We start from the raw sequence: 72,089 nt of genomic DNA on the forward strand, positions 1-72,089 counted from the left end.
AAGAGACCAAACAACAGGCCTGAAAAGCAGGATACACTGTAAGACTGAGGGCCGTTGCCCTCCAAATACTCTGATAAGAAGATGTGTTTGTGGCTTTAAGTAATATTTCTGTTTCAGAGGCAGAGAAAGATGTCTGGAGGAATTTTGGCTTTGGGACAACATTTGGGTTAGTGTTGATGGCAAACTTTATCCAAACACCATTATGTTAGATTGATGCACGAGATGATTCATGCATCAAAAGGGGGGATGGTAACAATTTTGATAACAATTGACAAAATTTGGTTTATTAAGGGACGGTATATGTTGGGAGGACAAGGGGCTTAATAGGGTAAAAGCCTGGCAAGAAGCCATTCTTCTCCCTAACAAAATGGCTGTCTGTAAGTGTGCCGCACACGCTGATAACAAAATTGCAGGACTGTTTCAACAGGAGACGCCAGGGCAGATGCAGCAGCGAAGGCCGTGGCATCACAGCAGACAAAAGAAACTATGTGTACTTTACTATCTGAAAATAACCTCGACATTTGTTTTTCTTTACAGAGCATGCAGACTTTGATGCAGGGCAGAATGTGCCTAATAAAATAATGGTTATGGATGAATTTGACTAACTATCCTGGCCTGGGTTATTAGTGTGGAAGAAAGAAACAAGGCCACACCTGCGCAGCGCATAACTTAAGATTTTCCTTTTGCAGAATGTCAGGAAGGATTGCAGAAAACAGAACTAATTCTGTTCCAAATGTATAAATATTGTGTTGTGGACATGAGCAAAGTGGGTTGAGTGTTTTTCAGGGTAAAAGGACCCCGAGTGCTATTAAGTGAGCAAGAAATTATCCGGAGATAATGTTTCAGGTTGTTGATTCCACAGATCACACCAAAGGGGACGAGCGGCAAGACAAGTGGTCACTAACAAAATACTTAAGGTCTTCATTCACAGGTCAAAGCAGGAGATGGTTCACTCCAGTAGGGGTGCATCGTGATCTAAGGGGCAAATCTGGTAATGATCAGAAAATGGTTGGAGAGTGGGACACCTGGGTCGAAGCCTCTCACCTTAGACTACACCGACAGGCCACAACAATCAAATATGAGGACAACGTGAGGGGTCAAAGGCTCGTGCTAGTAACAGCCTCCCTCACCGGCGATGGAAGACCATGGCTACGGCACGCAAAGTGTCACCCTGGTGAAGACGGAATGTCCATGGGGCAAACGAGGTGACCAACACACCTGGAGGAAGATGCACCAACTAATGGTTTGAGTTTAGCAAAAGAATCTGGTTTTGTGATGATTTTGATGATTTTATTTGATTGAATCAAAATATGGCTAGATCAAATGATTTGATTGGTTAAAGATTCATTAGAAAATATTTCAGGTAAATTATAGGGATTATTATTGAAGAAACTTGATGATTAGGCTGTCCATTAAAGGTAAGAAAGGCCGATCATGGGAGAATATGTATGGTAATAAGCTAAAAGATGGTCCGTATTTGAAATATTAGAGTTAATTTTGAACAACTACATTGGTTAAAATAATAGATAAAAAAATATAACATATATCAAGATGTTAAATTGATGTGTTTCCTACTTAAACTATACACTATTTCTTGTTTATACTGAGGTGACTGAGGGTCCGACCTAGGTCGGGAGTGCAATAATAGTGCTTATTCATTCAGCCCGGCCGCAGATAAAGTCTTTACTTGCTTGCTAATACTTAAGGGACTATCCCCACAAAAACAGCCTAAGCTTTTTACTTTTCCAAATGTTATTTCACAAATGTTTAAGAGAGTGGTCAGTTATGTGAAAACCAGAGATGAAGAGTATAAGTGTGATGAAATGACTTAAAATTTGTTCTATTATTTTTATTATTATGATTGGGTAATCTGTATGATAAAAAGGGGGGAATTGTTGTGGAAATTTTAATATTCATTGATCCCAAACAGGTATCATAAGAGAAAGAACCTATTCAATGTATAAAAGTATATGTGTGTACGTGCTTGTGCGTGACGTTTCAGGAACATATGGGACAGGACCTCTGACCTTAGGGACGGTCAGTTTTGGCCAGTTTATTTCAGTACCAGTTTGTGTCTTTAAGTAGAAACTGAACCGCAGTAAGGACCTTATCTGAGTGGGTGAAAGGTACAGCGGGTGAGGAGGAACCTTGAAAACAGTATAAAGGCTGTCTCATATCTTCCTGTTGTGTGTCACTCTCGTGCACAGCGTAACTTCTGTGTACTAGACTGAACCTATTCTTGCAAGAATAAATACTTTTCTTTTTATTAATTTGACTCTGAGTGTCTCTTACGCAGTGATGATGTTTAACAGAATTTTTGCCACAACAGTACTTTTTGAACCCATGGAACCATTGAAGGCTTGGCCCCGTAAGGCTGCCTGCAGCTTTAATTATATATGTTATTGTTGTCTTGTGGCTTTATTCTTGAAATAAACTCTGTTTCTGTAGTGATGACGAGTGTCAGGAGCAGGTAAATACACTTGCGTGATTGTCATGTGGACCGGCTCTCTCGGTTGCCTAGGTAACTTAATATCACTCCGCCGCTGCTGTAGACTATGCTGATAAATACAGGGAACAAAGTATAACTATTGCAATGCGATGAAAGGGTAGTTTGATTTCTAACATTATTCTCTCAACAGACATTTACATCGACAGTCTGGCGTTATAACTGATGTGCTTTTGGTGAACTGTGGAGTGGATAAAACTTTTTTAATGGTAGGCTAACCAATACCATTGACTCGCGCTAGCCTAGCACTGGCGAACTATGCAACTGGAAGGACTGGGTGAACATTTTCGAAAACTGACTCCACTAGTAAATAACACACAGGCTAACTTGTAAATGAGGCCCGATGTCCAAAAATCCGAAACCACCCCTTTAATGTATCAAATAATGATACTAAGTTTGATACTTGCATGTCTTGGCCATTTGAATAAAAGTGTCCTCTGTCCTGATGCGATTTGTTGAGGCTCCAGTTGATCTTTGCTGAAGATGTCTTGATGAGAGAGAACCAGTGCGAGTCAGAGGATCTTTGATAAATGGAAAGACAAGGCCGCAGCCTGGCACAAGCTTAGGGGTCCCTACAAGACTTCTAGCTCAGCATTAAATCCACATCAGAATTTCTCAGAGTCCGCAGGGTGATCTTGTGATCATTTGTGGCACATGATGTTTGAAAATGTCCCACATGACAAGCTGAATATGTAGAGGCGTTGTAGCCCTCCAAATAATTTTGCAGCTTCAGCAACAATTTAGTCTAGAGTGTGGCTAGTGCATGGCATTAATAATGCTGTTGCTGTTGATATCCAGTACTCTCAGCTGGACACTGCAATTCTTGCCGCTAATATTGCTCCATTATGTCGTATGCTTGTCCTCTGCATTTTGAGATGTCCAAACCCATGAGCACCTCTGTTTTAAGAGCACCTCTGTGAGTTCTGCAATCAAAGAGTAATGCACTGGTAGGAAACCGACAAAGTGTTCTTTTGTCTCTCAAACATTCATTTAGCCATTAATTGTTATAATCCAGTGAGATTTTAACAAAAATTTGTATGCACAAGGAGTCTGACAACAGCCGGTATTCACACAGAGATCTGATCTCACCATCATCGGAGTCTGTCAGTGATTACATGAAGAAACAGAAAAAAACTAGACAGACTAAATCTAAAAGAACTGTGGCACCATCTCCAAGGTACTTGTACAAAAATCTAACTGGATTATTACAATTAATGGCAAACAAGAATGTTTGGGAATGTAAACTGATATGGCCAGTCCTGTAAACAGATATCACCCTGTAGCCCAAGACTGGTTGCCCACTGAAGCTAAGCAGGGCTAGTCAGTACCTGGATGGGAGACCTGGGAAAAACAGGTTGCTGCTGGAAGAGGTGTTAGTGAGGTCAGCAGGGGGTGCTCACCCTGGGGTCTCTGTGGGTCCTAACTCCCCAGTATAGTGATGGGGAAACTATACTGTCAAAGAGCACCCTCCTTCGGATGAGACTTTAAACTGAGGTCCTGACTGTCTGTGGTCATTAAAAATCTCAGGATGTCCTTCGAAAAAGAGTAGGGGTGTAACTCCGGCATCCTGGCCAAATTTGTCTATTGGCCTCTGTCCATCATGGCCTCCTAATCATCCCCATATACTGATTGGCTTCATCACTGTCTCCTTTCCACCAGTAAGCTGGTGTGTGGTGGGCGTTCTGGTGCAATATGGCTGCCGTCACATCATCCAAGTTGTGCTGCACATTGGTGGTGGTTGAGGAGATTCCCCTCTCCATGTAAAACGCTTTGAGTACCCTGAAAAGCGCTATATAACAATATTATTTTATATATTTATATATATAAATATATTTATATATATAACAATATAAATATATTTATATATATAACAATATAAATATATTTTATATATAACAATATATAATATTATGTAACAAATTATTATTATTATTATTAAACTGATATTTCCTACGGACACACTACAGCAAAAGATAGAAAGTGGCTTAAAAACATTTTTTGGGGGTGAAAATACTAACGTGCCTAAGACTTTTGCACAGTACTGTATACACATAAATAATCATGTCATATACAGTTTATGACATCAAAAAAATTGAAATAAAAATGCGACAAATAATTGCATAATAATGTAGCCCTAATTTATGTAAATTAATAAAAAAATGTAAATTCATCCCATCCAGTTAACAGCTGCAGAATTGCCAAAAAAGTGATTACTGGTTCAGGATGACTTCTTAAAGCACCAACATATCCTAGAGAGTTCTTCAGAAATAAATAAAATAATCAAATAAATGTAAAATAATATAAAATGTGTTTTGTTGAAAGTTCTCATGTTTTCTTGGTTTATTGTTGAGCTGTCAAGTTGTCATATTTTGAAATAATCAGTTCCTGACTTATTCTTTATTTGTGTCTTTGAAGTCCTTGATGCAAATTTTTTTTGTATACAATTTGTCCCGTTTTTGTCTCCTTTATCTCTTTCAACAAAAGACGCACAAAGGGGATTCAGTGGATCCTGGAGACTCCCTGCACGAATGCTGTACTCTCACCTTCAGTCTCAGATCCTTGGATTTTTCAAGACTTTCATTGCTCCTTATTTTTAATAAACATTAAACTTCGCAGTTTTGGTCTTTGTGAAAAAGTGCAGATACACCCAATACACTTCAGTCATAAAACATGAATTATAGAACCATTTTAATAAAAAAAGGTTCTTTGCTCTCCAAGGGTTCTAAATAGAACCATTTTGTCGGTAAAGGGTTCTATTGGTCAAGTACGGAACCCCAGGGTGCTATATAGAACCCCGATGTGCCCTTTTTTTAAGAGTGTATGATTAGAGCACAATTTAGCTCAAAATCTTTAGTTCTATTTAGATCTCTCCTGCTCACCAGTTTATTAGACGTTTATAAATCCATTGTGCTAAATCAGTCCAAAAGTATATATATTTCATTGACAAATAAAGCTTCAAAAAAGTTTTAAAAAATATATATATATTTCCGAAACTGATGTATTTTTTTGAGTCATGAACAATGTATTTAAACAAGCTTCAGTTGTTAACATTTCTAAGTGTTTAAATTCACCTGAAATGGAAAGTGTACGAACCTACCCATACTTGAAATCAGCAGTTTTTACCAGTATTTGAGAGATCTACAAACCGTTTCACTCTGCCACAAGGACCATTTTAGGCTCCTCTGGAAGATGCATTATCATGTATTATATTCCTTGTCAATTCATAATAAGAGCCATGTTTGCAATTGTGCCACCCTGACAACTTGCTGGTCAAAAGTTTTTCAATTATCTCAACAGCTTTAAAGGGACTATGTGTAGTTGTCTAGGTATTTTATTGTCTAAAATCAATATTTTTATTCATAAATATGTCCTCAATGGTGTACAAATACCTCTGCTAATTAACTGACTTATCCTTGTAAACGAAGAATTTATTATCTTTACATACATGTGACAGGTAGGTCCACGGAGTCTTCCATGTCGCTCCGCCATTTTGAAAAACTATAATAGCGGAAAGGGTAAAAAAGTACTAGGCAAAAGCGTTTCCACAAAATGTTTTCGTTCAGAGCCAGCGTCACGTAACTACTCGGTTACTCACATAACCTCAGTTCCCTGAGTTAGGGAACGAGTATTGCGTAGCTATACGCAGTGGGGAAACTCCTTTTCCTCGATTTACTGAAGCCTTTATGTAAAGCGCATTTGCAGCTGCACAGCTAGAACATGAGCGTCTGGCTCGCTCATAGGCTGCGCTGCGGCAACTGCACATCCAATGGCGCGGGCGCCTCTGACATGCGACCAATGAGATCACTCTGCGTCATACACCTCAGAGCCCGCCAAGGGGGCGTGACCTCAGTCTATAATAGTCCCCGAATTCGCCATTATAGCAGGTTTAACGACTGAAGCGACAACTTGCCATGTTACTATAGTGCGGCTGGCTACGCAATACTCGTTCCCTAACTCAGGGAACTGAGGTTACGTGAGTAACCGAGTAGTTCCCTTTCGAACGGTCACTTCGTATTGCCTAGCTATACGCAGTGGGGACGCCATGCAAAACGCCGCACAACTGGCTGCAACTGCAACTCAGGCCCCTGAGCATACAGAACAAGCCATAACCGCATAATTATGTATAAATAGACCAGACACCGTCAGGTCTAAAATAGTACACATCAGTAAGAAATAACCCAACATACTACACCAATGAACCCAGACACTGTCGGGGTTATTAGTATATGAACATATAACCAGTCAAGTGGATTTATATATGAAATTATAACCGGCCAAAGCGGGTTTTATATATGTATCGGATTTAACCGGCAAAAGCGGGTTCTATATATGTCATATAACCGGCCAAAAGTGGGTTATATATATATGTTAATATAACCGGCAACAGCGGGTTTATGCATTAAATACAACCGGCCAGCAGCGGGTTTTATATAAATATGTGAATGTGATAGTGCACAGTAATATATGACAAGACCGGCCACCGACAGGTCTTAATCATACCGAAAGCACCTTCGCCTGCAGGGAAGGCACTTCCCTATAATAGAAACTCATAAATGTGGAAGGCGAGGACCAGCCGGCCGCATCACAAATATCACTAATGGGAATTCCAGATGACCAAGCCCATGACGAGGCCATACCTCTGGTCGTATGGGCCTTGATACTCATAGGGCAAACTTGACCCGCTGCGATATAAGCCATAGAAATAGCATCCACTATCCATCTAGACAGAAGTAGGGAGGGCTGTTATTGTCACCACCTGTGCTCTGTACAGTGTTGAGAGCACTTTAGGAACGTAACCATGTCTGGGCTTGAGGATGACTCTGGAGTCATCTGGACCCAACTCCAAACATGCAGGGCTCCCACTCGCTTGATAGATGCCAACGCCATAAGGAGAGCTGTCTTCACGAGAGGGTTTTTAGATAAACCGATTGGAGCGGTTCGAAAGGCGGACCTTTCAGCGCCCCCAGGACCGTGGAGAGGTCCCAAGGCGGCACAGACGGAGGTCTGGAGGGGTTCATTCTCCTCGCACCTTTCAGGAATCTTACGACCAGGTGTTTTCTTCCCAGTGACTGGCCATCCGTCAGAACATGATGTGCCGCTATGGCTGCCACATACACTTTGAGCGTGGACGGGGAGCAATCCGCGTCCAGCAGCTCCTGTAAGAATGAGCGAACCACAGATATCTCACATGACTCTGGGTCAGCCTGATTTTTCGAGCACCAGCTGGAAAAACCTGACCATTTTGAAGCATAAAGGCGCCGAGTCGACGGGGCCCTGGCTTCAGATATAGTGCTTAAAACCCTCTCAGGAAGGTCCTTGGGTAGGAAGGGGCCAAACATGGAGGGCCCATAAATTGGGTCTCGGATGCCACAATGTCCCGTTCGCCTGTGTGAGGAGGTCTTTCCTCAGTGGGACAGGCCATGGGGTTGAGTCCGATAACTGAACCAGTTCCGGGAACCACGGTCTGGTTTTCCAGAGAGGGGCCACCAGAAGGAATGGGCACCCGCTCTCTCTGACCCGTTTAATGACTTGTGGAATCATCGAGACGGGGGGGAAAGGCATAAAAGGGACGGTTTGGGCAGACATGGGCCAGCGCGTCTCTGTTGTTAGAGAAGAACAATTTGCAGTGGGTGTTGATTCTCGAGGCGAAAAGGTTGATTTCGGCCTCGCCAAACACCTTCTATATCAGACTGACCGTCTGTGGGTTCAAGGGACCACTCACCGAGGGAAGTGTTGCCCCGTGAAGCATATCCGCGCCCACATACTGGACGCCCGGGATATGAGCTGCTCTCAGAGAGCTCAGGTTGGTTTGTGCCCATATAAAGGAGGTCTCTTGCCATCGCATGCAGGTTCCCTGACCTGATGCCCCCCTGGCGATTCATGTAGGCCACCACTGACGTATTGTCTGTGTGGACTAAGACGTGGTGACCTCTGAGGTTCAACAGAAAGGCCTTCAGGGCCAACCCAACTGCTTTCATCTCCAGACAGTTGATATGTAAGCTCTGCTCCGTGCTCGACCAGAGGCCGGATGCAGGCTTGCCCTCGTGCAGCGCTCCCAAACCCAGGTTGGACGCATCTGTAAGAACCACTTTCCTCATGGAAATTGTTCCCATTGTCACCCCCTCGTGGTGCCAGTTCTGAGCCCGCCCGGGAATCAGGGTTCTTAAACAACCGTGATACACCATAACGCGCAAGCTGCCTGACTGCCATGCATGAGTTGGTACACGGCGTTTCAGCCAATGCTGCATTGGGGCGCATGCGCAGTAATCCCATGCGGAGTACTGGCGATGCTGCTGCCATGAGACAAAGCCGTTTCTGAAATTTCTTCAGTGCTCACGCAATCTGAAAGTGCCTGCAAGCGCTCGCACCGGAGCTCTGGTGTGAGTCGCGCTGTCATAGCCATCGAGTCTAAAACTGTGCCTAGAAGGTCACGCTCTGGCTGGGGGTTAGTTTGCTTTTTGAAACATTGATTGTGAAACCCAGGCATTTTAGATGGCCGAGAATCAAATCCCTGTGAGCTAATAGCTCGATTCTCGACTGTGCCAGCACCAGCCAGTCTTCGAGATAATTTAACGCGCGCACTCCCTGATGTCTCAGAGGAGAAAGCGCTGCATCCACACACTTCGTGAATGTACGGGGTGCCAACGATAGACCGAACGGCAGAACGGTGTATTGATAAGCCCAGCCCTCGAAGGCGAATCTCAAGAATGGCCTGTGACGAGGATTTATTTGAATGTGAAAGTAAGCATCTTTCAGATCCACTGTGACAAACCAATCCCCCGGGCGCACTTGCGCGAGGATATGTTTGATAGTTAACATTTTGGACGACCGTCTTTTTTTGGAATCAGAAAATAGCGGCTGTAAAAACCCATATTTTTTAGCGCGGGGGGGGGGGAGGATGGACTAATTCTATCGCCCCTTTTGCTAAAAGATTCAGTAGACACTGAAGCACGTGACCTAGGTTGGTTCTCACCGAAGTCTCGAGAACCGCCTTCAAAATGTGAAATGAAGGTCCGCGAGCGAATTGGAGCGAGTAACCTCGCTTTATAGTGTTTATGACCCAACTCGACCCATCGGGGATAGCTTGCCAGGCTAGAACCCGTGTGGCTAGGGCTTGACAAACTGATTGGGGCTGGTCGCCTAACGTAGGGGGACCTGATACCCTTATATTGTGATTTGTATACACATTGAGTATTGGACTGACTGTACAAGCATTTGCGTGTGGGGAAGTCAGTGTTACAACAGGGGAGGGGCCGCCTAGTGAAGGGGGACCGTGAACCCATATATTGTGATTTGTGCACACATTGAATGTTGGACTGACTGCACAAGCATTTGCGTGTGGGGAAGTCAGTGTTACAACAGGGGAGGGGCCGCCTAGTGAAGGGGGACCGTCGACCCATATATTGTGATTTGTGCACACATTGAATGTTGGACTGACTGCACAAGCATTTGCGTCTGGTGAAGTCAGTGTTACAACAGGGGAGGGGTCGCCTAGTGAAGGGGGACCGTGAACCCATATATTGTGATTCGTGCACACATTGAGTATTGGACTGACTGTACAAGCATTTGCGTGTGGGGAAGTCAGTGTTACAACGGGGGAGGGGACGCCTGATGAAGGGGGACCGTGAACCCATGTGTTGTGCTTGTGAAACTGATAGCTAACATTTTGAACGGCCGTCTCATGAGAGCTTTGTTCAAATGTCTCAGATCTAGAGTGGGTCTGAGGCCGCCGTCATTTTTCGGAATTAGAAAATGGCGGCTGTAAAAAACGGTATGTTTTAGCACAGGGGGGACTAAGTCTATCGCCCATTTTGCTAATGAATTCTGTACATCGGTGCGAAGCATGTGACCCACGTTGCTTCTCACCGAAGTCTCGAGAACCGCCTGAAACTTTGGGGGTCTGCGAGCGAATTGAAGCGAGTAGCCTCGCTTTATAGTGTTTATAACCCAACTCGACACATCTGGGATAGCTTGCCAGGCTGTAACCCGTGTGGTTAGGGCTTCACACACTGATTGGGACGGGCCGCCTAACATAGGGGGACCTGATACCCTTATATGTTGATTTTTGCACACATTGAGTGTTGGACTGACTGTACAAGCATTTGCGTGTGGGGAAGTCAGTGTTACAACAGGGGAGGGGCCGCCTAGTGAAGGGGGACCGTGAACCCATATATTGTGATTTGTGCACACATTGAATGTTGTACTGACTGCACAAGCATTTGCGCGTGGGGAAGTCAGTGTTACAACAGGGGAGGGGCCGCCTAGTGAAGCGGGACCGTGAACCCATGTGTTGTGCTCATGTGCTTTATTTGGGTTGCCGTGAAAACGGCGTTTGTTGCAAAGACGCGCTCACTGCTGCGGGCTTGTTCACAATAATAAAATCCCCAGCCGCCTGAACTGAACAGGGGGCTGTGGGAAGTTTTGCTGGCTTCTTTGAGGGTGGTCCGGCAAGCGCGGGACACACGCCCTCTCTAGAGCTAGCCGAGTTCGCAGCACGGAGAAAGGCATGCACTTGCACATCCGCCGACAGAGAGTGCAATAGCCGCTACGCAATACGAAGTGACCGATCGAAAGGGAACTGAAAGGAGCAGAAACAGAGGAGCAGAGCAGTGAGAGGCGCTTGTCACTGCCCCGGCAAGTTTAAAATCATTTGAAAATGCGAGGCGCTGGAGAGCACAATTCGTTTGAATGCAAAATACAATTTCACCACTAGATGGGAGAAATTCCTACACAATGTCCCTTTAAAACTACTGATATTTATAACATTTGTTTATGGAAGGTTCAAAAGCTAAAATGATGCCATAGAATTTTGTTTTTATTTTTTTATTCTCAAGACACCATTGTAAATAGTTTCTTAGTCTGTTCATTTGTGCGGACAGTTGCACAACCTGACATTTCAGGGGTTTGAGAAAACATGTTATTTTCATAAAATAGGTTATTAAAAACATAAAATATCTATTTAAATGTACTAAAAATGATTTCAAACTAAATAGTTTTTATAGATTAAAGTGACGTATGTCATGAATTTATCAAATTATGTTAAAAGGAAATAATGCACTTGGACACTAGGAAATAATTTGTGTATAATCATGTTTTGTTTTAGAATTAAATATATTATGTGTTAGCAATAAGTGCATGGGGTGCATAAGCATTGTAAATGTTAAGATTAATGAAATTTCACTTAATTCAATTTTACTTGTTTGCAATGGATTTTTTTAGGACAATCACCTGTCACCACAAGGACATTGTGAAACCATAGTGAACATTACGTGATACCCTTAACTAGCATACAAGTTTAAGAACACAAAAATACTTAAAAACAACTGTAACCCGGTCTTAAACTGTTAACAAAGGCAGGCAACGCTGGTTGACCACACTAATCATTATTATAGAAAATGTATATACTTTAAAAACAACATTGCTGTAACTACTACATTCACATGTCAGTGTATTATATACACATTGTAAATCAATGCATTTATTGAGTACAAATTACCAAAAAAGTGGTTCTCAACTCCAGTCCTCGGGACCCACTGGTCTGCACATTTTTTATGTCTCCTTATACACCTGATTCAGATCACCAGCTCGTTAGGAAAGACTCCTTGATCTGAACTGAGTGTGTCAGATAAGAGAGACATACAAAATGTGCAGAATAGTGGGTCCCTAGGACTGGAGTTGAGAACCACTAACTCCATTGATCTGAATTGGCTCCGAAGCACTTCCTGGAACTATCTGAGGTCTATGCGAATCACGTGACGAACAAGTTTTTTGAACTTCCGCTATATCTTTATATGGCTCTACCCGTTTATAATTTTTATATAGATTATTTGTTACTTATGTGATATTTGTCTCAATTCTCTATCTATTGGCGAGGTATGTTTATTAATTCATTTTTTTAAATTCTTTATGAAAGCGTGAACTGTAACTAAATTATTTTTGTACTACAAGTTCAATTTCTTTTTCGGCAAATTGTAACAAATGTGATCTGTAATAAATAAATAAATAAAAAGCTAAAAAAACACACACATATATATATATATATATATATATATATATATATATATATATATATATATATATATATATATATATATATATATATGGCTCTACCCGCCCGGCCCAGAACCAATGAGGATTGAGTTAGGGAAAATGCCTTTTGCATGTTTTTTTCACAACACTACACATTATTTTTCTGTGATACTTTATTTGCATGTGTTCGTTTGTATTAAAATAACATGACTAATGCTTGGGCTCCAGTCCAAACCGATCAAAAGAACCCGCCCAATCTGGCAACACTGGAGTATCCGAAACGTCCTTCTTTAGCCAACCAACTAGAGACGACTTTGATTGATCATCGTGACTAGCGCTGAGAAAAGTAACAAAGGACCTACATGGCTAAGCTTCTGAAGCGAAGTCCACTCATTTTCCATCGCTTTTTGTTTAATGCTCCTTGATTCAAACTTTCATTATATTTCTTTGGAAGGTAACAAAACATATATTTTTTTAGCACTTTATTACTGGTACATTGTTGTACACACCATAGTAAAACCGAATTGTCGCATAAAAAATCCCTAGAAAATACGTTTAGAGGAGTTATCCAATCAAATATCTCCTTACGACGTCATCCGCGAATTGCCTCTCTCATTGGCCAAGGAGCTATTCAGCACTGTTTGAATTTGTACGTGTTAGAAGATTTCCAAACTACGATATTAAGTGCTGGTAAATATTATCTTCTTTTTTGTGTATTTTGATTGCCTGGACTTTGTTGAATTTGCCCAGAATAGAGAGAAAGTGTTATGTCGAGCAGTCGCCGTTCATTTATTAAATTTAATAGTTTGTAGTTTTGAAGTGTTGCATGTGAATTGAAGAATACTTTTTCTGAAGGTTAATGTGAGATTGGCACTTTACATTTACGTGTCGGTGATTTATGGAGACGCACTAATCTCATAGATTAAACAGTTGATGTGTGTTTAGAGAATACTATGATCTGCATCATTTGTCACGCTATCAACAGATGCATTTGTTGTGTTGCAGTCTAGCGCTGTTGATCTGATATTGTTGCCATGCGGCACGATAAATCGGTACACAAGCGAAAGCCATCGACCCCCAGACGCAGATCTCCCCCTGCACCACCGTTAACAGCTAGAACCCGCCGCACCAGCGGACCCTCCGGTGAGCTCTTATAGTATTGGCTTCCCTCTCTTATCAATGTGCAATGCACGCACAGTGGTTAAAGACAACATCAGCAGCAGTATTAATGCAACTGTTATATGTAGATCTCATGTTATTATTCATGTTTTATTCCAACAATGTAATAATTCAAGAGATTAGCAATTTTATAGTTAAGTTAAAATATAACTATTATAATATTCTTCAGTGGCAAGCAAATTTGGTCTCAAATGTCACTGGTGGGGTTAAACAAGTTAACCAAGGCCTGGTTTCACAGACAGAGCTTTTATTAATTGAGTTCAATTAGGACTTTTAAATGGCTTTGAAAAAAACATTACTGATGAGCATCTTGAGACAAAACAATGACAGTGACACATTTTAAGATATGTCAGTGCAAGATGCTTTCAATTACAGCTCAAACATGTATTTTAGTCTGGTACTTGATTTAAAGACACAATATGTAAGACTTTTGGATTAAAATACCCCCAAAATTATGTTTAAAAATACAATCTATAATATTCGACAGGCAATTTTCGGTCCATTTTATTTTGCATTACAAATTTGCTTCCACAAATTGAGTGGTTCAAATTCTACAGAAAATTGAACCTAGCACATCTGGGAACTGCAGGAGTAGCAGTAGATTGCTATCCATAATCTCCATCTGCTGTTAGTCGGTTTAACAGCAGTTAGTGCAAGCGGCTGTTGACGAAGACCAGAGCAACGGGTAGAGAGACGGTAATTATAATCAGTAAGTATATGCGATGATTGTCAGTGTATATATGTTAAAAAGACACAGAAGTTGTTTTTATGTTTAATTCAATGTCTTCACTGTTTCTTTTACCATGTGTAGGCAACATGTAAGCAGCTTTCTCTACTATGAACGAGATTGTTATTCATCCAATGCTGATGTACAGATCAAGCGTTAAATCTGAGGTAGTTGACATATTTCTCTCGGTTGTTTAGTTTCCTTAACTTTTATATCGTGGCTCTGTGCTGCAGTACTATTGTTTCCCTCATATGTCATACTTCAGGATTCCACTGCCGTCGGGACATTTTAAGCGCTTAACGTAGCTTAATGGACTAATACAGTTAAATAAAAGACCAAAACTCGCACCTTATTGGGAATGTGGGCTATAATATAGCCTACAAATACTGGCATAAAGGAATACTTCCCACTGGAAGTTCGTTAGAGACTGTCTCTTAAGTTACGTATGACATTGGCTGTCACTTTATGTTCGAAAATCGATTGCACAATCGATCGAAGCAACCAACACAAGTTTCGAAAACGAAAATACGGTATCTATTTTAACCAAATATGTATACTATTAATTTTAAATAAATTAAACAAATAAAAAAGATAGATGTAACAAAACTCACAAATAAGCAGAAAAAGAAAATAAAGAAAGTGCAGTAGGCATTTGCGAAAGTTAAAAAGAAAATTCCCACCAATTTTACACGCCTATAGTTTCAATCGGCTGCTGCTGGTGGTGTTTTGCCAACAGTGGCGATCAACCTGTGCGACATGAGAGACGAGTGATAACCCCTAATAACTTGAGGTGTTAGATATGAAAGCACTTTGGGTTTTTATTAAAAAAACCGAGGCCTGTTCTCAAGTCCATTTAAATGTTCATTTTTGAACAGTTGTCTATAATGTATTGAATCATTACGTACAATAATTTTGGAGATTTTTGAATAGCTTGCTCCTGCGGTTTCATTTTTAATTTTCTTGTTAAACCTTCATATTTTTATTTATAGTGTCAACAAAAGTTTATTAAACTGGTTGTAAGTGCCTGGTCCACTTTATCATGTCTAAGGCTAAAGGAAAACATGCAGAAAAAGATAAGGAGTGTTCTTCAACGGCTAGCATTTCCATGGCCGACATTAGCTCACTCCTGGACGAACAGAGAGGCCCTTTCGGCTGATTTTAAATCCTCATTCGAGTCTCTTGCATCTACACTGGACAGCATTCATTCCACCATTACTGATCACGGGCAACGCATTGATTCTCTGGAAGTTAACGCCACCTCAGTTGACCAACGACTTCAGCATCTGGAGGGCGCTTACTCCGCTTTGCAGAAAGACAATGAGGGTTGCAGCAGACGCCAAAACATTCGTATTATAGACTTTCCTGAATCGACCTAATGTTCTCGTCCATCCACGTTTTTTTCTCAACCTCTTGTGGATGATCTTGGCACGGATGCCCTCACTTCGCCCCCCTGAGATAGATCGTGCGCACCGGAGCCTCGTTCCTAAGCCGGCTCAGGGAGGAAGGCCGCGGCCTGTTATCTTGCATTTCCACCGATTCCAAGTTAAAAACGTGGTAATCCGTGAGGCTCAAAAAAGTGGGGTGTCCTGCTTTTTAAAGTAACACCAGGTACCTTTTGCTCTCGGGGTCCCCCTACAGTTGGGAAACAGTATTGTCTTCTACTACTGTCGTAAACTCTGTCATCGTGCATTTGTTGACAACCATGATAGCCCTGAACACTGAAGGAGGAGGTCACATGCAGGTGTTCTGCTTGCGTCGCGTGTGAAATGTCTTCATCCCAGGTACAGTGGCATGTATTTCAGCATGTCATATGAATATAATTTCATGGGTTTTATTTTTTTCTAACAACAAATGATCGCGATGATCACGTTTACAAGCCAGTGTCATTATAGTAGCCTAGTCTATTGGTTACCGTTTTACTGAATCTATATGATACTTCAATGCAATGTTTGAGTGGTAGATAATAACCATATATCGTCAATATTATAATATCAAGCTACCATAAATAAATTGCAAATTTTACAAATCGATTTGCATTATAGCTTGAGGCAAGACAAATAATCATTACCTGATTCATGAAGATAAACGGAGGATAAGATAGCTTCCGTAACATAGTCAGGCAGACAAAAAAACACCCCAGACTACGGGGTGTCATTGGTTGTTGCGTTAAATGTTACCCAGATACAATAGTGCTATTTTCTGATTGGCTAACAACACCAGACGAACAACACCAGAGTACACGCGCTTGAATTCATGCCTGTTCCACAGTGAGAGTGGCGCGGCCAGAGTTTTGGGCGCTGCGGCATATTAAATATATTACAAATAGTTTTTCAGCGTGAGAAATACAATGTGTGGAGGGAGAGCATGACAAAAGACCGAAATGAGTGACTGTCACGCTCAATGCGTGACACTTGACAGCCCTGCGAATCTAAGGAAGTGGGGTGGTGGTGGAAGTGACGTATATGCCGTAAAGCAGTGGAGTTTTGTAGTTCTCTTTGTTCGTCGGTTACTACCCGAAACCCGAAGTTTAAAAGTACGATTAAAAACGCTACAGACCCCGTCAGGCTATGGCAGACGTGTCATTCAACCTATTGTAAGTCAATGTACCATCACAAGAGACTGGGAAATATATTATGAAGGTTGAAAAGTTACCTAGTGTTACTTTAAAGGCCATACGATTAGTCCGTATTGAAGCAGCGCGTCGAGTACAGAGGTCCTATGGCCGAGCTATACAAGTGCGGATACAAGCTAGCGCTCCTTGCCAGACTGCGCATCACTCTACCCAACGGGGATAAAACATGGCTTCAGTCCGCTTCAGATAATTCGAATATTAAAAAAAATCAATACTATTCGAAAATTGCTTTATGTATATATATATATATATATATATATATATATATTAGGGCTGTCAAATTATTAAAATTTTTAATCAAATTAATCAGAATTTTCAGTGGGTTAATCAGGATTAATCACTATTTGCAATTACACCTGAATCCTAACCATTTTTTTTCTGAAATGCATACCAAAAGATAAATAAAAAGACACAGATACATAATTTTCATATTATGTCTGTTTATTAACACAGCCAAATAATGGTGGTTAAATCAAGCTGAAACATACGTACGCACCATAATATTTGTCTTTGTAATGTCCCATCGCTTCTTCTTTGGCATTCCTCTTAACCAGGATGTACAATTTACAGCATTCAATTGAACAGAAAGCAATAAATGTAGTCAAATCATAACAGTGACCTACCATATTTTTGCACAATTTGAGTCATCTGTTGCGTTTTTATGTGAAAAAAAAAACATTTTCAATAAAACTTTTAAATCAAACCAAAGAACAATCTTTTACCTTTTCCTCCATTCTTTAATCCAGTTGCTCAAAAATCCAGTTCCTAACTACTATAACATGTTGCACTGAAACTGGTCTTTTTGTTTGAACATCACCTTTCAAATCTACTGAGCTTCATCATCTTTCAGCCAGTTGCTGAGGCAAACTAACTTGTTCACATTTTCTGAGAGTAAAGCTGATCTTTTCTTGTTCACAATGTGACCTGCAACTGAGAAAAGTCGTTCACAGGGAACAGTGGTTGCAGAAGTGGCTAGATATTTGTGAGCTAGTGAGGCCAGCTTCTCATGGGCGGTGGGAATGAGATGCCCACCACCTCAAGGGGCAGTCCTCCAATTTAATGGTGGGCTCTGCTCTGTACCTCTGTATGGCAGGTTGGACCTCTTCATCTTCTGATTCTGAATCTGAGCCCATTTGAAGAAGGCTGATTTGCTGCCTGGGTGGCCCATCATCATGTGTCTGTGAAGACTTTCTGGGTGATTCTTGTTGCAGCATCCGTTCAAGTGTGGTCCACACCGCTTCCCTGTCCGTCTTGGGACGGCATTTCAAGTCTTTGAAACGAGGATCCAAAACTGCAGCAATATGGAGCCATGCATTGTTTAGCTGTTCTTGACGGGATGCTAGGTCCTCCTTGAACTTGGTCTTGAATCTCACCACATATGCAGGGTCCTCATCACAGGCTTCCATCTTGAGACGCAAGTGGCAGAGAGAAGGTAGTACCACAGAACAGGAGACATAGGCCTCTCCACCCAGGAGCTCAGTTACATACCTATGCACACAAACACACACACATGCACACAGAAACAGTGTATTATTAGAACAGTGGTTATCAACAAATTATTATTATTATTATGATAATAATAATTATTATTATTATCATTATTATTATTTACATACATGTTATTGATATTTGACTTGTTTTAATTCATTCCAGAAAAAAATCAAAGCAACGTTATTTGATAAGTTACAGACTGATTTACCTGCATGGCTCTAGAAGTGTCTCCAGCCTCTGCAGTTTATCCCACTCTGCTGCGGTCGGCGAAACGAGTTTGTGATCCTGATTGTCCAGGGCTGCGATGACAGCCTCTTTATTTCTGCTCACGCGCTTTATCATTTCCAGCGTCGAATTCCAACGTGTTGGAACATCCTGGATCAATGGCTCTAGCTTCTTTCCCAGGCTGATTTGTTGTGCTTGAAGCTCCGCAGCATTTGCTGGGCTGTGCTTAAAATGACCGACAACTTTGCGAGCCTTGGCCAAAGCATTTACAAAGCCGCTGTCAGCAAGACTCACTGTGACGCTTCTCTGCACCATGTCAGCGACACAGTTCATGTGTTCATAGTGTAAGTCGAATTGCGGCAACCATGTTACGTGCACTGTCAATACCAATTGTTGTCGTCTTGCCCTCGTCTTGCCTTGCCCACTTACGTGCAACAGATAGGAACTGTTCTTTACAAGCCGCCGGAAAATGACGCTCCTCAGTTTTTGATATAGTCAGCGCAAAAGACTTCAGTTCCCACGTGTCACTGATGAAATGTGCAGTTACTCCGAGGTAATTGTCGTTACTCACTGATGTCCAATGGTCTCCTGTCAGGGCGATATGATTTACTTGAGCCAAGACCTCTTTCCTTTTTTCTTTTTCGTTTTGATAGAGCTTGTGGATTCTCGTCATAACTGTGGCTCTTGACGGTGGCCTATAGGATGAGTCTTGAGACGCCACTTGCAAAACATCAATGAAACCTGAGTCTTCTACAATGCTAACGGGTCTACAATCCTTTGCAATCCATTTTGCTATTTTGTTAGTCAAATTATCTGATGTTGATTTTGTTAATGGCCCGCGAAAATTCAGCGTGGTCTGGCGCGAAACACTTGCTGAACCTGACGGCCCTGCAAACGCATGTTTGGCGTTGACATGGTACCTCAAGCTTGAACAGCTCCGGTGAAATTGAAACTCCTTGTTACAAAACTCGCAAATAACCTTGTACTTGTTAACTGTACCATCATCTTTATTTTTATATTTGAATCCGTCAATAGGCCCACTTTGCTCGCCTTGCTCCATCTCGCCTCTAGCTCCCGTCCCAACCACTTTCCTGACCTGAATAATTTGTCGCACTGCGCATGCGCGAAATGTGTTAAAAAAATGGACGTAATTAACGTCGTTAACGGGCTATTTTTGACAGCCCTAATATATATATAATTTATTTATTTATTTATTTTATATCATATAGCCAATCTTGGCTTTCTCACCGCCTTGGCTTACACGCATGTGAAAATGAAATGCTTTTGTTTCGTCTGATGAACAATATAATTTTTGAATCGTAACACAATTGTGCACGTTATCCACGCTGTATCATCATAGCAATACTGTCAAAAATGGCGGAGATGGAAACGGAGATCACCACTCCTGACAATTTGAGAAGCGATGTGTGGAAGGTGTTTGGATTTCAAACCATAAATGGAAAAATTACAATCTGCAGAATATGCAAAATCCGAATGAAATATCACTCCTCAGCTAGCAACCTGAGGGCACACCTGACAGCGTTATACCCTGACAAGCCAGGCGATCTGTCCGAGGAACCACCGCTAAAACAGCCAATAATTACTTCTTTTCTGCCTCTCTCCTCATCACGGGGCTTACCAGCTGTCCGCGATAACAGACAAACTGACACGGTTTATCTGTAAAGATATGAGACCGATCAACATGACGCAGGGGTCTGGATTTAAAGATTTTATTCACAAGCTTGAGCCAGGGTACACGGTTCCTAGCCGCGCAAAAATGCTGTGCAGTTATTGATGCAGTCTCAGCACCCCTTGTTTTTTTTTATATAAAAAATGTCCATTAAAGTTGACAAATTAAACTCATTCATTTTGTTCCGCTGTTTTATTGTTAATAAGAAAGCAATCACCTAAATGTTTCTAAATGTTTATTGTAATGTTAGATGTCCCTCTAGTGGACACAACGTGTAACAACAACCACATGCTATAGTGGCCTAAAACTGTGTAAAGTCGTAAATATATAATAATAAATATTATTCGAATATTAAATAAAACAAGGAATGGAATTCGAATAGTATTATAGAGGAAGATTGACAGCCCTACTTCAGATGCTGTCAAATTCGACCAGGACTGAAACACGAACTCGTAAGCAAGCCAATTGACACTTTCTGATGTCACTATATTCAGGGGCGGATTAAGGTTGTCAGGGGCCCCTAGGCTGCTCTTTGTGTGAGTGCAGTGAGTGAGTTTTATGTTGCTAGGCAACCACCGAAACAGCTGTCCTGTCAGTCAAGTAAACATCAAATCAGCCTTTTAAATTTCGTGTAGTAGTCAGCACCCAAATATATTTTTAGGTCGCACCGATTATATTTCAGGAGCATATGCGACCAAAATGGCTTTGATTTCGAGCATTGATGTTAATTTCGAGCCCTGATGTTTCTTGTAATGTTAGCCATAGTTATTTATTTCTTGATTTTGGTGTCTGCGTTTTTTAAAGCCATCTCCCGCGGACCCAGTGACGTTTTTAAGCGCGAACCCGAATCGCCGTTGCTAGGAGGGCGCCAGCGCCTTTGCCTCTCAGCGCCTCTGCCTCTCAGCGCCTCTGCCTCGCAAGTGGATGATAGCCCTGAAGACGCCTAGCACCAGAATCGTCCCGCGAGCTGTTCGTTTAATAGTCGACTCGGAAGAAAGCGAACATTTTAACAAAAATAAAAAGCGAGGCGGAAGAAATTTTGCCATTGCGCACCACCACAATAAAATAAACAGAGGAAACACTGCATTGTGGAATAACTCCCCAAATTCCTTGAAATATTACCGATAACATGATGAGCTAGCTGCAGGCGTTTCATCTAGCTCCGTTCCGGCAGTCTGCGGTAGATCTTGTCTTCGACTGGATGAAGATTCAGCAGCTTTGAAATATGCAGTCAATTTAGGATTTTTTTTCAATATATCTTGGTCCCGTTGTTCTCTTAACTTTAGTAATTTACGTTTTTGTGCTCCACTTTCATGCTTTCTTTCAGCCATTCTGCCACTATGCCGTCCAGCAATAGTAGTGACGTAAATGAAAATGATTGACATGATTTGACCAGCAGCAGCTGATTGGATAACCAATTCACGTCCACGGAGAGCAATCGCGGAAATACGGAGCCCGGGAAGTCACCTGTGGGGGAAAAAAAAAACAATCCGTGGCGACGGTTTTGCAATCCGTTCGCTCAGTTTATAAACCGTACTTACGAATTCTCCAACTGTTCCCTCGGTTTCACAAATCGTGCCCACGGATTAATAAACCGTACCCACGAGTTTCTAATCCGCGGTCTCAGATTTGTAAACAGTGCCTTCAGTTTTTGAGATCTGTACCCACGAATTCATAAACCGTGCCCATGGTTTCACAATCCGTTCCCACGGGTTTGTAAAGTGTAGCCTACTCACGGATTTGTGGCCTCTCCCCCAGTCTGTGCCGGGTGATTCAACCTTAATTTTTTAAAATGGATAATTTCTTGAATTTTCCAAAAAACGACATATCTTTAAAGTAATTTTTTGGGAGAGGAAAAAGCTCAGTATAATAGAATAAGCAAAAAAATATGACTTCACATATAAAAAATAAATATAACAAACACATTTCCAAAACTGTAAAAGGTTAGGTTATATAAAAATAAAACATTCATAAATCATTTTATGATAAACATATTACTGTCTTCAGTGAACTCATTTATAGTTATAAACGCAAATAATAATAATGCTCATTATTATTATTACATGTAGGCTACATATTTAGAAGACGCTTTTATCCAAAAAAAAAAAAAAAAAGAACAAAGCAATTCGTCAAATGTCAGTCATACAGGTTAGACAAGAGAAATACAGTGCTAAGATTATCACAAATAAACACGATTTTGACGCATATCCAAGTGTTTGTGCGGAGTTTATTCCTTTTTCTTTTTTTAACCCGTAGGCTAATTGAAAAACGAAAAATGAACGGTTGTTGTATTTTTAAAACGCAAAGTTGAACACAAAAAATGTAATTTGAACTGTAGGCCACACACCAAATACAGCGCTAAAAAATAAAATAATAATAAATAAATACTGACGTATTTTCAGGTTTTTGTTTGACTTTTTGCCCCTTTAAACCTTTAAAATATTCATAAATTAATATTGAAAAAATGTTGATTTTACTGGTTTTCTAAGGCCAAATTAGAACCTGGAAATGATATTTTCTGCGCAGTGCTGATTCTGAATGAGAAGAGCCATATCTCTGGAACCATACAGAGAGCTTATAGGCTAATGATAATAAATGTGTCTGAAAAAATAACAATACATTTTAATTGTTTCTTTAAAAGTGTACATTTCAAGCTTTATATAGGCAGGCTATATTTTGTTTCAGTTCATTTATGAGATGCGCTCCAGTTCACAGAGATCATGAAAGCGCGCCTGATTGTTTTATTTTACAAAAGCACAACGTTTTCTTGTTATTGTGAATTTGGAAAAATAAAAGTAGTTGCGAATGATGTAATATTCTTTCCTGTATGACTAGAAATTATTATTTTAATTTTTTTGAGTATTTTAAGTTGTTTCCACTGTTGATAGGAAAATGCAAGTGTTTGCGCCCGCGCCTCCACACTCCGCACAAACTTGGATAGCTATGCGTCAAAATCTTGTGTTTATTTGTTATCATCTTAGCCCTTTATTATTATGGTATAACCTGTATTATGACTGAAATTTGAAGAATTGCGTTGTTCCTTTTTTGTATAAAAACGCCTTCTAAATATCTGGCCTAAATGTAATAATAATGATAATTATTATTATCATTTGCGTTTATAAATGAGTTCACTGAAGACAATCATTAAATAATGTATGAATGTTTCATTTTTATATAACATAACCTTGTGTTTGTTATATTTATTTTTTATATGTGAAGTCTTTTTTTGCTTATTCTATTATACTGAGCTTTTTCCTCTCCCAAAAAATTACTTTAAAGATACGTCGTTTTTTTTTAGAAAATTCAAGAAATTATCCATTTAAAAAAATTAAGTTTAAACATAATGAAAAGCATCCCTAAACAGGAGGCCTGGTTGAATCATCCAGCACAGACTGGGGGAGAGGCCACAAATCGCGAATACAGTTTACAAACCCGTGGGAACGGATTGTGAAAGCGTGGGCTCGGTTTATGAATTCGTGGGTACAGATTGCAAAAACTGAAGGCACGATTTACAAATCTTAGAGCACGGATTAGAAACTCGTGGGTACGGTTTATTAATCCGTGGGCACGATTTGTTAAACCGAGGGAACAGTTTGAGAATTTGTGAGTAGCCTACTGTTTATAAACTGAGCAAACGGATTGCAAAACCGTCGCCACGGATTGTTTTTTTCCCCCACAGGTGACTTCCCGGGAAAGGGAAGTCCCCGTACTGATAGGTTCGCGCTTAAGTAAAAAAAAAAAATGTCTGGCCAATCCGAGGCCCCCTGAACACGTGGGGCCCCTAGGCTGGAGCCTATGTAAGCCTGTGCATTAATCCGCGCCAGACTATATTGGAGTGTCTGCGGCCGGTGCTGCTATGGCGGTGCAGGCCTTTTTCCTGTCTTTCATCACAATCTTCGCCTTTTTACGGACGGTAAATGCATGTTACGGTATCCCCCTTTTTTTTAAAGTCTTGTATATTCCGATTTTTATAACATGCATCCTTGCACCATACACCTGCTATAAGGTGAATGCTGTTTTGTTATCTTTTCTGCTGACTATTATATGGGCCTCCCGGGTCTTATAAGTCCAAGCCTTGATTCTTTCAATGTGTTTTACTCGAGATGTTTGATAAGGTTTAACTTGTACTCTTTAGGTTCAATTGCACTTGTATGTAGGGGCAATGCGATTGCTATAGAGAAGTAGTAATACTCACTGATCGTTGTATCAGAGTTGCTGTTTTTGTTCTCTACGGCAACCGGGTTGGGGTTAGCAGTTTTTTTTGTGTGTGTGTTTGGTTTCTTGTGCTGTGTGTGGGTTTTTTTTCTTTTTTCTTTCTTTCCTTTTTTCAATTTGGTGTGCTACCTCTTTCTCCCTCTCTTGTGCTGCCGGGAATCTGTCATGGGTGCAGATTTGTTGGATTATATTACCTCTAACATATCCTTTCTATGTTAAATTATAACGCCAAGTTGGCATCTGGTGGCTTGAGGTTAACCAGCTGGAATGTGAAGGGGCTAAATTCACCTGTGAAATGCAATAAAGCATCACTTAAATACTTACATTTAAACACTAAAATTGCTTTTTTGCAGGAAACCCACCTTAAACCATCTGATCATCTTAAACTTCGTAGAGGATGGTTAGGCCAACTCTACTATTCTTCATTTTCATGTAAGGCCCATGGGACTGCAATCTTAGTGCATAAGTCAGTACCTTTGTCTGTCTTTAAAGTCATATCGGATGCCAATGGTCGCTTTATTATTGTTACAGGGCCAATTTTTGGCACTAGTCTGACGTTAGCTAATGTGTATGGCCCAAACTGGGATAATGAGGATTTCTATAAAAACATACTTTTTTTGAATTTCTTATATAGTGTCTAGTCACCTTATTCTCTGTGGTGACTTTAATTGCTGTCTTGATCCCTGACTCCATCGCTCATCCAATAAGCCCCCCTCTCCATCTAAATCATCTAAAGTTATTCAGCTGTTTATGGAGCAGTATGCAGTCCGGATGTATGGCGCTTCTACAATCCCAGTGATAAGCAGTTTTCTTTTTTCTCTCCCGTACATGGTACTTTTACTCGAATCAACCTCTTTCTCATTGACAACAAGCTGCTCTCTTCTGTTAACACTTCTACAATCCTATAGTTATTTCAGATCACACTACTATCATAGTGGATATCTCATTTCCTGGTGTGTCCTTTACGCCCATGTTTCTCAACCCTGCTCCTGAAGGATCCCCAACACTGCAAGTTTTCTTTGTCTCCCTAATCAAACACACCGGAGTCAACTCATCAGCTCATTATCACATGCGGATATATGTGATAATGAGCTGATGAGTTGAATAAGGTGTGTTTGATTAGGGAGACAAAGAAAACGTGCAGTGTTGGGGGTCCTTCACGAGCAGGGTTGAGAAACACTGCTTTACGCTATCCCCTTGGCCAGGGCTCCAGACTAACTTTTCCACTGGTTGCACTGGTGCTACCAACTTTCTCAGTTGGTCGCACCAGCATATGATTTGGTCGCACTTTTTTTTTTTGCTACATGCCATGGGATTAATCAATGCATGCTGATGAATAGTGGTCTTAATCTGCATAACCTAGTTTTGCACTGAAGTAAAAAGACTGACAGTGACACAAGACCTCATGTTAGCAAAATGTTTTAATCTTTTAACTATCAAATCAGAAAAACTCTCAAAAAAACTATTAAAAAACATGTAACACACATGTAACTTTTCATTTTATATGCCTCAATTCCTGTATTCCTAATTGGCAGAGGTGGGTAGAGTATCCAAAAACTGCACTCAAGTAAAAGTAAAAGTACTTATAGAAATATTTACTCAAAGTAAAATAATAATCTTAATAGTTACTTCAGTAATAAGTATCCAATGAAAAAACTACTCAAGTAGTTAGTTACTAGTTACTTCTGATCTTATAGGCCTAAATTAAAAATATCTAAATAATATCATGTCATATATATATATATATATATATATATATATATATATATATATATATATATATGACATGATATTATTTAGATATTTTTAATTTAAATTACTATTTTTATCATAATTAGAAAGGCTATATCTTTGCAAAAAAAAAAAATTCTGCCATCTGTAGCCCGAAAACCATTGCCTGTCCTTTGGTTTGTATAATAGTAACTTATACAACTACATTTGTATTATTAGACAATGTCGAAATAAAGTCACTCTGCAGAGTTTTGCATTCAAAGGCATGTAAAGGGAACCATTGACACAGAAGAAACTCTTCACATGTGCTCGCGCTCTTGACCGCTACTGAACATCTGAACACAACCAACGATCAAATGCACATCAACGGATCTTCCTCTGTCTGTTCTCCAAAATGTAATCAAATGTATATTTCTGCAAGCATGTTTAAAACTTTTTAACTGTGCCTAAGACAGGCAAAGGCATTTTTCAAGTTGAGTTCGCACGTCACTGCGCAATACACACACACACTACCACGGGATGGCGGGTGTTCATTTCATAAACTGTGGACAATGGTAGCTTATTTAATATAGCCTATAAATTAATGTAGGCTATGTTTAAAAAAAACGGATAATGTCATATTTTGTAGTAGTGATATAGTGGCGTAATAATCTTTTTGGTTTTAAAATGTATTACCTTAATAAAATGAAATCGAATGTATCGTCCTGTGGAATCATTCATTCACAGACAGCATACGAAGATGTTCAACTAATAAAGATCTGTATCGCTGTCAAAAATATGATGCATTTGCAGATTTGCTATAACTAGACTGTAGGTTCACGGCCACTTCATCTAACGCTCTTGATGTCCTTAAATCTTCCTGTTACGACTCTGAGTCGAGTGTGAATTGAAAGCGCTTCAAGAGGATTCAGTGCATGCAGGAAACTGAACAGATAATTCAAACTGATTCGCGAACCGATTTAGACAGATCTGCCAACTTGTTTGATGAAGTCTTTGAACAGAATCGACTCAAAAGAGTAATTCATTTGTGAATTGAGCATCGCTCATGCCCATGAAAAGATACAGCGCATTTAACAATATGTATTGCATTAAAAAATAAAGTAAGGAGAGGAACGTTGCCCAGCGTAACAAAGTAAAAGTACAGTTTTTTTCATTAGAAATGTACTCGAGTTAAAGTAAAAGAACCCCCATTTTAAATCTACTCTTAAAAGTACAATTTCTCAACAAAAAAAATACTCGAGTAAATGTAACCATTTACCATCAGTGTGCAATGCGTGTGATGTGTACGTTCGTTAATAAATAAACTGCAAGTGTCTTGCGGAAGAACAATTTAGCCGGAGCTACTTCTCTCCATTAATGTCTGTGGCGAGTCACGCAGGCACTGGGCAACTCCGCAGCCGAGTCGACCCCGGGATAAAATAATCAGAATCCAAACACCTATTATAGGCGTACCGTAGTGATTTAGGATAAGTCAATAACACGGTTTGGAAATGGATTCATGATGTACTCGTTCATTTTGAACATAATTTACGGACTGCAGCAGCTGCTGATACAACGGCGTTCTGTTGCACATTAGTGAATTTAACTGAGTAGTGAGTACATGACCATGCACTCGCACAAATGCGACCACATCGAATTTTAACTCGCACATTCTCAAAAAATGGTCGCAGTCTGGAACCCTGCCCATCGCGCTTTAACTCGTTTCTACTTACTGACCCGGATTTCATAAAAACCATTGATAGTCGCGTTGATCTTTTCATTTCCAATAATGTTAGTTCAGACGTGTCAGGGTCAACAATTTGGGAGGCATGCAAAGCTTATTTACGTGGAGAGATGATTTCTTACTCTGCCTTTCGGAAAAAGTTCACTGTTGAAAGGAGTATCTCTATCTCTAGGGAATTGGCTGACCTGCAGTCCAGATGTGAAGACGCACCTGAACCTGAATGATCAAAGAATTGCTTACTAAAAAGTCTGAACATGATATTTTGGCCGCCGACGGGGCAATAGAAACATTAGTCCCTGTAAAGGCAATTCTAAAAAAAAATTCTAAACACATTATAAATGTTAGAAATGTATTGCTAAAACATATTACAAAGACTGTGTACTGTGAAGTACTGAATTAGACCGTTGAATAGTTTTTCACCATTGCTGTGTTCCGGGTTTTTTGGGAGGGGCTAAAACCGGGGCTCGATGATGCACTGGAGCCCCTGAGCCCCTGGACACGCCCCTACTTGATGACCACTGGAGCCACTGAGGCTTACTACAGCCTACAGTTTGCTAGCTAGCTATGCCTTCGTCATGGAAATGCATACTACCTGGATGCGATGACGACAAAACAGATCAGTGTCCTTATTTGAATTTACGAAAAATGATCACATCAAGAAGAGGTGGATTAATTTTGTGAAGAGCCACCTTGATGGAGAGCTGAGGATCACTGCCAAAACCCGCCTCTGTAGTGATCATTTTACATGGGATAGTTTATAAACTTTCTTTCAGAGACAGCTGGGATTCACTGATAATCCGCTGTAACTGGTGAATGGGGCCGAACCGACTATCTCCCGGCTCGGACTTCATCCTCCCTTCGCGCCGACAGCTGGTGCCATCATCAGCAGTGCGTGCCCACCGTGCGAGCATCCATTCCGGCTGTAGCAGTGACAGTTGAGTGTGGTGACGGCAGCTTTCCCGCGAGTGGGCGTCGTTTCAGCGTAGCCAGCGGACACGCCTCCAGTGTTTGAGAGCAGAGACTACTGCTCATTTTTTCAAGATTTTCAAGGCTAATAACACATTTTTCTGTGGTGTGACAAACGTCCTGGTTGCGTATGCAACCCACCGATCCCTGAAGGAGGGAACAGAGGACGTAGTCGACGGTCGACTGAATTGGGATCTCGCTAGAGAGCCTGTCTTCTTCGAGTACTATTGAACGAGCCAATGTAATTGGCGTGCGTGATTCGCATCACACACTCCGCCCCCGCGGCGCGGGTATAAATACGGAAGTGGATGCACGCACTAGTTGCTTTTCGCTGAGGAGCCGAGAGTAACCCGGGGTCAGCGGTGGTCCAGCGGTAGTGGCAAGGGGACTACGTCCTCCGTTCCCTCCTTCAGGGAACGGTGGGTTGCATACGCAACCAGGACGTTCCCTTTCAGTCGAGAACGTCAGACGTAGTCGACGGTCGACTGAATTGGGATCACCTTTGAACACGCCACTAACGCTGCCACCTTCCAGTGCCTAAACCAAAGCCTCCTGATGCCCCCGCAAAGTTCAGGCGGGGAAGGACAGAGCTTAGGCCAGGGAAGTCACTGCTGTTCCTACAGGACCACTGGGAAAGCGTTCCCCGTACATTGGAAGGAAGGGACCCTGCGGAAGCCACGTCCAACCCAAAGGGAGGTAACGTGGAAAATACACATATGAACTGGGCGGAAACCGCAGTCTAACATATGGAATGTCACTGGGGTAGCTCCAGCCTAAGACGGGGGGAGACACACCGGACACTGTACTGATACTCCACCCTTAGACGCAACACACAGGACGGCCTGCGGTGCGGGAGGTAGAGATCTGAAGCACATGTCTTTCAGGTCAAAGCTGCAGAACAATCTTGGGCCAAGATGGTCACGACTCACCCCCCAGTAGCACGAAGAACGAGTTTACAACTGGCCTTCGTACCGGCTGGAGTAGCGGCTATATCAAATCCTTCACCAGCAGGATAAGATAAGCACGCACAAGTCAGGAGCACTGCTCAACACTCGGTGTGATGAATATCACTGAATTTTCAGGAGCACTTCTGCTCAACACCTAACGTGATGACTCTCACTGACTTGAGTGGGGTAGCCGAGCCTGAGGTGGGGCAGCAAAGTAGAGAGAGTGGTGTAAGTGTGCTGTGCAACACTTACCTGTCTCCACAAGCGGCAGGGGACGCGTGAGAAGGCGGATGACCGGGTCCTCGAACGCACCAAGCTGCCTGCTGGCAACCAAGGGGGAGGTGAGGGGTGTAAGGCTATACAGGGTCACACCCGCCAGACTGGCCCTCTTGGGACCCAGGAACAGATGAAATTGCTCTCTCTTTGAAGTGTGGGTACCGCTTGCTCCGCTTTTTTTTTTTTTTTTTTTAGGGAGCCAGCAGCGGAACAGACACACACACAAACAAAGGCTCCACCCGGCCCTCACCCGGGGGGAGGGAGTGATCGTGCCACTCCAAGAGTATCTCCTCCATTCCTGGGCGGCCCGCTCCGGAATGCTTTCGCTGTCGCTTGCCACCTGGCTTGGCAGCGCCTGGAGCGGACTGGGTGTCTCTACTGCGGCCGGCTCCATGCTAAGGCCTGGGTCGAGGCTGCTGCGGAGGGCCAGCAGGAGCGGCGGCCGGGGAACGCCCACGGCGACGAGCAGGCGGAGGAGCTGCCACCGGCGGCGGGTGGAGGCAGCAGCTGGCCACAGGGGCAGGATGTGCCGGATGACCTCCGTCTGCGCTTGAGCAGCAGAGAACTGTTGGATGCAGTTCTCCACCGCGTCGCCGACCAGCCCAACCTGGGAAATTGGGGAGACCAGGAACCGAACCTTGTCCACATCCGCCATACCAACCAGGCTGAGTCAACGAAGGCGCTACTGGACCACGAAGGTGGACATCGCCAGACCGATCACGCACGCTACAACACCCGTACCCCGGAGGGTGAGGTCGGATGCAGTGCGGTGTTCACCTATGAGCGCACGGTCTGGATTACCCTCGTGCATGCCATGGGTGCCCTAGCCTGCAGCAACGCCATGGCATGCAAGAGGAAGCGGCTTGCCCACAGGCTTTGTAAGCTCTGCCCGTCGGAACGGACAAAACCTCACAGGCCTTAGGGGGGAGACGAGGATCCCCCCAAAAGGCAGCGGCTGCCGGACACAGGTGCACCTGTGTCGACAGACCGCTCCAATGGAGGGACACCTCGCAACCCTTCACCGTTCCTCCATCAAGGGTAATGAGGGGGAAAAGCTATTCAGGCAGTTTCTGGCAGAGAAAGATGCTGTTCACCACCTGATAAGCTCTCCATGCATTTCGGGAAAGAAAGGCACTGGGGCGGCGAGCTGAGAACCAGCGCGGCCCGCCCCAAGATACCAAACTCCAGACTCCAACCGAGACTGAACGGGACACGGTGGAGGTTCCACTCGAGCCAGGCAGCCTCGGCGGCCCGTTTCAGCATAGCTGATAATTCTGGATCCGGCTCGGGCAACATTGAACTCCCGGAGGGAGACAATGCAGCCGAGTCATCATCTCTAGAAGTCAGCTCACCCTCCGATGCTGCAATCGGCGTCCTGTCCTCCAGGGGAGCCCCGAGTGAAACCGCTGGCCCACCCATTACAGATGGACCAGCAGACAACACAGGAGGCTCCAGTGGTTGCAGTGGAAGGGAGGAGTGAGGAGCCCACAGGGAATGGTTACCAGGCGGGACATCCAACACTATCCTCCGGTCACCCATCCCACACAGCACCCGAGGGTGGGGCATGGTAATGGGGACTCGCTCTCCGCGAACGAAGGCGAGTCTCGCCCTCAACACTGCGACAGTCATGTTCCCACAGTGAAAACACGAGCTGTCCACAAAAGCTGTCTCAGCGTGCTGTAAGCCCAAACACGTGACACAACAGTTGTGACCATCAGAGAGAGACAGGGAACGACCGCACCCAGAAACGCACGGGCGGAATGACATCTTGAAAAAGACGCAAACGCACCCGTGTTGCTCTTTCAGAAAATAGGACCGTCACCAGTGCCGGAGCACACAGGGGAATGACCGCGGCAACACTGAACAGAGAACTGAAACAGTGAAGCACTCACTTTTCCGCCCTATAACCAGCCATCAACACACACAAACATTTAGAAATTTGTTGCTGTTAAAACAGCAGTTGAGAGCTCAAAGCTCGCGATCACCGCTGCACTCGTGCTGTAGAACACCAGCACTGGGAGAGTCTTCCTGAAGAACACCGACACACTCGCTCGTTGTAGACAACAGCACTCTCAGAGACATCAAACGATCGGCTCCGAAGCGAAAGGCAACTAGTGCGTGCATCCACTTCCGTATTTATACCCGCGCCGCGGGGGCGGAGTGTGTGATGCGAATCACGCACGCCAATTACATTGGCTCGTTCAATAGTACTCGAAGAAGACAGGCTCTCTAGCGAGATCCCAATTCAGTCGTCCCGTCGTCTACGTCTGACGTTCTCGACTGAAAGGGAACTCAGAACACATACTTAATTTGGCTTTACAGGGATTTTAAGTCTCGTCATAGTTATTATGAGTCTGGAGTTAAGCCAGGCAAAATATTGGCTCACCAAATCTGACAATCTACATATCTAACAAATTAGTACTGTCAATGGCACAGCTATTGACCCTCAAACTATTAATGACCAATTCAGGAATTTTTATGCTTTGTTATACACTTCTGAGTGTTCGTCTGAAGAGGTTCAGTTGGACAGTTTCCTTAGGCCCCTAAACATTCCTTCCATTGACCCCGAGACATCTTCTAGGATGGATGAGCTTTTTACAGTAGATGAAATTAAAGATGCGTTACACTCAATGCAGAAAGGGAAATGTCCAGGCCCTGATGGTCTTTGTACTGAATTTTTTAAGGTGTTTGCAGATAAACTTTCACCACTACTGCTAAATATGTTTAACAAATTTTTGCAATGCGGCATACTCCTTCCTACTTTAAGACAGACCACCATTTCACTTTTATTGAAGAATGGCAAGGATCCCCTTTTCTGTAGTAACTATTACCCTATTTATTTATGTGCTGATGTTAGAATATTAGCTAAGATGCTGGCAAGGTGTCTAGAGGCTGTTTTGCCTTCAATAATTTCTAAAGACTAAACTGGGTTTGTCAAGGGTAGGCACTCTTTTCACAATGTCAGGTGTCTATTTGATATATTGTACTCTCCCTCAACATCTTCCTCCCCTGAGTTGGTTATTTTGATGGACGCAGAAGGCATTTGACTGTGTGGAGTGGCCTTATTTGTTCCTTACATTAAAGGGGTCATATAATGCCATTTTTGTACAAGTTAATATGAATCTTTAGGGTCTAAATGAAAACTTTGTGATATACTTTTATTAAAAATTCTCATTAGTATTGTAAGAAAACACTAATTTTACCTGGTCAAAAACAGCTCTGTTTTCAGCACGCCGTGTCAGTGCATATGCCTTTAAATAATGAATTTTGCTCACTCCGCCCCTCTGTTCTTTGGGTAATAATGAAAAACATCAATTATAGTATTAATAGTATTGAATCATATGCATTTGCAGAATGTAAACAGTATTTTGCTGGTATTGTTACCATTCCTTACATGCGCTTCATGAGGCACATACGCACATTTGCACACACATGCAAGGTCTCTCGCTCTCTCCCTCTCTGCCGTGCGCGCGCTACATGGTTTGGAGCTCGCGAGCTCTAGATTCCGGATGATTTAAAACAAATTTGCTTGCATCAGAAAGCAGCTATCAATATGCAGGAGACTCCCGGAACTTCTGGGAGACTTGGGATGTCTGGAATATTCCCTTCAAAAATAAAACTCAGCCACTGCGTCTTCAGCGGTTCGAATTTAGGAGCATTAAAATGACTGTTGTGTTCCTTATTACACCCAAGAATACCACAATCGCTTGGACGCCATTCTGCTCCAGTGTATCAACAATGGCGGACTACGATGACAGCTCGTTAAGGGTGGGTCTGTGTTGAAACGCTGCTGTCAATTATCAATCGTGGGAGGGGCGTCTGATCTAGTGACATCACAAGATCGAACGGCTCAATTTGAGGCAGGGCGAAACGCATAACAAAAACAATGGATGGACTTTTATCATTATTTGATGGTATATATGATATACAGGCACTGGAAACACATATTTCAGTACAATCAACTTGTAAAAGTGCATGTACCATTATATGACCCCTTTTAAAAAGGTTTGGATTTGGCTATAAATTTATCTTGTGGATTAAACTTCTTTATGCTTCTCTTTTGGCTCGTGTCCGCACCAACAATGATTATTCTGATTATTTTCCCCTTGGATTTGGTACTCGGCAGGGCTGTCCACTTTCCCCTTTATTGTTCGCCATCGCTATCGAACCATTGGTAGTGGCCCTTAGATCTAGTCAGATGATGGGCATTACTGCCTTTATACGCTGACGAGCTTTTACTTTTCGTCTCTGAGCCAGACAGATTTAGCTGGTTTAAAAAGTCGAGTGACTGAAGATCTTCATCGTTGGTCTCATTGCCTCTTTCTCTCGCGGGTGGAATAAATTGTATTATAATGAGTGAACTGCCTACATTTTTAGGCTATATCTTTTTCAATGAATACCAGTTTTTATTCCAAAGCATTTCTTTCACTCTTTAGATGGCTCTATTTCTCAATTTATTTGGAATGGAAAAACCCAGAGAATACGGAAAGGCATTTTACAAAAACTAAGGAGCTGGGGGGTTTAGCACTACCTAACTTGTTTTATTACTGGGCTGCAAATGTTCGTAACATGTTATTCTGGTACTGTTCCAGTGATCAGCCTCCACCCTGGTTGACGATTGAGGAGGTTGCATGTGGCAGCTCTTCGCTTATGTCTCTTTGTGTCTTCCTCTCTCGTTGACACCTTTAACCTTCTCCAGTAAAATAAGTGAAAAAAAAAACACCTCTTAATATGCCCAGTGCACTTTAACCAGTTCCATTAAGCATCTTTACAATGACGGAACATTCGCTTCTTTTGAACAATTGACTAAAGTTTTTAACTTACCACAGTTCCACTTTTTCAGATACTTGCAAGTCCGGGACTTTGTCCGTTAGCATTTTCCGGGATTCCCTTTGATCCCACCCTCCACCATTGTCGATACCATATCAAATATTAACCCTTACTGTGCGTTCACACCGCCGCCGGCGAGAGCGTCAAAGTGGCCGAAGTCATTCATTTTCAATGAGAGCCGGCGGTGAGCTCCGGCAAGGGTGGCACGGCGCGTCTTGGACGGTGAGAGCGGCGAGGAGAGTTGAAATCAGGTCAACATTTTTCATATCATGAAATTTTTGGTCATATCTTACTACCTACGAGTAAGAAAGTTTTCGGTTAATTAATGATAATTTAGTGTTTATGGGACGATCCGTTAATCCCACTGATCTGTATAATGTTCTCTATGTAGATCAGTGGTTAACCCCGCTTCACCTGTGAAAAGTGAACTGAATGTCAAAGCATCAGCTAAATACCTACTGTTTTGTTTTCGTTCTAGAAGCATCCCCACGGAAGAAACACAGATTTCGTCCTGGCACGCGAGCTCTCATGGAGATACGCAAATATCAGAAGTCTACTGATCTGTTGCTCCGCAAGGCTCCATTTTCGCGCCTGGTACTACTGGTTTTGTGCATCATTTAACATTCATTTCAGACCCCATGAATAGCCTTTGGCACCTAATTCTAAACATGAACAAGCTATTTTCTTAGATGTAACAGTGATGTAAAAGTTTATTTTATTTTTCCTGACAGGTGCGAGAGGTGTGTCAGACATTTAGTCGAGAACACATGATGTGGCAGGGATATGCTCTAATGGCTTTACAGGAGGTAGGTGACGATTAAAAAGTATTTATTTTGCATTTACATTGTATTATAAAATGTATAGTTCTTGGATGGGACCATTATTGGTCCATGGCAAAAGCTACTAATATATCTAAATCACTGCACAGTGATTACCATAGAGGCCAACTATGAACTTTTTTTAGTTTTTAAGGGAAAATTTGTGCCTATGTTGTAAGGTAAATGTGCAGGTCACAAATATCCCCAAAATAAAAAGAAAGAAAAATAAATGTTTTCATAAAAGCGAAGGTATAAAAAAAGTCACTATAATGTGTAATTAGATTCTTATTATGATACAGTAATGTTATAACAATTACTGTAATACTGTGTTCTTTTTTATTTAAATCACATGGCACTTCTAGTAAAGAAGAAGGGGTGTAACCAAGCCAAATTCCCTCCATTGGCCCTTACCGATCATGGCCTCCTAATAATCTCCATTGATTGAATTGGCTCTATCACTCTCTGTCCTCTCCACCTATAGCTATATAAATGCCTCATTCATTCATTAAATCTGGACAAATTATAGGCAGTACAAAAAGTATAATATATAAATTCTTCAGACAGTTTAAATGTTCTCAAAATTCTAAGCATGGTGGTGTCGCTAGGGTGGGACATATAGCTCTGTTGGGAATTTGCGTAATCCCAGATCAGTACCCCACTCCTGAAAAATAACTATCACAAATTTATAAGATTTAAAGTAGTTTTGAAAAGAGTTGTGATCAGTTATGCAATCATTGCATTTTCATGAGAAAATTTTGACAGGAAAAACTAGAAACATAAACAAAATCAAATGTAATAGTTCTGAACAGAAACGCTTATTTTAAATGGCCATTAACTGGTTAATAACGTTATTTTATCGGTCTGTTTAATATTTTCATTTGCCAGTTAAATAATCACGAATTCAAATAGTATGGACTATGCAAATCTGATGTTGATGCATCCAACGTAAGTGAAGTGCCCGCGATCCGCTGTCAAGTCATCATAGGTAGGCTTAGGTCGCAATGGCAATGTGCTGGCTTTAGTTTTTCTGAGGATATATGTCACCAACCGTCAAGCATTAGGCCTATATTTAAATTAAATTGAATAGCAGGTAATATGCAGCTTGTTGTGTCTTTTGAAACCAGCGAAAATTGCAGGATGGTGTACAACATGAATTCCCACAATGTCACATCACGCACTTAAAGCGCTTCTGTGAATGGAGAAAACAGAATAAAACTACATATAAAAAAAAGGGAATATTTAGGCCTAATGCCGTAATATATTTCAGTTCTGTTTGAATAAAGGAAAGCGATATCTTTATCATCGTATCCTTTTAATGGTTGAAGTTACCACAATCATTGCATCTGCTGCACTTTATTGGTACCATTTAGTTTTATTGGTTTATTTTTGTTTATCTATTTACTTTTTTTTACAATTTGAAAGATAATTTAGATATTATTTGATAAGTGAGATCTCTGATTGTAGTTCTTGAAAACCAAAAAAGTAGTGCTTAAAGTCCTTGAAAGTCCTGGAATTTGTTTTTACATTATCTGTACGAACCAGCATATTCTAGCATTGCTAATTTGACACCGCAGTCTGTTCATTATTAAAATAAAATAGTCAACCAAACGTATAGAAAGTTACACTGCTCAATTTAAATTGAGTCCACAGTTCAATCTGTGCCGTTCAGCATGGCCACCGCCTCACTGTGCTGTTTTTTCTTTTGTGAAAGATGTTTTACATCTGAATGCGAGCGTAAAGCCTAGTTTACATAATTAGTAAAAGTTTAGCATCCAAATATGTCGCAAATATGGTAGCATTTGGATTTGTGCTGAGTGAGAGAGGTAGGCTTAAGTTTCTCTTTAAATTAATTAGTTGCGGCTTGACGTTTATATAGCCTGAATACTGTTAACTTTAGATGATTTGTTTTGAAATGGAGGGAACTAAAATATCCTATAGTTTTATAGTGTTGATAATGTCTGTAAACATTTTTCTTTATTTAACGATATTACATTTTTTCTGAATTTAATAAAAAAAATACGACGTATATACACGCATATACACAATTTATCCTTTTTCCTCTCAAAAACCCAATTTCATACGAGTTGTGTGTTTTTTTTAATCATGCAGCAAGCATTTTGAAATATATTGAGAATAATTGTCTATGTAAAATTACGCTGTACTTATTATTATTATTATTAAAGTACAGGCAAAAAAAGTTATTAGCCGGTATTTTTTTTTAATTAATCCGGTTTCGGAACGGTAACTGTCACACGGCCGCCGACTTGAGCTTCCAAAGCTAACGGAAGTTTTCATTTTCAATGGAAGCTGGCTTCTCTCAGCTGCAAGGAGCGTCAAATCCATCGGCGTCGCGTTTTGGGCGTCTTGAGCGTCAATCAGAAAGTTGAAAGTAGCTTAACTTTAGGGTAATGAGCTATGACGCGGTTCAGCGGCAAGTAGCGGCAAAAGCCAGCAACCAATCAGAATATAGACGTTCTCCGCGCTGGCTGATTCCGGAGAAACACACGATGTAAACTTTCGTTCCTACCAAAACATTAGTTCAGATAAAATGGAGGAGAAGCCAATAATCGTGTTGCTGGGTTTCCTATCATTTATGATATGACGTTGTTTGCTTATAGGGACCAGTTACAAAAGAACGAGGCATGGGATAAAATAGCTGGGATAGTTTAGATTTTTGTTCTTAAAGTTGAACTTATTTTAACTTGAATGACGCGTTTTTTAAAACGCTGTGACATGCGCGTGGCGCGGCAAAAGACACAAAGCTCGAGCACACAGTCTAGCGTGTGTTTACATAGTTAAATAGAAAAGCAGTGAAGTGGAATGCAAAAACACCAATCCCATGTGACATTTAAGTTGTGACACTTCTCTTCTCCCTGCTACGTCAGAGCGACCAAAGCGTCAACAAGCTTCCCCGTACTTTTTGACAAGCGTCCTTGACAGGGCGTCCAGAGCTTCTTTGCCGGTCAAGTCAGCGGCGGTGTGAACGTACGGTAATAATACAGAAGGAACGCATGAACAGAAACGTTAAAATTCTTATTCTGCTCGGAGTAAACCAATTGTTAGTTTTTAAGCCCTGGTCACAGGTGTCCTGTGAGCCCCTGTTATGCTCAGGTTGAGTCTGGATAAGTACCCCCCTCGCTTAGAGGATCTTTATGTAGAGTACTCTGCTCCGTGTGGAATCACTTGCAAGTTCTCGAGTACCAGGCTTTTTTTTATAACCTCCTTGATAGTCTGGCTTCTTGAATAGCATAATTTAGAGGGTCGTTATGCTGAGTACTTTGTTCCTTGGGACTATGTACAGGAGTTTGGAGAAATCATTGTGAAATCAGCTTCCTTTATGGACCTTTGCTGCTAGTTTAGATTTGCTGTTGAGTTGTTGGCCCTCTTTGGGTCTTCTTGACAAGCGAACTACAGGTTGAGCTGGTTGAAGTATCAAAATAGCCCTAATAATTGGTCATGTATAAGCACTCGGCTCTCTAGAACTCGACAGACCAGTATCAAGTTGTAGGGCTCTTCAGGAGCCTCCTTGATAACCAGAGCTTGGTCAGTACTCCCCTCAGTCGAGAAGCCATGTCGGAGCTGCCCTTGTGGTCGAACCTGTTTAGTACTCCCCTCATTTGAGAGGGTATGCAGAGTACTTCGCTCCCCGGGGCGGGATAACGATACGCTTCCTGTGGCCTCTTTATAAGTGAGAAAGTGACAGTTTGAAGGATTCCTATGAGCCTCCTTGATAGACTTGCTATATTGTAGCTTGTTAGGTACACTATGCAGAGTACTCCGCTTCCCCAGAGCTGTCTTACGCTCCTGAGGTCCTGATTAGGTACACTATGCAGAGTACTCCGCTTCCCCAGAGCTATCTTACGCTCCTGAGGTCCTGGTATAGCAGTGTCGCTCCCCTCGCTTTGAGGATCGTTATGTTGAGTCATAACTCCCCAGGTCGCCCATCTCTAGTGTTGGGTCCAATTCCACCTTTGTTGAGTCCAAGTCCTTACCAATCAAGTCCGAGTTCAAGTCCGAGTCCAAAGGGGCCAAGTCGGACTTGAGTCCGAGTCCTTAACATCCAAGTCGAGTCTGGCCGAGTACACAAAGAATTCAATGTTTTTAAATTGACCTTTCACAAAGAAAGCTACGTCCGCCAAGCCATTCCACTCTCACTCCACACATCATGTTCTCACACAGTGAAAAATATATTGCGAAGCAAAGAGGACACTGACAGTGCGCCAAAAGACAAGACAGAGCAGGTTCCTTTTGGTATAAAATAGTCTCAGCTTTAACATTTTGTAATATTTATGAAATTCAAACAATAAATACCATTTTGTGGTGCTTTAATGTGTAGCGCCTTAGTTCAAGCAGCACGTGAACTGATCATCTATTTTAGTTATAGCACGAATTAAACATGAATGAACATTAGAACTGCAAAAAGATGCCAATACACACTATTTTTCAAGTTCAAATCCACTGACTGGTTTGGTTTGTTTGTCAGACAAAAATGGTCGATATCTGCATTATGATTGGTCACATCTTTCAGAATCTGCAAGGTAACACTCAAGAATGCAATACGATGCATTAAGAACAAAGGGTTAACTTTTGAGCAAAATGATGGTGATGTGTACATTTTCTTTTACATGTTAATATATATCTTATTTAGCCTCTGAAGGGAAAGTACTAAATTAATTGATGAATTTTTAAACAAAATAAGAACAATTTACACCAATTTACACCTGGCTCTTAATGGATGTTTCCTTCTTGAGCATCACTGAATGTTTGCAGGGTTTGTAATTGTTGTGTATGAGTCCCTCAGTTGTCACCAGTGTGAAAAGATGGATCTCAAAATCATACAATCACTGCTAGTAAGGAGTCAAATATGCTGAATATGCTGGAAAAGCAAAGAATGTGCAGGAGCTAGAGGATTTTTCTAAAGACCTTTGGGCAGTTTAACTGTTCAGGACAAACAAGGGACTCATGAACAGCCATTACCAAAAAACAGTTGTGGATCATTTAGGTAATGACACACAATATTAAAAATCAAGCTTATGGAAACTGTCTTGTATTTTGTCTTGTGGACTAGTTTATACTTTACTAGGCTAGTACTAAAATAAAAACGATTTATGATCCTTCTTATCAGAAAATAAATAAAAATAACATTTTTGGAGGTTCTGCAAGGTGTATGTAAACCTATGACTAAAGTGTAAATGTAACAAAAATCATAACATTATTAGACGCCGAAATGTTGCTATGGTTATGTTCTCATGTTGCTCTGGTTACTGTATCAAATCATCACAATTTCATGACTCACAGTATATCATTTTGCGGATTCACTCCCCCATTTAAATGCAGTTATCACTCCTTAAACTTTACTGTGTGAACGTAACCGCTTGTTCTCTAGAAGCATGAAAAACAAAACTATTGTTTATATTGTCAATAGCGCTCCATTTAAGCCATCACTTACCGCGTTCTACACTCTCACTAAAACTCTCGTCATAAACTGAAGTTGTCCTCACTGTACAGTGAATCTCTTATTTACATCATGTCTAGACTTTGTTGTTAATGGGGGGATTTGCGAAAGTATAAAGCTTGTGCTGATTCTGAAGACACATTTTGAGCGAATTCTCCGAATGGTTACTCTAAAACGCCTCTGATTGGCCACTCACTGTGTTCATGCGCTTAATATACATGTTTGTGATTGGCTACAATGCTCAACGCTGAAACAACACAATGTTAGTAGTTTAGGTTAGTTTTTGAATAATAAAATATAGTGGCCTCCAGTGCCTGGACTTGCCGTGTCAAGTCCGAGTACAAATTCACCTGAGTGTGTTACAAGTCCGAGTTCGTTCAAAATTGGATTTGAGTCCGAGTTCGAGTACCCCAACTCTACCTGTCTCTGGAATCCGATGTGTTGTGGCTATTGCCATTTTGCAATACATTCTCATTGAAGGCATCATAGAGATTCTGTTATTTATTATTATCTCAATAATATAATCAGACAGGTTGTATACTGACTGGGTTAAGATTGAACAAAGTCTGCCATCCTGGTGGTTCTAGGGGTCACATTTAGGTTTCCCTGAAGGTGAAAGCCCGGGCCCCTTATTTTATGTATTAGAGCAGGGTTTCTCAACCTTTTGCCTACTGCGACCCACTTTTTTTTTTTTTTGTATGCCAGCGATACGACCCACTAAGTCGGGAAATAAATCAATAGCATAACTGAAATGCCTCTTTAGACCTAGGCTACACCGTAGGCCTATTATAATACGCTTATAATTAATCTCACGAAAACACACAAATATTTTCAATAATTTGGCAGACTATGAGGCAAACTGATTTTTATACTCGCGTTAAAGTGACACTTGAGACTGCTGCTCTGAAATGATCATATCCAGACGGACAGTTGAAAAACAGCGTTAGACGGTTACGGCAATAATGATTCAATGTATGATATTCGAAAATACGATTTGTTGGAGGACCGACTACGTTTACATACACAACTTTTGTTTCAATTGGACTAAATTCATTCCCATTGATAAATCTGAATGTAGTGTTTACATGATGGCTAAACGTGATTTTGTGATATTTTTTATTTGTTTGACATGTGCACACTGCACAAATATACAGAGTTTCCACCCTGTTTGCGCATACTCTCATATGGCGCTTTTCCACTACACAGTACCAGCTGGACTCGCCTTTGTTTGGTTTTCCACCGTGTAAAAGTTGTACCTGTACCTAGGGTTGGGCGGTATTTCGGTAATATCGTATACCGCGGGGTCTTAAAATAGCAACGGTATCAGTTTCAATACCGTCATTACCGGCACTTTTATATAATATATAAATATAATTTATTCAATGCCTAAAAATGCTTATGTAGTTGTCATCAAGTGACAGTGCGGAGGAGAAAGAGAGAGAGAGAGAGAGAAGGGAGAGGCGGTAAATACTGACGAGGCAATTTGTAAATGTTGCAATAAAAAAGGTGACCGCGAGAGATGGAATCACCTCTAACCTAATGTCGCATCTCTGAAACAACCACCCACTCACTGCTGCGAGGATGCATTTTGCCCCGAGTTCATTAAATAAGCGCATTAGTTTATATTTGTTAAAATATTATAATGTTATTTTTTTTACGTTGATAATGAAAACTGAACAGCACGAGTAAGATGGGATGCATCAGGAGTCAGACATTGACCACTTAATTAAGTTTCATTTTGTAAAAGGCCTTTCTTTAAAGTGAATTTCGTTTTGTATAAATTATATCTTAATTTTAATAATTTTTTTATCAACCAATTGCCTGGATTTAATAAATAAGAATCAAATATGGCAGACAATATAATCATGACATGATCGTGCGCTGGCGCGCCGCGGTCGCTTGCATTGAAATCTCATCATAAATTAACCGAAACTCAGTGTATGTCTCACAGACATGACAGATAGGCCTATATCTAAATAAAGCTTGAAATTTCATTAAACGAAACAATTCAAAACGAAAAGAAATAGGCCACTCGCTGATTATTTAATCCATGATGTGCATTTCTCTCTATGCGCGTTCACACCGAAATGGCGATCATCAAATTAAACGAAACTATTCAAAACGAAAAGAAATAGGCTAGCCTACTCTCTGATGATGTGATCCATGATGTGCATTTCTCTCTATCGTTCACTATGGAGATGGCGATTCGTCAATTTCTTTAAACTAAACAATTCAAAAGGAAAAGAAATATAGGCAGCATACTCTCTGATTAATCCATGATGTGCATTTCTCTCTGTAGGCGCGTTCACTACGGAGATATCAATCGTCAATTTCTTTAAACGAAACAATTCAAAACGAAAAGAAAAAGGCTAGCCTATACCTTCTGATTATGTAATCCATGATTTGCATTTCTCTCTATATATGCGCGTTCACTATGAGATGGCGATCGTCAACTTAATCTTTGCAGCACTGACAGAAAAGTTGTATTAATAAAAATCAATGGACACGCGTCATCGGATTTACAAATGCACTTCTTGCTTGTTAATTTAATTTAAATTAATTAATGAAATGAATACAATTGTCATAATTAAAAAAATTAAATATTATAAAGTGTCCCATTTTTGCTCATTTATAAATAGTATTTATATCTACCACCCCCTCAGCACCTGGGTTAAAAAATTATTTGGCGCAGCCATATTATAACGACCCACGAATTAAAAATAGTCGAGTCTAAATAGGGCTCCGGCTCATATTACTTAATGCTGTCAGCCGGGATCAGACACAACGTGCACGGGTTGGCCTTGATTTTTTTTTTTTTTTTTTTTTGCCCGATCTGGTATTCAGTTTCTGAACGGTGTAGGCACAAGCCAACAGTTTGGTGACGCTGTCTGAGCCTTATGTCATAATTTTTAATTAGTCACGGTAATACCGTATACCCCGGTAAAATAGGGAGGAGGTTTGACGGTATCAAAATTTGGATACCGCCCAAGCCTACCTGTACCTGCTTTCGGGTACTTTTTTTCGTATCACCTCCGGCGAGGTTCTAAGCGGGCTGAGGCGATACTAAAATGTGAAGTGAAACAATGCAGACTGCTGATTGGTCATAGAGAATCGTCACTATTCAGCGCGTCATCATTGCACGCGCCACACGGAGCTATTTTTTTCAGCAGTTTTTCGTTTTGCTGCCCTCAGCCTATCCTGAAACAACGTTTGTCCTCTTGCTGTGAAAAATAGCCATATCCCGACTCCCGAGGATCAAAAACAGCATACACTCGATTTCCTCCATTTTCCTGTGTGTGTGGGTAGCGTGTGTTTGTGGCGTAGCCCCTGAGGCGTCAGTATGACGACCAGGTACTATTAGGGAGGTACTATCTGTAATGGAAAACGGAGCGAAAAGTGAGCCGAGCCAAGTCTAGGCGAGTCAAGTTGAGCTGATACTGGTAATGGAAAAGCGCCAATATTCTCTTACATTGGTTCTTTATTTGTTTTATACAGCAGACTTAATATTTATCCATTTCTGGTCATAATTTGGAGACAATGAGCATATGAACCGTTGTGCCGCTGCTTATATTTATTACGCAGTACAAATGCCTGTGGATGAGAGTCTGAAACAAGGACTGGTGGGATGTTGTCCTGCTCCACTTCACTGATGCAGAGTGAGTGAAAGGAAAATTATAGAATGACAGGACACTCATTTAGACGACACTTTATTCAACAGGAAGAACAGCTCGTTCAGCACGTCATACATTGCTCTGTGCAGTCCTTTCAGTTTCGCTTTTCAATCCGATCAAGTGTTTACATGTCCTCTCGTTTGGATTAGAAAAGGAATAAACCGCCCCTTTCAATCCGATCAAAATTTCATTCACATCGAGCTCATTAGGATCAATTAAGGTGTTTACATGAAGACTTTTCAGTCCAATTGAGCCGTCAATGTGTTAAATTACTTGGTTGCATATAAAAGTAGCCTGTTGCAATGAGGCTTTTGTGAAGCCTTGTGGTACGCCATACTGAACTTTTGATTGATAAAACATCTCTTCATTTACTGCTACAAGCTGATAATGGTCAGATAAGTATGATTTAAACCATGCTAATGCAATTCCACTAATGCCAACATAATTTTCAAGGTTATTTAAAAGAATATTGTGGTCAATGGTATCAAATGCAGCACTAAGATCGAGTAACACTAATAGAGAGATAAAGACACGATCGGATGATAAGAGCAAATCACGTGTGACTGATGAGATCTGTCTCAGTACTATGGTATGGTCTAAATCCTGACTGAAAGTCTTCGCAGATACCATTTCTTTCTAACATACATGTTGTTGATTTAGATTATTTAACAAGTTTAGAAAATTCACCCTCTCCTATAGCAATGAATGAATCAAATTTTTCCTCAGGGAGACTACAATGCACTGCCTGATGCAATACTGTAGTAAACGGTTGCATAGTTATAATTTTCTCCCTGATATTATCAATCTTATAAATGAAGGTCATAAAGTCATTACTGCTGTGCTACTTGGAAACATCTGGGGTTGAAGCATATATTTTTTTGTTAATTTAGCCACTGTTTCAAATAAATACCTAGGGTTTTGTTTAATTTCTTCTAATAGGGTTGAAAAATAAGCAGATCTAGCAGCTTTTAAGGCCTCTCTGTACGCAATCGTGCTCTCTATCCATGAAAGGCGAAAAAAACTCTTGTTATCTTGCAGTTGCACTGCATTTCCTGGCTGCTCTCTTAAGTGTGCTCGTTGTACCATTGCAACGATCTTAGGGCCCTTTCACACCTACCTTGTTTGGTCCGGACTTTCGGACTTTTCAGTTTGGTCGGAATCAAAATTACAGGTGTGAAACCGAAACGAGGTAGTGTAAAAACGAAAAGAGGTAGTCTCGGTCCGGATCAAACTGAACAAAGGTTTGGTTCGTTTCTAGTGTGAAAGCATTTCTGTATGGTTCGGACTTTCAGACCTTTTACAGGGAGTTCCGATGGTTCCCGCATAGCCGAAAAAAACAGAAGGTGGCAGGAAAAATTAGCCGTGGTAGCACATGGGGGGAGGAGGAGACAAGGTTTTTAATGGTGCCAGAGCTCGCATGATTGCTTGCAGTTTTCTCCTCCTTTCCTGCCGGCGACGATAAAATGTTCGCATGACGAGGACGTTCATTTGGCGAATTTGAACTAGCCTTGTGTATAGTTGGTGCTGCAGGTAATTACAGGTAGACGACAGGATGCAAGTATGTCATGTTAAGTTCTTTAGTGCGCTCGCATAATTGCAGTGTGAAACCAAACCAAAACTTTCTGAAAGTATAAAATGTATCAAAACGTGAACTTTGGTTCGGACCTTGGTGCGGACTTTCAGGTGCGAAAACGCCCTAAATCCTCTTTAAGCACAAAGGAGCAACTGCAAATGACATACTAACCAAAATAGCCGATTTCTTGTTTGGCTGACGTAAAAATTAAGACTACGGAAATTGTTCGGCCGATGAGATCTATATGTGTACCGAGTTTCATATTTTTACTTGCAAGTGTGTTTGATTTATGGACCAAGTGTTGGTAGAGCCCCCATGCTACGCCCGGGTAACAGCTTCAGCCTGGCCCTGATGGCTGCGGGTTCTGAGCTGTGTGCAAAGTTTCAAGAGTTTTCGAGCACGTTAAGTGCCCGAAAGGTTGACCGAAAAATAATAATAATTAATCCTTAGGAAAACAATAGGGCCTTCGCCCTTTCAGGGCTTGGGCCCTAATAAATACGAAACATAAAATGCTCTGGAATGAAGAGAAAAGATGCAAACCTGACATTAGAAAATACATGATGCTGACTGTCTTGAGCACACTCAGCATCACAGGCTGATTTAGCTACAAATCAAAGTAAAAGCCTCTTGAGACATTGCTTTATATACTCAGACCGAAGCAGAAACTTCCTTCACATGGAAACATTTGCTAACAATGGGAATTTGCATTCAGAGTTTACACATTTTGAGAGCCAGGATGCCATTTGCCTTGAAGACACCCTCCTCTGTAAGCAAGATATTTCTAAACTCCTTATTACCTTTTGGTTTACTTTTGTGGGGATGAGACCTTTGTACCAGTCGCACTGAGACATTTCAAATGATGCCAAACATGTATAATACTGTATGATCATTTTTCATATTGAACCATATAGATTTTTGGGTGAATTCAGATCATCTCAAGACAATTCACCTTTATTAATATAGCACTTTTTACAATGCAGTTTGTTTCAAAGATGCTTTACAGAGATAACAGGAAAATAATGTCGTAATAATATTGTTAAATATAAAATTAAATGTCCCCAACTAAGCAAGCCAATGGTGATAAATGCAAAAAAGGCGACAGTGGCAAGAAACCAAAACTCCATCAGGTGACAGAATGGAGAAAAAAAACCTTGAAAGAAACCAGGTTCAGTCAGGGGGGCAGTTCTGCTCTGGCCAACGAATTAAGAGTATGATTATGATTCAGGCAGTATTACAGGTCAGAAGTCAGATTGGATCGGAACATTATATTATGCAGTTCATCTGGTTGAAGATCGGAGTCATCACGCGTATGGGGAAGAGTTTGTTGTGGATCATTGCCGATGGCTGTCGTGTTGATGAGGCCTTCACAGGGGAGAATCTAGTTGACACAATCTCTGCTGACACTTCAGGGATGCGTTGTGGTCATGTCTAGGCGCAGGTCCACCATCTGATCTGGATACGGCCCGGATACGGCTGATTAAAGTAAACCTCGGAATAAACAGAAAGACTAAAATTAGCGTAGATGCCATTCTTTTTATGATGTAGCGACTACATCAGGTGTTAAAGGAAGTGTTCCTGGTTCCAGCTGATCTAATTTATGCAGCCTAATAATCATTTAACTGATTTGTAAAATAGGAATGTATAGTGTTCTATGTGTATGACAGGTTGAAGAGATGTGTTTTTAATCTAGATTTAAACTGACAGAGTGTCTGCTTCCAGGACAATATTAGGAAGACAGTTCCAGAGTTTTGGTGCTAAATAGGAAAATGATCTACCGCCAGGAGTCGATTTTGACATTCTAGGTATTATTAACTGACCGGGATTTTGAGATCGCAATAGACTTGAAAGACTTTAATGAATCAGAAAGCACAGAGAATGCAAATGCATTAAGAGCTCGCTCAGGTACTGGGGAGCTAAACCATTTGGTGCTTTGTATGTAATTAGCTTTTTTTTTTTTATTTATACGATGTTTAATAGGGAGCCAATGCAGTGTTGACAGAACCGGGCTAATAGTTCCATACTTCCTGGTTTTAGTAAGAACTCAAACTACAGCTGGTCCAAAACGCAGCAGCTAATTTATTAAGCGTGCAGGGCAACCACCCATAAGAGCATTTCAATAATCTAGCCTTGATGTCATGAACTCATTAACAAATTGTTCCGCATTTGTCATTGAGAGCATATGACTTCATTTGGATGTATATTTAAGATGGAAGAATGCGGTTTTACTGATAAAAGAAATGTGACTTTCAAATAAAAGATTGGTATCAAATGGCGCTTTTCCACTTCATGGTACGGCACGCTTTGGCGCTTTTGCACTGCATGGTACGGTACGGCTCGGCTCGGTACGGCTCACTTGTGGCGTTTTTCCACGGTATGGTACGGCTCGCTTCGGCTCGCTTTAAATGGTACCACCTCTGTTGAGGTTCCAAGCGTACCGTACCGATACTAAAATGTGACGTGAAAACACTGCAGATCACTGATTGGTCAGACAGACAGAATCGTCACTACCAGCGTCATTGTATTTGCGAGACATCAAACCCCCTAGATTTAAATAGCCAGTAACAGCCACCGCTGTAGCACCTGTTTTAAAACTACTTGCTTGAAGAAAAAAAACTTCCAAAAAAGAAATGGCTGAATCGTGGTCAGTGGACAAGAAGTGCAGACGTTCCTCTCGTTGGTTGACGAGGAGCAGATAAACTATAACGATCAGTCATAATCCCACCCCCTTTGAAACGTTACTAACTGCAGTGGAAAAGCGAAGCGAGCCAAACCCTGCCGAGCCGAACCGCACTGAGCCGCACCGAGCCGTACCATGCAGTGGAAGAGCGCCAAAAGAGCACACCCAGGTTCCTAATTGACGACGAAGACTTGACAGAGCAAATCAAGTGCTAGACAGTATTTTAGGTTATTACGTGAGGAAGTTTTTTGTCCAATAATTAGAATCTCTGTTTTTTCAGAGTTAAGTAGTAGGAAATTACTAGTCATCCAGTTTTTTTATATCAGCTCTGCATTCCGTTAATTTTGTAGATTGGTAAGTTTCGTCAGGGCGTGAAGAAATATAGAGCTGAGTATCATCAGCATAACAGTGAAAACTAATGCCATGCTTCCTAATGATATCTCTTAAGGGTAGCATGTACAGAGTGAAACAACAATATTAATATGATTCATTATGATGATAATATGATTACATTTTATACATTTATCCATATTTTCAACTGGATAGTGTCATATTTGACTTGTTTATTGGGGTACAATTTCTCAAACATCAAACATGATTTTGCACCATGTGTATGTTTGCTTAATTGAGGAACTGATAAATGCTGGCCGGAATCCTGGAACATTGAAAAGACTGTTCACTTACCTAATTCTGTTAGTGCACTTCAAGACTTGCTAACAGCAAAGTATTTAAATGTTGAGCAGCAAGCTCATTGGCTGCAGATGCAACAGAGACCAATCATTCACCACGCAGTGAATGATGTGATAGCTAGCAGATTCCACTAAGGACCTATCAGCCTGTGCTATCGTGAGATTCATTACAGAACTTGATACATTTTCAATGCTTCCATTTGTGTTTTTTTAGTTTTGAGGAACATTATTCTAAAGTATGGAAAATGCTCTTTATAATTAATGAGTAGGTCAATAACGCAACACATTTTGACATCCTGATATAACATCTGTCGCATCAGTCATTAAGACATAGAAATTGCACTATCAATTTCTGTGATTATTTTATTTCATTCCAATAAAATATATCCAAGTATAACAAAATATTAAATGTATAATCATTAATCCCAAGTAATAAAATACAGTTATTCCCAATAATAATAATAATTTGTTACATTTATATAGAAGGGGGGAATCACCACGCACCATCTTACTGGTGGAGAGGAGACCGAGTGATGAAGCCAATCATTGTATATGGTGGGCTATTATGGTCAGGGGTCAATGGGCAAATTTGGCCAGGATGCCTAGGTTAAACTCTACTTTATTTGTTATCTTAATATTTGACTTAAATTTATTTTGTTTTGTTTACCTTAATTGGAATCGAAACTGAGAATCGCTTAGAATCTATAAACGATAAGCAAAATAAGAATTGCTGAAAAGCGTGCAGGAACAGAAGACTCATTTGAAACGCATGTAAATACCAACTGGAATTGTGATTAACTATATCGTGGCTAATGTCACACATTTGTTATCATGGCAGTTGCTTTAGTCATTGCCTTTAATGTTTTTTTGACTACACATTTCACACTAGGAGTTAGATTTTTTTTTTCTTTAATTATAATCATCTAAATGATGTTATAGTTGTTAAATTGTTACTCTTCCATGTGTTTTCAGGCTGCAGAAGCATTCTTGGTCCGTCTGTTTTCTGATGCCAACCTCTGTGCTATTCATGCCAAGAGAGTGACATTGTTTCCACGTGACATACAGCTCGCCCGGCGAATCAGAGGTGTTGAACATATGTAAAGTTCGCTGTATTCTCTTTTTTGGGGGGGGGGGGGGGGGGGGGGATTTGACCAATTTTCTTCCAGACGTGGAAATGTTATGGACACTTGATATATTTCCTGGCATGTAATCTTTTATTTCAGACCTCAAATCAGTTGTTAAAACAGTTGCATATATGCAACCATAGAAACCAAATGTTTGTATGAAATGGAATTGTATTGGTGACAAAGGAACTAATTTTAAACATTTCTTTAGAATTGTAATATAAACATTTTATTCTGTGTTATAAAGTTACAAAGATTGTGTTCTTTTACTGAGGATGTTTGTTGTTAATAAATAGTTGTTTTGTAGTATTGCTGATTATACAAATATTTGTGTTGGCAGCTGTTTTGGGCAGTCCATACCAGAAAAAATTATATTCTTTACGTTTTTGACCATGGGTGGCTAACTGCATGCTAAATTGTTGCATAAAAGCATTCATGGATAAAAGGTTGGAAACCACTGGCTTAAGAGTATCACACCTCACTTTGGATGTCCATTTTTCTTTATTGTTGTTGTGGATTTTTCGGTACGCGTACCTACCCGAAGTGATAAAATAAAATAAAATTCTGCATCAAAATTTATAGACAAGACAAGTAGTTTGTTTAGGCATGGTTTGTAAGGAATTACAAACCTGCGCACATATATTCAAACGTACATCACTATAGAAACAATTCTTAATGCGCATATAAACGCCATCAGCGTCTAGTATCCCAGATTCGCGTTTAAGGTCTGTTTAGAGAGAACGGTGTCGTCTTAGCGGCCCTTAAAGGGTCATGAAACCCTAAACCAAATTTTCTGAGATTTTAACAGAGGTATGCGTGTTGAACACCATTGAAGACAATGTTAGCATCTGTTAGTTTTAACAGTAGGGTGAAAATTGTTACATTTTAGTTTTTCCCCGCTATTTTCGTCTTCCGGGTTTAAAATCTTCATCGCAGGCTGTGACGTGGCAGAGCACAGTGTAGTTCGTTGATGACTCATCGGTCTCATAATTATTAATGAGACACTGTCTCTTAATTATTCATGACACCATGTGGATCTTTCCACAGACATGTCAAACTGTGATATCGCGTAGTAAAGGAGAGAGACAATCATGGGACGCAAAATTTTCGTGGTGCAAAAGTCAAAGTGGGTTGAATATATTTCCCCGCGATGCTGCCAGGGCTAGACTCTGGCTCCGGGCGGTTGGTTGGCCATCAACCATGGACACTTCTAATATGTGTGCCGCAAACATTTTACCCGAGAGAGCTTCGAGAACTGGAGAATGGTGGACTTTGGCCTTGTCGATGACCAATGCAAGTTACGTCTTGCGAGTAATGCTGTACCAAGTCCTGAGGACTTTTCTATCCCTTCAGAGGTAGGCTATGTGCGTGTCTAAAATGTAACCCTGGTCATTTTACTTGCCTTTTGTTAAATAAGCGGTCGTTATGAACATTTTAGATATTTCGATAATATATCAATTGTATGCTTAATGCGGGAGACTTGTTAACGTGTAGTGTTGACGTGGGGGTGACACCGTGAGGTGCCTGTGTGTGTGTGTACGTGCTTGCGTGCAGGCAGGCGAGCCTGCGAAATGATTCGGGGTCAGAGAGAGAAGCGGTAGGATGTGTTTTTGGACGAACGACTGAAAACTCTGAAATTATTGTTCATTATTGATCGTACATTGTACAGAGGTCAAAATTATTGTTCAAATACGATAATTATCGTACATCTGGCAACACTGCTGGCTGATGACAGTTCCCACTCTCCCCTGCCGTGCCACACCCACTCCCTCCCTTCTTCTCACAGCCATCCACGCCCATTTAAGTTGCATTTTTCAAAAAGATTGTGAGCTAGACTTGAGCTGAAAGAGGGGGGTTTCATGACCCTTTAATTTAATAACAAATTATCATTTAGACGGAAGTGAATCAATCAAAACTAACTTTAGCTGGAAAAAACATTATACAAGAACCACTATAAAACCAAACTCTGTTACCTTAAATTATGTTTATCTCTGTAAAGCTGCTTTGAAACAATCTCCATTGTTAAAAGCGCTTTATAAATGAGGATGACTTGATTTAAGGGAAGACGATTGAAATTGAAGGGCAAGAGATCCTGAATGGAGTTAGAAGGTGGTCATCCCTGAGCTACGAAAGGGACAATCTGCAGTTCTTTCTTAATTTCAGCAAGCACGTCCCTAAAACGGAAAGCCATAAAAAAGTGTGAGAAGCTAACAGTATACCACTGCTCACATATTTCTAACTTCGTTTTACCCCTAAAGGTGGTGACACACTTAACGCCTGTAAGGCTTAATGTGCTGAGTCAGAGACAGTTGCATTCAGTCAGTGTTTAGAAACTGCTCCAGTCGTTGGAAACAGTCTGTAAGTGTGTTCATTTCAGTCTTAGAATGTTCTAGTCTTTAAGTGTTCCTTTACAAAGTGACATTGCCAACTACTGCCCTGGCATGCGTAATTCAGCATGTGAAAAACGCAAAGGAAATACTTTACTGTTTTTAGTACATCGTTGACGTGTAAATGTACCTCAAGTGTGCACTGAAAAAAATGATTCTGACCCCTTGTAAATGTTAAATGTTTTTATCTGGTTAATTTTACTGATTTTAATGTGTTATTTAATCCTACTTATTTTTATTAGTAATTTTCAAATTCACTGCCCTTGTTTAAAACAAGTTAATTTTATTCAATTAAAAGTAATTAGAAAAAAATATGTTTAAAATTGTGGCAACAGATTACAGGCAATATTATTAATTAAATTTAACACATTAGAATTGAGTAATAATTAATCAAAATAAATCCTTAAAAGTTAACCATTTTCAAATGAGTAAACTGAGAGAGACTGATTGGTCGTCTGAGTAAAATGAGCCCGCCCCCTTGACACTGTGATCCAGCGCTATGTTCAATACAAAATCCCTTTGCATTTTAAACAAAAATAACAGACAGACGTCAAAGAAGTAATAAGTCTTTATTTTTATTGCCAACATTGAAGATACCTGATGTTAACAAGCAGAATCACTGAAGGAGAAAACCGTAATTTGGTGTCACCATTATGGAGATTAGTGTTTGTTTTAGTTGGGCTCTGGACCCTTAACTCTTTAACTTTAGAATTTTGATTGACTGCTGTGCCCGACTGAGTCATAACAGTTAGATGAACAAATAGATAAAATAAGCTAATGGTGTTGTTATTTAACAATCATTATTTCACAATCATTTGACCTCAATCACTGAATTTTGTTTGAACTGCAGCATGCTTTATAATTGTCACCATTGTTAAACGTCATAGGCTGATTCTTGAAAAAATTGAGTAAATTCAACTCATAATAATTTAGCTAAACATATGAATATAATTAATTTGAAATTACTTATATTTTGTAAATTGGTTGTACTTATATATTCTATAAGTACATTCAACTTAAAAAATATATCTGGATTTAGATAATTTTATTTCGTGCAACCCCTTGACATAATAAAATTAAGTAAAGTCAACATAACATTTTTTTTCAGTGTGTCAGATAAGAGAGACATTCAAAATGTGCAGAATGGTGGGTCTCCAGGACTGAAAACCACTTTCATATATGAATATAAGTCCAACATTGCACATGAGTGAATGGGTTAATGTCTTGTGAAAGAATTTAAAGCTGCAGTCTGTAGTTTTTCCTCTTTGTCGCCATCTCTGTTCGAAATCTGCAATTGCAGTTATTCGCGGAATTATCAACTTTATGTGAGTTGTGCCACGGCACAGCGCGGATGAATCCAATGTTTTGAGGAGAATGTGTGGCTGTCTGTCACCGCGCTGGTGTGGATACTGTCATTCAGAATCACAGATTATTCTTTTTGGAAGTATGACCAACTTAATAATTTTCACTGGAAAATGTCATCTGAACAAGTAAGTAACATCCACTTTTGTTCTGGTTCTGACCAACTAAGGGGAAAAAAGCTTTGCAGTAAATCACGCTGATTAAATCTAACAATTTGAGAACAAAGTATAATTTGCACGGTTTTACCTGATATGATAAGCGATTGTTAATGTTCAACATCAGCATTTTATGACTACATTCAATGCCCTTCCGATATTTATCCTTGTTTTCGCATGGGTCCAGTAGCAGTCTCTATTTTTCTGTAGCCACTCCGAAGTCTTTTGCATTTTACATCGGGTGAACCTCCAGTTGTCACTGGTGATTGTCGTTTCAACCTTTCTGGATCCGCTATCAAATTGATAAGTTTAATTATATCAAGTGCTTAGAAAAGGCTAAAAAAATCTCCACCTCCAACATCCTCACACGCAATATAGCCTACTAGCAGAGACACCTCCTGTATGTGTACAGATGTGACGTAATGACGCAAAGACATTACGGATAATTTTTAACCCAAAAAAGGTACAAACTGCAGCTTTAATGAGGGATGATGCACATAACTAATATAATGCATAATACCACCTTGATTCCTTTTCGACGACATTCTAAATTCCTTGTGCTTGTTACACACAAATAAAGCCAAATTGGCTTGTTTCAATTAATATCCTTGTATACAACAGGCAAAGTATTAATCACAAATAACCCCCCACCCCCCATCACATACGTATCTTCACATTAAGCACCTGCAGCGCTTCTGTGAACAGAGAAAAAAAGAATAAAATTAACTACATAAAAAGAATAAAATAAATATGGCTACCCAAAATATTTTTTACCTAAATAACAGATTAACAAAAGAAAGAAAAACTGCAAAGAAAGTAGCTTCGCTCGTTTTTTGATAGTTATGTCCTTGGAGGTTTATAGTGTTTTTGGGGTTTTTGTGTTTTTCCCGTGAACTGGTAGCAATCAGTCACGTGAATAGTATCTGTAAAACCGCATTTTTCCATCTAAAAAATATATCTAAATTACGTCATATGCTCTCAATGAAAAATGCAGAACAATTGGTTTATGCTTTCATGACATCAAGGCTAGATTATTGTAATGCTCTTATGGGTGGTTGCCCTGCACGCTTAATAAACAAATTACAGCTGGTCCAAAACGCAGCAGCTAGAGTTCTTACCAGAACCAGGAAGTATGACCATATTAGCCCGGTTCTGTCAACACTGCATTGGCTCCCTATTAAACATTGTATAAATTTTTAAATATTGCTGATTACTTACAAAGCACTAAATGGTTTAGCTCCCCAGTACTTGAGCGAGCTCTTAAAGGGGCACTTGGCAACTCTAGCTATTTCGTCGCTGATTTTCACTTTTGTAGTCGCACTTTTTTCAACGAGCTCCCCCTACAGCTGTGAGGCGTATATTTCACAACAATGTCGTAAAAAAACTCACTTGCAGCACCCTCCTCCCCCTTTCTACCGCTGCTCATGTGCATTTGTTATTATCGGAGCCGGACAAATTTATTATGTGGAGCTATGTCTACTGAGGTGGGTAATACATCATACACATTGAGGGCGGCGTGTGTGTTTATGTCGAATTGCCGTAAAGCAGTTTGTGTTTCTCGCACGTTCTCGCTTCTCACAAGACTTCCTATATCTAACTTACCGGGACGTTAGTCCCCAAGTTGCAAGGTTGGTTTTCCGCCTAGGAACACTGGGGGGAGTGGGGAAAGTCACCATTCTCACCAAAACAGGTTATTAAACCATCCAAATGATTTCTAAACATTTGGATTTATTAGGTTGAAATACTTGCCGAATGCCATTTTAACGCATTATAGTCCTCCACGTCTATTGCGATCTCAAAATTCTGGCCAGTTGGTAATACCTAGAATATCTAAATCGACTGCTGGCGGTAGATCCTTTTCCTATTTAGCACCAAAACTTTGGAACAATCTTCCTAACATTGTCCGGGAAGCAGACACAGTCTGTCAGTTCAAATCTAGCCTAAAAACACATCTCTTTGGCTTAGCATACACATAACACATTATAGACTTCTATAATTCAATGTTAGGCTGCAAAGTTTAGATCAGCCGGAACCGGGAACACTTCCCATAAATCCTGATGAACTCTGTACATCATAAGAAGGATGGCGTCTACGCTAATATTTGTCTCTCTGTTTATCCCGAGGTTTACCACAGTCCGCCGGATCCAGGCCGTATCTAGATCTGATGAAGGACCTGCGCCTGGACACAATGCAGTCCTGAAGTGTCAACTAGTCTCTCCCTTGTGAAGGCCTCCTTCCCTTTACCTCTGTACTGATAAAACTTTGTCAGGATAATTCCGATTCACGTGGCTACGCGGAAACGATAAAAAAATTCTCAGAGCCACCAGGCACTGTTTTATGCAAATGAGCATCCGGATCGCATTAAAGAATTTTCTGTTAGAACGGTGTCGTGTTAGCGGCCCCTAAGGTAATAACTAATGATCGTTGCGACGGAAGTGAATCAATCAAAACTACCTTTAGCTGGACAATAACTTTATTCTAGAGCTGCTGTAAAGCCAAAACAATCTCTTTTACTTTAATTTCCTATTTTCACTGTAAAGCTGCTTTGAAACAGTCCATATTGTTAAAAGCACTATATAAATTAAGGTGACTTGACTTGACTTGTAAATGTTTTGTTTTATTTACCGGTATTTAAAAAAGTCTACATATAAATTCATGTAATTGTTTGCATGAGGTAATTGCATGAGATTAAAGGGTGATTTTTGAGGAAGATCAATTTCTCTTTCATGACATTACTTCCTATTCTTGGCCGGGTTTCGTTTCTCCATGTCGTAAATCCTATAGGGGAAGGCTTCTAAACAGTGGATATTTAGGGCTTCAAATTTAATAGAGTTGAGAAGCAACGCTGGAGTGCTGACGGCGACGAGCTTCACTCTTTTCCCTGAACCAGAATTGTGATCTTTTAGTGAATTTTCTCTGGTGTAAACATGTACAACTGAAGGCAGTCTTTTTTCTCTCAACTTTGTGAATGAGTTGCGTAACCGATAGCTGTGAGAGAGCGTGTTATTTTCTAATGTTATTATTTAGTTTTCTCCACTTAATTTGTTTAAATATTTTGTTTTGAATTCAGAAGCCGTAGGGAGAGGGTGCCATTTTCTTTGAACTTTAATTTTACTTCTGTTTAGATGCGAGAGTGAGGTAAGACTTTGTTTTCTTTTGTAGGCTATAGGCTGCAGGTTATTTAATGCTACTATTGTGAGTTAGAAAGTTGTTTATGTTGGTCTGGCCCTCTCCTGAAGATTCTCTTCCCTTTTTTTCCTTTTTGTTAGCTTTGAATTATCAGATAAATTAAGAGTTATTTGCTTAATTTTGTTTTTGTTGCTTTTCTGGATCAGGGCATTGAAGTGACCATCAGTGTTTTTTCAGTGATTTATTATTTCTTATAATTTACGATAATTGTTACATCCTTTCTTACCCCTATACAAACAGGGAGGCTTGTAACACTACAATACAATACTTGCCTACAATACTTAACTCTGCAAAATCACGTTGTAAGTACATTTGCAGCGCCATGGAACTTGCATGTCATTGATATATAACAACCACATCGCTTTAATTTAGGCTACTTGCTTTTCATTTATTAAAAATTGTCATATGTAATATATCTCTGTTAATCTTGCTATAAAAAAAAACATTATTACTTTGCATTGACCGACCTGACAAGTTAGCAAAGGTATGGGAGAAGCCCCTGAGTAATGAGTTCTGGACTCTAAAATAATTGATTTCCATTACACATAAGCCGAGTACAAATCAGCAACTAAGACGCAGATTTACAGTAACCTATGCTTCTCCATCCATTTACGCTTCTTTCCATATGGTGATGTGACTCTCCTTCTGTCTGGTGTTAATGGCTGCAGTGTATTTGGCGCGTCAGCACACAACGGCTGCAACCACAGTGCGGTCTCCCCATGGGATCAGCATGACAACCGTCTGGATCAAGTGGGCACTTCCATCCTCAGTGTTTCGCCGACTAGCTCACGACACCCCAAGAGTCCCAGAGTCACCCCTCTCCGTCCCCCGCTCAACTCAGCCCAGCTTTCTAACCTTTATTTCCCTCCTGCTGCTGAGGTTGCTCCTTGCTCGTAGTTCACATGTAACCTAGCCACAATCACTCACAATCTCACCGCAACCTGACCATACGCGCCAACCCGTTTGACTAAGGCTGTCGAGCCCCACTGCCGTCATTAAAGCGGGTTCAGTGGCAACGGTTCTGTATGGCATACTACCTACCGCAAAACACAATATCTGTCCAAACACCAATCCTCATTCACGCAAAATACACAGGAACGTAATAACTGTAATAACTATGCAAACTATACAAACAAACCAACAGACTTGAAGAATTCTTCGAAACCGTAGCGTTGCGGCCTGTACACAGCCAGCCAGAATCTTTCCGTCTCAACCACAGCCAGTTGCTCTCTGCTGAAAACTGAAATGACACTGTGAATCTCTTATTTACATCACGTTTTCATTGTTAGTAATTATGAAAGCATTCGCAAGAGTGCAGAAATCGAGTTGCAATGAGGGAGAACAGTACATTCATGCACTCAATAGACATGTCTGTCATTGGCTACAATGCTCATCGCTGCAACTTTTCATGCAACGGAAGTAGATCTAAATATAATCAATTTACTTTCTCTCTCTCGTCTTGTGTGCTGTGTGTGTGTGTTTAGTGTGGGCGTGGTCACTGATCACTTCTGATCAGCAGCGCCAGCTGGCTTCACTTTGTATGTGGCTTTATATGTTCAGTAACTGGTGTCTCATGTTGTCAGATCATTGTTCGTCTCCGGTGTGTTCCTGTTCCTCGTGTCATCGCTGAGTTGATTACCTGTTCGTCGTGCTGTCGTCCCCGGTTGGATTGTGTATCGTTACGTGTCTTTGGATTGCCTTCACGGGACTTCACGCTGTCACGGATACTCACCACGGGATCACCGAGCACCTTCACAGAGGATTATCACCAGCACTAGCACCACCTGCTCACCTGGGTCCCTGCGCCACTGTTCCATCTGTGTTGTGCCGTCTCGACCCCAGTGTGTCTTATCTGACCTGTCTGCTGTCTTTATCCTAAATAAACCGTTATTTGCACTTGCATCCTGTGTTGTTCTGAGATGTCACAGAATGATCTGACCTCAACGGATGCAGCAAGCGCATCAGGCTGGGACAACTTCGCCGTTAACAGTATCGCAAGGATGGACCAACAAGAGGAAGGCCTCACGAACATGGGTCGAGCGGTTCAAGCACTTGTGGCGCAGGTGTCCGAGCTCACCCAACAACTACAACTTCTCAGAGCTCCCACTGCGCCGCCCACACCGCCTGTTCAACCCACACCTCCAGAAGGATGGAATCTTCGTGACCCACGCTTACCCACACCTGAGGGATATGCAGGTGAGCCTGAGTACTGCAGAGCATTTTTAACCAGATGCTCTATGCACTTTTCGTTACAGCCACAGACGTTCGCCCAGGAACAATCTTAGGTGGCATTTTTACTAACCTTATTGTCTGGAAAGGCTGCACTTTGGGGAACGGCGGTGTGGGAAACCAAGATCCATGCTGCGCCTCGTTCCTGGCACTCTCGGAGGAAATGAAGAGAGCCTGCGATCGGGCTGTGGCGGGTAGGGAGGCGGCCAGACTACTCGCAGATCTTCGCCAGGGAGACCGCTCTGTGTCGGAATATTCCATCCAATTCCGCACCCTGGCCGCAGAGTGCCAATGGAACGAGGAGGCGCAGTGGGACCGTTTCCTGCATGGGCTGGCTGACCGTGTCCAGGATGAGAATTACATGTTTGACTTACCCGCAAGACTTAACGGACTCATTGAGTTGGCTCTTCGGGTCGATGCTCGGCTGAGCAGCGGGAGTCGGGCCGTCCATAATCGTCATTTCTTCAGCACGGAGAGGGCACGCACCGTCAGCGAGGACACGGTCAGCCCCGTCACCGATCACGAGCCCATGCAGGTGGGCAGAGCTCGGCTTTCCCGGGAGGAGAGAGAAAGGCGGAGATCCCAAAGACTTTTATACTGTGGAAAACTGGGGCACTTCATCAATTCATGCCCGGTAAAAGAGCAAGCCCGATAGTAACAGTGAGGCTACTATCGGGTGGGATCTCCGCCGAGAAGACCTCATCATCTACTCTCCTTCCGGTAAGGCTCAGGTGGGCAACTCACTTTCACGACACCAAGGCTTTACTGGACTCTGGGGCAGAAGGTAATTCTCTGGACATTAGACTCGCTAAGCAACTTCTTATCCCCTTTTCTCCCCTCAATCACAAGATCTCCGTCAACGCCCTCAATGGTCAAGAACTTCCTAACATTTCTCACGTTTCTGAACCCATCACACTCACTACATCTGGCAACCACACAGAAACTATAAAAAAATTTCTCATGGATTCACCCATTGCACCAGTAGTACTTGGACATCCCTGGCTTACACTGCACAACCCTAGAATTAATTGGGGTCAGAATTCTGTGTCTGCGTGGAGTAATAAGTGTCATGAGTCTTGTCTCGTATCTGCGTGTTCGTCTGTACCTGTTTCTGTGTTCCAGGAGGAGGAAGTGAATTTGTCTAATGTGCCCAAGGAGTACCAGGATCTGAGAGAAGTGTTCAGTAAGTCTTCTGCTGCTTCTCTACCTCTGCATCGTCCTTACGACTGTGCCATAGACTTAGTGCCAGGTGAGTCTCCGCCTAAAGGCAAGTTATATTCACTTTCGATACCAGAGAGGGAGGCTATGGAGAAATATATTTCTGATTCTCTAGCATCCAAGTTCATTCGCCCTTCCTCATGTCCAGCGGGGGCGGGGTTCTTTTTTGTGGGGAAGAAGGATGGATCTTTGCGACCTTGTATTGATTACCGGGGGTTGAACAACATCACGGTAAAGAACACTTACCCTTTGCCGTTGATGTCTTCAGCCTTCGAGAGGTTGCAGGGAGCATCCATCTTCACAAAAAAGCGGTCTTCCAGGCACTCGTCAATGACGTGCTGAGAGATATGGTTGACCAGTTCATATATGTTTACCTGGATGACATATTGATTTTTTTCATCTTCTCTCCAGGAGCATGTTCAGCATGTCAGACGAGTGCTTCGGAGGTTGCTAGAGAATGGGCTTTTTGTCAAGGCGGAGAAATGCGTTTTTCATGCACAGTCGGTTCCTTTCTTAGGTCACATCGTCTCGTCTGAGGGAATGCGTATGGATCCTGACAAGGTTAAGGCTACGATAGATTGGCCAAGTCCAGATTCCCGTAAGGCCCTACTGAGGTTTCTGGGGTTTGCCAATTTTTATCGGCGTTTTATTCGCAACTACAGCCAACTAGCCGCGCCTCTGACTGCCTTGACCTCCCCCAGAACGACGTTCAGGTGGTCCGATGCAGCCGTGGCTGTATTCGTTAAACTCAAGAGCCGCTTCGTTTCAGCTCCCATTCTTGTCGCCCCTGATCCATCACGTCAGTTCGTGGTGGAGGCTGACGCGTCAGAGGTGGGGGTAGGAGCAGTTCTTTCCCAGCGCTCTCCCTCAGACGACAAGATGCATCCTTGCGCGTTTTTATCCCATCGTTTATCTCCTGCTGAACGCAATTATGACATAGGTAACAGAGAGTTGTTGGCAGTCAAGTTAGCACTGGAGGAATGGCATCACTGGTTAGAAGGGTCAGGGGTACCTTTTATTGTTTGGACTGATCACAAGAATCTAGAATACGTTAGAACTGCTAAAAGACTCAACTCTAGGCAGGCTCGCTGGGCACTGTTTTTCGGACGTTTTGACTTTTCTCTCTCGTACCGCCCGGGTTCCAAAAACATCAAACCTGACTCATTATCTCGTATTTTTGATCAGACCGAACGCCCGTCTACTCCCGAGCGTATTTTACCAGAGACTATAGTTGTCTCCGCTCTCAGGTGGGAGATCGAATCGAGGGTCATGTCGGCCTTAGAAGGGGTAACGCCTCCGCCCGAGTGCCCGCCGAACCGTTTATTCGTGCCAGAGGGGATTCGGTCCGAAGTTATTCAGTGTGGACATTCTTCCAGCATAGCGTGTCATCCAGGAGTTAACCGCACCAGTTTTTTGGTAAGACAACGATTCTGGTGGCCCATGATGGCTCGTGACATCCGCAATTTTGTATTGGCTTGCTCGGTTTGCACCACTGGTAAGACCTCCAATCGACCCCCAGATGGGTTACTCCAACCGTTGTCAGTCCCTTCGAGACCCTGGTCCCACATCGCTCTTGATTTTGTTACCGCCCTTGTTACCGGATTTCAATACCTGGTGGACTGGGAAGGTTACGGTCCGGAGGAGAGAAGTTGGGTACCTGCTAGAGACATCCTGGATCACTCTCTGATCGAGGATTACAATCGACAGGTAAGGCGTCCCTAGGGGAGGGGGTACTGTCACGTTTGATCAATTTACTTTCTCTCTCTCGTCTTGTGTGCTGTGTGTGTATGTGTGTGTTTAGTGTGGGCGTGGTCACTGATCACTTCTGATCAGCAGCGCCAGCTGGCTTCCCTTTGTATGTGGCTTTATATGTTCAGTAACTGGTGTCTCATGTTGTCAGATCATTGTTCGTCTCCGGTGTGTTCCTGTTCCTCGGTTCATCGCTGAGTGGATTACCTGTTCGTCGTGCTGTCGTCCCCGGTTGGATTGTGTATCGTTACGTGTCTTTGGATTGCCTTCACGGGACTTCACGCTGTCACGGATACTCACCACGGGATCACCGAGCACCTTCACAGAGGATTATCACCAGCACTAGCACCACCTGCTCACCTGGGTCCCTGCGCCACTGTTCCATCTGTGTTGTGCCGTCTTGACCCCAGTGTGTCTTATCTGACCTGGCTGCTGTCTTTATCCTAAATAAAGCGTTATTTGCACTTGCATCCTGTGTCGTTCTGAGATGTCACAATAAGGGTTTTTACAGTCAAAGACCCAGAACCAGATATCATGAATGAAGGCCCTGAGTTAGAATTATAATAAATTGAAGAAAAGATAGTTTGCAGTTTTCATCAGCAGAAGTCAGCTTCAAGACACACACAGGAGTTTGTGTTCCAGGTCACAGATTTGGGTTGCTGGGCGCCAGCATGTCCAGAACAACAACTCAGTCAATCTCCAATAATGCCAGTGGTTCCTTAACCTGTAACCAAGAAGACTAACACACACACCGACACACAGCTTTTCCAAGGTGGAGGATTCCTTTCCAAGTATTTGGCCAGGCTCTAACTATAAACAGGAGAGTCCTCGCAAAACATCAAGATAATGCGTTCTTTCTCTCAAGGAGAGCTAGACTTTAGTTTAACTAGGAAGTATGGCTTTAACGACGAAATGGCTCCTTAAACTATTGGCTTCAATGACCCCTATATGTTTTAACACTTTGAAGACCTTTCTCAAACACAAAACAAATCCATATTTCATTTCTGAAAGTAGGGCTAAATAAGCAAGCACTTTATCAAATACAAACATTAAAACCTACATGAAAAGAACATTTCAGTAATCACACTGGTAACTTCTATAACAAAGTAAAATCTCCAGAGAAGTCATTCAACTCATTTGATATTAAGAAGGAAAAATTTTGGTTAATACCTTGATTATAATCATATCATTAATCACACATATTGAAGCAGCAGTGGATTCCAATCCACCCCCTTCACTATATAATAAAGACTTTCCATTATTAGTTGATTTTGACGGTTGTAATAGTAAAAACGTAGCAAAATGTTTCGAGAAAGTTCCAAATTTCAACATTTCACCTCAATTTATATAGCGCTTTTAAAGGGATAGTTCACCCAAAAATGAAAATTCTGTCAGTAATTACTCACCCTCATGTTGTTCCAACCCCGTAAGACCTTCGTTCATCTTCGGAACACGAATTAAGATATTTTTGATTAAATCTGAGAGCTGGATCACTCCTCCATAGGCTTCTAAGGAATTTAAACTTGTTCCCCGAATAGTTATTAATGACACTGTTAAAATAGTCCAAGTGACTACAGTGGCTCAATCTTATGTTCATCAAATGACGAGAATACTTTCTGTGTGCAAAAACAAACAAAAATAACTACTTTATTTCAACTATTCATTTCCTTCTCTGTGGGCCTCGAGTCAGTTCACTAGTATATTAGTGTAGTGCTTCTCTCTTGTACAATACACGCATCACCCACATGACCAGCATCGGCCAATACTGATCATATGTGTGATGTAGCACTACGCTATCACACTACGTTAACTGACACATACATATTACTTGTTTAGTCTATAGATATGCGCATTTGAATATGTATGTGCGCAGGTGTGTAGGGATAAACAGAGAGACTAATATTAGTATTACACATCCTGTAATATTATTTCATATGCACAGTTGAAGTCTCACAGCAGACGCCCCTTCCAACACAGCGTTCAAATCAGAGGGCTAAAGTCAGGGTAGAAAATGGACTTATACTTCTAAATTATGACAATTTTGTGCACCTTATGAAACTTAAGATAAATATAATTTTAGAAAATGCAGTTCATGACCCCTTTAAAAGATTACAAGTATCAGCTGTATGCAAAGTGACCCACCATCCCATTCGAGAATAAATTGTAAAACTGTAAACATTTTCAATGGTCAAAAATCAAATATTGAGATCCCAGTATCTCTAGTTAAATCATATAGGGTCTTCAAAATGAAGATACCAAAAGAAAAGTTTCTTAAGAAACTAAGGGCCCTTTCACACCTACCTTGTTTGGTCCGGACTTTCGGACTTTTCAGTTTGGTCCGAATCAAAATTACAGGTGTGAAACCTCCCCCGGACCACGGTCCGGACCAAACAGATGAAATTTGGTCCGACGAAAAGAGGTAGTCTCGGTCCGGATCAAACTGAACAAAGGTTTGGTTCGTTTCTAGTGTGAAAGCATTTCTGTATGGTTCGGATTTTCAGACCTTTTACAGGAAGTTCCGGTGGTTCCCGCATAGCCGAAAAAACAGAAGGTGGCAGGAAAAATGAGCCGTATCTAAAAATGACCATACTTCATTTAAAAACCTCGTCTCCTCCTCTCCCCATGTGCGTACATGGGGAGAGGAGGAGACGAGGTTTTTAAATGAAGTATGGTCTGATGACATAATTAGAAGTCAACTGGAAAACATGCACAAAAAAAAGAGCTAGCATGATTGCTTGCAGTCTTCTCCTCCTTTCCTGCCGGCGACGATAAAATGTTCAAACGACGAGGACGTTCATTTGGCGAATTTGAACTAGCCTTGTGTTGGTGCTGCAGGTAATTGTGCCGTAAAAATAACAATACAGTTGCAACGATATGCATCTGTTCATTCATTTTTTTTTTTTTTTTTAAGAAATTTTTTCATTGAATATTTATACATTACAGCAAATAGAAAGAAAATATAATGTTATTTAAAAATAATAATACAAATAATAAAAAAAAGACAGGTATGAGATCATGAAATAAATAACATAAAAGCTTCACATAAAGACCTAGTACGTATAGCTTTACTGTTTTTTAACCCAATTAGTAACTCAAAATAACTTTTCATTTCTATCTGAAATAAAATAAAAATGGGTTTTCCTTTAGCCCATTTTTGTTTGTGTATATGATATTTCCCCATAATCAAACAGAGATTAACAACAAAGGCCACATTTGGTGGTAAACTTTGTCTATTAAAATAAAAAAAGACATCTTTTTCAGAAAATAAAACTTTCATTCCTAACCATTTACAAAGAAAACATTCCATATCCACCCAAAACATTTTGCTATAAATGCAATTAAAAAATAAGTGGACAACATTTTCTTTCTCCGTCCCACAGAAATCACATATAACATCTACATCAGTACGAAATCTTAGAAAAAGAGTTTTTACTGGGTACACCAGATGAAGTATTTTAAAATGTACTTCTCTCACCTTATTTGTTATGCAATATTTTTTTGGCAGAAACCATGCATATTTCCAGTCAATGCAATCAACTTTGGAATACCAGTATGTTTCAGAAGATATTGGGCTGTATTCAGTAAGTAACTTCCTAATAAAGTAATTATTCCATTTTCTATCAGTAATAGTAACTCCATTAATTACAACATCAGGTCTAAGACTCACAGTCTCCTTATTCACATTTCCTTTAAACAGACACTTTAAACCTGATGGTATAGCATCGAACACTATACAATAATCTTTTGGGGTTACTGGAATATTATACCTTTGAAGAAATTCTACATAAGTATACAGGTGCCCATTTTCATTAAATAACTCTTTGACAAAAATAATGCCTGTTATCAACCCATTTTTGAAAAAACAAAGTTTTATGCTTAAACTTTATATACCTGTTATTCCAAATTATACATTTGTTTGGAGAAAAATTGTGTTTATAGATAAGCATCCATGAGAGAAGCACCTGCCTGTGAAAGTTACTTAATTTAATGGGAATCTTACTGATTTCAAAGTCGCATTGCAACAGAAAAGCTAACCCACCCATCTTTTCAAAAATTAGATTAGGAATTAAATACCAAATTTTATTTTTGTATTGAAAGTAATGCTTGATCCATCTATTTTTTAAAATTGAATTTGAGGTGCTGAAGTCAAGCACATTTAGACCTCCATCACCAAACGAATTAGTTAAGGTATCTTTTTTTATGTGATGAGATCTATTTCTCCAAATGAAATTGAAAAGGTTTTTATCAACTTCTTTAATGATGTTATTTGGGACTTCTAGTGAAATAGCAGGATAGAGTAGACGAGATAAACATTCAGTTTTGGATAAAAGAATTCCACCATTTAATGACAAATCTCTCATTAACCATAAATTAAATCTATTTTTAACTCTTTTAACAACAGATTGAAAATTAAGCTGACCCCTTTCCTTCTCGTCTTTACATATTTTGATTCCTAAATAAGTAATAACCTATTTTACAGGGATGCCATTAATATCAAGAAATTCACTATTTTTCAGGGGGAACAACTCGCATTTGTTTAAATTTAATTTTAGCCCTGAGACCAATGAAAAGCTATTCAAACAATCAATCACTCTATAATCATATAATTTCTAATGAATCTCGAATAAATATAGTTGTATCATCTGCTAATTGGCAGCACTTTATTTCTCTTTCTAAAATCCTGATGCCGTAAAAGTTATAGTTTTTAATGTAAAGGGTCAATGTCTGAGTTACAAGTAAAAACAAAAAAGGTGATATTGGGCATCCCTGCCTTATGCCTCTTTCTAAAAGAAATCTGGGGGTAGTGCCATTAGCAAGTTTCACTGAGCTATTACACCCATTATATAAAGTAGAAATGGCCCTTTTAAAAAAGTTACCAAAGCCAAAAAAAATCTAAAGTCTCAAACATAGAATTGTGGTTGACGGTGTCAAATGCTTTATAGAAATCTACAAAAAATATAAAACTTTCATTCTCAATATACTCATTATAATCAATTAGATCTAGGACCAAACAAATATTATTACATATATGTCTGCCCTTCATGAATCCTGTTTGGCAATCATCTATAATTTGTTCTAAGCATTTTTTTAATCTTTCTGCAAAAATAATAGCAAACTTCTTAACATCATTACACTGTAAAAAGTAATACCTAGATCTAACTTATAAAAAGTGAGGCAAGTGGCTGCATTGGATGTTTTATGTTGATTCAACTTGCAGCCTTTTTTAAGTATATTGAACACTTTAACATTACTTTATACAAACGCAACAAAATCAAGTTGAGTTAACTAATAGTACTAGTATTATTGTATCGTCTGAGTGGACGCTGGCGCGTTTTGCAGCCAAGTATCTGCTCTCCGATAACTATTTTAGCTATTTTAAGCTATTTTAACGTTCTTACGGATTACTGGGCCGTGTATTTACATTCTAGTGAGAGCCAAAGCCTTCGCCTTGACTTGGAACGTTTTGGTGTCTGAGTGTGGTAAACTAACCTCATTCTCCACCTCATTCTCCACTTGTCTTCTCGACTCCACGCGGCTGCTGCTGCTGGCTAGCTGCCTGCTGCCGTTCATAATGTGGGCTTGCAAGTTCTACATGTGGTTTATCCTCCTCTGGACTGTCCTTTCAATTTTACATCGTCCTGGGGCTGGTCTGACACAGTATACAGCGGCTGATCTCCTCCTGCTCCGCGGGCTTCTGTCTGTGCCTACCCCGCCAGTTCTACAGCTACATCCAGAGCTTGCGCTCCTTCCCCGCCGGAGATACATCCATCGCGGATCTCGCCGGAATTTCCACCTCGACGACTCCACTCCAATAACATCATTCTGGTCCATTTCTCGCCGTCCACGCCTATGCTCATGTCGGGCCGCTGATTCCGGATTGCATGCTAACCTGGTTAGGGCAGCAAGCTCCGCCCCTGGCTACAATAACTCTACTGTCAACTTTGGTCTCCTGAATGTTCGCTCTCTCACTAACAAGGGTCAGCTTATCCAGGATCTCCTCGTTGACCGTAAGATGGACTTCCTCTGTCTCACGGAGACCTGGCAACAACCTAGTGACTTCTCCCAGCTCAACGCCTCCACTCCATCTGGGTTTGTTTACCACTCTCTTCCTCGTGGCTCTGGCCACGGGGGAGGTCTCGCGCTGCTCTATCGCGAGAAGTGGAAGATGTTGCCAGTTGCCACTCCGGTTTTCTGTACTATGGAATGCTCTGTATTTAAATTGCCTGGTCCAACTCCCACAGTTATTGCCACAGTCTACCGTCCCCCCAAACCACACAGCGACTTTTTAAACGAATTTTCCATTCTACTCACCCACCTCTCTACTCTTTCTCCTAATGTCATTCTCCTTGGTGATTTTAATATTCATATGGACAATATAAACCTCCCACTCACCAGAGACTTTTCCTCCTGCCTTGACAGTTTTGGATTCTATCAGTATGTTGATTTTCCCACCCACATAAAAGGTCATTCACTTGATTTGATTTGCTGTTCTGGCTTAATCCCCTTCAACTGCTCTGCTGATGATGTTCACATTTCTGATCATTTTCTTTTGTCATTCAATATCTCCCTGTCTCTCGCTGTAAACAAGCCTGTCCGCCAGATTTCCTTTCGTAATATTAACAACATAAATACAGACATCCTATCGTCCTACATTGACAATTTACCTTTCCCTGACCTTTCTTCTCCGGATCACCTTGTCGCCCATTATAACTCTGGACTTTGCAATATTCTCAACTCCCTTGCCCCTCTCAAAACTCGATCTGTGTCTTTTTCACGTTCTGCCCCATGGTTCTCACCAGAGCTTCGCCTCATGAAAGCCAAAGGTCGCCAGCTCGAACGCCTCCATAAAAAAACTAATCTTTCCATTCGTAAAGAAATGCACAAAACTCATCTTCTTCACTACTCAAACTCAATAGCCGTAACTAAGTCAAACTACTACTCTGATCTCATCTGCTCTAACGAAGGAAACTCCAGGTCTCTCTTCTCAATAATGCATAAAATTTTTAACCCCCCTGATTCCCTACCCTCTCACATGTATTCAAGTGAGACTTGTAATTCATTACTTATCTTCTTTAATAAGAAAATCGACTCTATTCACCAGCAATTACATCCGACCCCCTTGCCTCCCCCTTTGCCCCTCCCCAATAGTCAGTCTTTTTGCTGCTTTCTACTGCCCTCCTCCTCCGAAATCTCTGATCTCATCCGTAAATCAAAGTCTTCAACCTGTTCTCTTGACCCCCTCCCCACAGCTCTGGTCAAAACCTGCCTCACTTCCCTCCTCCCTTTCATAACTTCCATTATTCATTCTTCTCTTTCCTCTGGTAATGTTCCCTCACCTTTCAAAACTGCATCTGTTTCCCCGATTCTAAAAAAACCTGGCTTAGATCCCACTAACTATAAAAATCTTCGTCCCATCTCAAATCTTCCCTTTATCTCTAAAATACTTGAAAAAATAGTGTCTGCTCAACTCCACGCCTTTCTTACCCTCAACAGTCTTTATGAACCTTTCCAGTCTGGTTTTCGCCCCTCCCATAGTACTGAAACTGCCCTAATAAAAATCACCAATGATTTACTCATTGCAGCTGATTCTGGACTCATCACTATCCTCATCCTCCTTGATCTTAATGCGGCCTTTGATACCATTTCTCACTCCATTCTTCTGAATAGACTATCCTCTCTTGGCATCTCACACACCCCTCTTGATTGGTTCCGCTCATATCTCTCTGACCGCACTCAGTTTATTCAACTCAAATCTTTCACATCCCACCCTTCCCCAGTCACTACTGGTGTCCCTCAAGGTTCAGTTCTTGGCCCCCTCCTCTTCATCACCTACCTACTGCCCCTTGGCAATATTTTCCGCAAATTCAATATTCATTTTCATTGTTACGCTGATGACACCCAGCTCTATTTATCTAGCAAACCCATTCCTCGCTCCCCCCTCTGTCTCTTACCAACTGCTTATTTGAAATTAAAGACTGGTTCACCTCAAACTTCCTTAAACTTAACAGTGATAAAAGCTGAGCTGCTCCTCGTAGCCACCAAATCCACCCTTTCCAAAATCAATAGTTTCACACTACCCATTGATAATTCCTTGGTCTCCCCCTCCCCTCAGGTCAAGAGTCTGGGTGTAATCCTCGATTCCTCCCTATCCTTTCAGTCACACATAAATAATGTTACCCGGTCTACATACTTCCACCTACGCAACATTAACCGCCTCCGACCCTCCCTTACCACTCACACTACCTCCATCCTTATTAACAGCCTCATCACCTCCCGCCTTGATTATTGCAACTCGCTTCTTTTTGGCCTCCCACAGAAATCTCTCCATAAACTCCAACTTCTTCAGAATTCAGCAGCTCGTGTCATTACCAGAACCCCTTCTTTTGATCACATAACCCCTGTCCTTCAGCAGCTCCATTGGCTCCCGGTTCAATTCAGAATACAATTTAAAATCCTTCTGTATACTTTCAAAGCTATCCACAACCTTGCTCCTCTATATCTATCTGCCCTCCTTCACATCCCCACCTCCTCCCGTTTCCTTAGATCCTCCTCCTCTATTCACCTCACTGTACCCCCTGCTCGACTTGTCACTATGGGGAGCAGAGCCTTTAGCCGCTCTGCTCCC

The 72,089-nt window shown here is 41.1% G+C and overlaps 1 protein-coding gene across 2 annotated transcripts; it reads left to right on the top strand.

The window, feature by feature from the left end:
- Positions 1 to 13,142: 13,142 nt before the first annotated feature.
- Positions 13,143 to 51,180, top strand: LOC143731944 (histone H3-like centromeric protein A). Of its 2 annotated transcripts, none has more exons than XM_077222550.1 (5): positions 13,143 to 13,225; positions 13,541 to 13,678; positions 35,646 to 35,761; positions 35,899 to 35,973; positions 51,023 to 51,180. In XM_077222550.1, the coding sequence occupies exons 2-5, from the start codon at positions 13,570 to 13,572 to the stop codon at positions 51,149 to 51,151; spliced, it is 429 nt and encodes a 142-aa protein (XP_077078665.1). In that variant the 5' UTR covers positions 13,143 to 13,225; positions 13,541 to 13,569; the 3' UTR covers positions 51,152 to 51,180. The 2 variants fall into 2 exon arrangements, with proteins under 2 accessions (XP_077078665.1, XP_077078667.1); XM_077222552.1 differs by having other exon boundaries at positions 35,649 to 35,761.
- The last annotated feature ends 20,909 nt before the right edge of the window (positions 51,181 to 72,089 follow it).

This window comes from Siphateles boraxobius, unplaced genomic scaffold (genome assembly GCF_051911475.1).
Source record: "Siphateles boraxobius isolate OS27281-9 unplaced genomic scaffold, OSU_SipBor_1 89, whole genome shotgun sequence".
Taxonomy (NCBI): domain Eukaryota; kingdom Metazoa; phylum Chordata; class Actinopteri; order Cypriniformes; family Leuciscidae; genus Siphateles; species Siphateles boraxobius.

Bases quoted from the DNA above. Each gene is read 5' to 3' on its own strand.
- LOC143731944 (XM_077222550.1), top strand. From the start codon at position 13,570: ATGCGGCACGATAAATCGGTACACAAGCGAAAGCCATCGACCCCCAGA. The intron at 13,679-35,645 runs GTGAGCTCTTAT...TTTTCGTTCTAG, and splicing joins CCGCACCAGCGGACCCTCCG to AAGCATCCCCACGGAAGAAA. The intron at 35,762-35,898 runs GTACTACTGGTT...TTTTCCTGACAG, and splicing joins AGGCTCCATTTTCGCGCCTG to GTGCGAGAGGTGTGTCAGAC.